Source organism: Eschscholzia californica, unplaced genomic scaffold, assembly GCF_041429995.1.
Source record: "Eschscholzia californica isolate CP2 unplaced genomic scaffold, dmEscCali1.0.p SCAF_5, whole genome shotgun sequence".
NCBI classification, from domain to species: Eukaryota; Viridiplantae; Streptophyta; class Magnoliopsida; order Ranunculales; family Papaveraceae; genus Eschscholzia; species Eschscholzia californica.
The window spans coordinates 38,784,840-38,846,909 of NW_028238472.1; the positions used below are offsets into that span (position 1 = coordinate 38,784,840).

General features: G+C 37.1%; 4 protein-coding genes and 1 pseudogene across 6 annotated transcripts; 3 read left to right on the forward strand and 2 right to left on the reverse strand.

Annotated features, from left to right (window-relative positions):
• Positions 1-1,596: 1,596 nt before the first annotated feature.
• LOC147539070 (uncharacterized) lies at positions 1,597-3,264 on the forward strand. Its single transcript, XM_086644749.1, has one exon. It carries the CDS (start codon positions 1,707-1,709, stop codon positions 2,943-2,945), a length of 1,239 nt encoding a protein of 412 aa, XP_086500875.1. The 5' UTR covers positions 1,597-1,706; the 3' UTR covers positions 2,946-3,264.
• A 4,809-nt stretch (positions 3,265-8,073) lies between these two features.
• Positions 8,074-10,285, reverse strand: LOC147539071 (uncharacterized). The gene is made up of 4 exons (XM_086643064.1): positions 9,958-10,285; positions 9,565-9,798; positions 8,578-9,485; positions 8,074-8,148 (listed from the first exon to the last, which is right to left on the reverse strand). The coding sequence occupies exons 1-4, from the start codon at positions 10,283-10,285 to the stop codon at positions 8,074-8,076; spliced, it is 1,545 nt and encodes a 514-aa protein (XP_086499190.1).
• A 16,515-nt stretch (positions 10,286-26,800) lies between these two features.
• On the reverse strand, positions 26,801-27,316 carry LOC147539072 (brassinosteroid-responsive RING protein 1 pseudogene; annotated as a pseudogene).
• Positions 27,317-28,191: 875 nt separating this feature from the next.
• Positions 28,192-41,434, forward strand: LOC147539073 (protein REDUCED CHLOROPLAST COVERAGE 3-like). 3 transcript variants are annotated; one of them, XM_086639331.1, is made up of 24 exons: positions 28,192-28,543; positions 28,711-28,825; positions 28,920-28,981; positions 29,068-29,160; positions 29,273-29,345; positions 30,363-30,713; positions 30,903-30,961; positions 31,058-31,201; positions 32,006-32,047; positions 32,141-32,650; positions 32,763-32,917; positions 33,596-34,070; positions 34,716-34,778; positions 34,871-34,972; positions 35,627-35,926; positions 36,008-36,100; positions 36,195-36,296; positions 36,379-36,483; positions 37,855-37,988; positions 38,427-38,610; positions 38,897-39,028; positions 39,176-39,288; positions 39,374-39,455; positions 39,620-41,434. In XM_086639331.1, the coding sequence occupies exons 2-24, from the start codon at positions 28,756-28,758 to the stop codon at positions 41,204-41,206; spliced, it is 5,031 nt and encodes a 1,676-aa protein (XP_086495457.1). In that variant the 5' UTR covers positions 28,192-28,543; positions 28,711-28,755; the 3' UTR covers positions 41,207-41,434. The 3 variants fall into 3 exon arrangements, with proteins under 3 accessions (XP_086495457.1, XP_086495459.1, XP_086495458.1); XM_086639333.1 differs by having other exon boundaries at positions 28,330-28,543; positions 39,629-41,434; XM_086639332.1 differs by lacking the exon at positions 28,192-28,543 and having other exon boundaries at positions 28,571-28,825.
• A 13,311-nt stretch (positions 41,435-54,745) lies between these two features.
• On the forward strand, positions 54,746-60,445 carry LOC147539074 (hydroxyproline O-galactosyltransferase HPGT3-like). Its single transcript, XM_086641161.1, has 12 exons — positions 54,746-55,011; positions 55,100-55,163; positions 55,247-55,296; positions 55,386-55,573; positions 56,091-56,151; positions 56,271-56,343; positions 56,933-57,056; positions 57,162-57,249; positions 58,358-58,408; positions 59,295-59,366; positions 59,670-59,782; positions 60,169-60,445. The coding sequence occupies exons 1-12, from the start codon at positions 54,860-54,862 to the stop codon at positions 60,189-60,191; spliced, it is 1,059 nt and encodes a 352-aa protein (XP_086497287.1). The 5' UTR covers positions 54,746-54,859; the 3' UTR covers positions 60,192-60,445.
• Positions 60,446-62,070: the final 1,625 nt, after the last annotated feature.

The window sequence follows — 62,070 nt, forward strand, 5'->3', positions numbered from 1 at the left end:
ATATTTTATAATTTCATACAGGTATAATAAAAAAATTTTGCTTATTACTTCGCATGTACAAAATTTACTTCGCTTGTACAAAAAGGCCCAACTCAAAGTTCCGCACTGGCCCCTAAATTGCTTTTGCCACGGCGGTGTGCCTAATGGGATAAGAAATGCATCATTATACAAAATTGTTGCCACATTTCATACCATTGTTCTTTCTATTTGCTTTCTAATTTAGTGTTTTTGGCCTCAAAATATGAGAGAAGATGTGGAAGGATCAGATTATATACGTCTAGCTTGTTGCTGAGAATACATGTCTTACTTTCTCTCAAACAGGCATTTATCAATTTCTTACAAATTAGAGACCATGATTTTGAATTATTTTGTAACTTGTATATTTACATTTGTGTCAGATAAGATAATGAGTAAAATGAATTTCTGATCTTGTGATCACCAAACAGCCAACACCCACCTTTGGACTTTCAAGTGTCAGCAGAGATTTAAGAAAACATATTAAAAGAAACTTCTCTGCAACTTCACAGGAAGAAGGCGAGGAGCAGGCCACTTACAATTTTGGAATAATTTAAGAAATTCCCTCGTGTTCTTTGACCGGATCAGCAATGATCGGCACATACTAGTCCCTAACTAAGCCCCAAGACGAAGAAACACCGATACTGATTATTATGAAAATAGTTTTGTTTTATACTAAATCTTATTGTAATTTCGACCCGAATATAATTTAGTTGGCCTTTGGTCTTTTTGAGCTTTATTTTCTTTGGAGGCCTCAAGAGGGTAATAACCAATCAAGAGGTTAGAAAGTCTCGTATCAATACCCTGAGTTTAGATCAGACATAGAATTCATTTTTTTTTTCCTGCACATTTCAAAGTACCTAAGGACAGTACTTTTTTTTTTATTTCAACGATAAATTTCGAAACTAATAGTGTATATTATTTATTTTGTATGGATTCAAGAGTCATTACATCATTACACGACATTGATTCATAATAAATTTATTACATCAAGAATTGAATAAGTTCAATAACTACTCCCTCAAATACACTTTGGATCCTACGTCAAATACACTTTAGATCCTAAGAGCCATATGAAGACACTTAAGACCATTTTATGATGCATGAAAGACCATTCATTCATACTTCTATCTGTTTTGTTTTTTTATGAATACTCCTATTTTATTTGAATCGAACTTGCGACCTCCAATATGCGGAAGTAGTTTCCAACAACTACACCAAGTGACAGTGGACAAATACTATATGTTTTAATGAAATTCTTTTCTCGTCTAGTATTATGAACCATTTAAAAAGAAAACACTCTAAAAATTCAATCACGATATAATTGTGTTTTATATAGTGACAGATGACCCCATATCTCTGAAATCTTTTTGTGGGGTTCGAATTTTTTTCCCCTTGTACATAATCTATGGCGAAACCCTAGAGTTGTCATACTTGAATGTAAATTAAGAAGAAAAGAACATATGGTTTGGTATGCACGCACGATTGATTACTTGGATTAAAAGAAAGAGAGGTTGGGGAAAAAAGTTTGGTCCATCTGCTTTTAAAATTGACCGGTTGTTGACTTCTTCCTTCTTTTTATTTTCTCTCCCTCCCTCTCAAAAACACGACTCTGTTTCTCTCTTTCTCTCTCTACTCTCTTTCTCTCTCTAACTCTCTTCTCTCTTGAAGCTTCTACCAATCAGCAATCCATGGAAGAAGTTAAGAGAGAAGAGAACCAACAAATGTTTAAAGTATTAGAAGCTCTGAAAAAAGCTTCCCAAGATCTGAAAATCAAATCTAATTATAGACAAGAAGATGTAAGAAACTCATCCGCCATTAAAGCTCTGTTAGAGCTTGAAATTGAAGCAGAAAATATACTTTCTAATGACCCAAATCTCTATAATCTCTCTAATCATGTCTCTCAACTCAAAACCCTAGTCAAGAATCTTCAAAACTTACAAGGTCATCATCATAGTGTTCTTCGATCATTCCTTACTCGTAGAGGTTCACAACAAGAAATTTCCCGAGTTGCAGAATCAATTGAAACAGAGATTCAAGCTTGGATTGATAGAGAAATTGTTGAAAATCTAGTTAGGGTTTTAACAAAATCATCAGTTTATGAAGATGATGAAGAAGATGAAAAGGTAAAACTTCTTACTCAATTTGAAAATCGAATTTCACAGGGATTCAATCGTGATTTACAGGATTTGATTCTTAAATGGAAGGTTTTCAATTCTCTTGAAACTGTTCTTTCTAATCCAAAATCTTCAAAGAGAATTAGAGAAAAATCAGCTTTAGCAATTGGTGGTTTAGTTCAATTCAATAAAGATGTTTTTGTTGGTGAAGTATTAATGGGTTCAACAATTAAAACCCTAATTTCAATGTCTTCAATTTCTTCAATACAAGTACTCTGTAGTTTAATTAGATCAATTAAAAGCCCTCTACTTGATGAACTAGAATCAAATGGTGAAATAGTCAAAATCATTAGTCTTTTAAGCTCTGAAGATTCATCAATTACAGTTATGGCAATGGATTGTGTTCTTGAAATTGGGTATTTTGGAAGAAAAGAAGCAATTGAAGCTATGTTAGAAGAGGGTTTAGTGAAGAAATTGGTTGATTTGCAGAGATCAGAAATGGGTGGGTATTTAATTGATATGGGTAGGTTAGAAGATGAAGAGAGAGAAAATAGAGAAGTTTGTGTTGGAGGGGTTGAGATTGAAACTAGAGAGAAGAAAAAAGAGAGTAGAGAGAGAAAGTACTTTAAGAATCATCCATTTGCAAGTTGTGTAGCTAGGTTTTGGATACAATTAGAGGTTGGAGAAGGGTTGAGACAAAGAGAGAAGAGAGCATTTAAAATTGATATTTTAAAGAGAGTTAGAGAAGCTTGTGTTTGTGATTCGGATGGTGCTACAATTTTAGCTGAGGTATTGTGGGGTTCATCACCATGAAAATAAGAAAAACCATTTAATATGTTCGACCTCATTGAGACATGTCAATAGTTGCAGATCTTCACGTGATACAGTTTAATGCGAAAAACCTTATACTATCATTTAATTCATTGGAAAGTTACGATAGGTTAGCTGTTTGATGTTGTTTATACAATAATAACAGATGGAAAATGTGAACACGATTGTTGATTTTGGTGGTTTTCTTTTCTTCTTTCATCCGATTATTTCTTAATTTTGTAATTATTAAATATCATACGTTATTCTTGTGTTGTTTTATATATATTTATATAAATGTACAAGATTTGACATTGTTGGTGGACTTTTGGTGTATAATTTATCGATGAGTTAGCACTATTTTTTAATGAGAGGACCAAATATTTCGTATCTTGTTTAGTCTAAACAGATCCCAAATTGTTAAAGGATTGTGCATCACTCAAGGAAGTTTCCTCTTTTTTGTTTATTTAAAGGAGTTCTACTAATTTCTATCTTGACTAACGAGCAGCCGAACAATTAATTTCAAGTAATTGAATAGCGGATTAGAAGGGTTTTTGAGGAGAGAGAGAGAGCCGACTGACGTCATCACGCCATCAGCTCATCCCCCTCCTTTTCCCCAAATCAAAGCCTAAGAACCAGCAAGATCCCCACTTCCTTCATGGATTTCACTTATAAACACACATGCAAACACACATCCACTAATTAAACCACATATAATCACTACCCCACCAATCAATTTCTCCAATAGCTAAGTAGAACAGCCACGAACAGGACCCTAGATTCCCAATTTTCATAGAACCCTGCAGATAACCTACCCAAATCATCTCCTAATAAACCATAACAACCCCTAGTTCTATCCTACATGCGAGTCCAGCAACCGGATCTACAAGATAACATACTAAACTCAAAAATCTACTCATCCCATCCTAATACCATCTTCCGACGAACACTGTGCTAAGAACACACACCGGCTTCATAAGTTTCTAGCAAATCGCTGCGAGTTTAACCCATCAAGATCGACGAAGGAACAACGTGGTGACTCCTCATCTCTTCTCAGATAAGTTGTCAAGGAAGTGATTTGCACTCTCCCTCTCTTCAATACCTAGTTCATGCATGTAATATCTCTGCCATGTTTTTATTAGATTTCAAAGTTTTCTTCCTGATTAACCTAGCAAGCTCACTAAGAGGGTCTTAGTCCACTATTATCCTTTTTTTTTGTTGAACTAGTCCACTATTATCCTTACTAGCATCAACTTCCATGCGTTTTAGGCTGCTCTGTGGGGTAGGTTAGTCAGAGGCGCTTTTAAGTTTCGGCTCTAGCCTACTGTCTGTTTGGGAGGTCATTGCATTATGGATTTAAAGGTGTTGGCCTGGAATGTACGTGGTTGCAATAATTTTGCTAATCGAAAACATCTTCTTAGTCTTATCAAAGATCACAACCCGGACATAATTTTCCTTTCTGAGACTAAATGCATGAACGTTAATATAGACAAAATGGTGAATACCAATAATATATACAATAAGCATGTTGTTGATCCGGTGAATAAAGCTGGCGGCCTTGCCCTTTTCTGGAATACCAATTATGACATGGATATTATTCATGCTGATATTAATATGATCCATGTCAAAATTACGCAGGTGGTTTCGGGTAGTAAGATTTTTCTCACGGGTTTCTATGGTTGCCCATATAAAAGCAATAAAATGAAACCCTGGGAAAATCTCGCTAGTCTGGCCCCTAGTGGCAATTTCCCGTGGTTAGTTATAGGAGACCTTAACTACATCCTTGATCCCTCTGAAAAGTTGGGTGGGTAACCGGCTCATCTTCCTACAATTCAACTGCATAAGAATATGATTAATAATCTGGGCCTCCATGATTTAGGTTATGTTGGTTATCCGTATACTTGGACTAATAGACAATTTGCAGGGAATCTGATTGAAGAGCGACTGGATAGAGCAGTGGCAAATTATAATTGGATCAGCAGTTACCCGCATTCTAGAATTCATCATCTAGATACTCTGGGATCTGATCATAAACCTATTCTTCTTGCGACCAAGAATCAATCGGCTCTAGGCCGTAAACCCTTCAAATTCATTCGCACTTGGATGTCTCACCCCAATTGCGCTAGTTTTATCTCCTCGACTATTACTAGTTGCTTCGACCCTCAGATTTCGGATGAGCAAAATGAGTCTCTTACTGCGATTCCGCATTCCGATGAGATTCGGAAGGCAACTGTCTCTCTCAAGCCTGGGGCGGCGCCAGGTCCAGATGGTTTCCCTCCTTATTTCTACCAATCTAATTGGGAAACAGTTAAGGATGACATTCATCTCATGACTAACTCCTTCTTTCAGAACTCTACTCTACCTGAGATGTCGAACCACACTCACATTTGCCTTCTGCCCAAAACTAAAACTCCGCAATCGTCGGCCGACTACCGTCCTATTAGCCTACTGAACACCACGTATAAGATCATTACCAAAATCCTGGCTAACAGACTGAAACCCATTCTGACTGATATCATTTCCCCTTTTCAAGGAGCTTATGTCCCTGGCAGACAAATCACTGATAATATTATAATCAGTCAAGAGATTATCCATTCATTCAAGAAAGTTAAGGGAGCCAAAAGCTACTTTGGGTTAAAGTTAGACATGTCTAAAGCTTTTGACAGAATCGAATGGAGTTATCTGGAGAATGTTATGAAACTGATGGGTTTTTCTAGCAAATGGACCAATCTCATTAACACTTGTCTTTCTACGAGTTCGATGGCGGTGCTCATCAATGGGCGTCCGGGTAGCACTTTCAATGTGAGCAGGGGTATTAGGCAAGGTGATCCACTCTCTCCTTTTCTGTTTGCCATAGCCATGGAAGGTCTTAGCCGGCTTCTAGAGAAGAATCAAAATGCTTCCTCTTTCATTGGCTTTCCCATCCCCAACACGAACTTCTCGATCAAACATCTCCTTTTTGCGGATGACTGCATCATTTTCGGACAAAACTCTCTTGAGAATATTTTCAATCTTAAACAAATTCTTAAGGAATTCAGTGAAGCTTCTGGTTAGATGATTAACTACGCTAAGTCGAATATCTTTTTCTCGAAAAATTCGCATCCTAAGTTCAAACGGATGATTATTAGAGAACTTAAGGTTCACCAATCTTCGTCTGGGGATAAATACCTAGGTACTAAACTTTTCATTGATCGTAATAAGAAACAAGCTTTCAACTCCCTTGTCACCCAAATCAAAAATAAACTTGCCAAATGGCAAACTCATCTCCTCTCGCAAGCTGGCCGCTCGGTAGTTCTATCAACCATCGCAGCGGCTGTTCCCCGATACCAAATGCAGTGCTTTGCTCTTCCTAAAGGCATTAGCAACGGCATTGAGTCTATTCAACAGACTTTCTGGTGGGGAAAATCCAAAACTTTCCATACTATCAACTGGAATTATATTTGCAAGCCTCGCAAATATAGAGGTCTCGGGCTTCGTCTTCCTCAACTCGACAATCAAGCTTTCCTTCACAAACTGAGCCGGCGTATTATCAGCAACCCGAAAGCTATTTGGGTCCAAGTGCTTAAAGGGAAGTATTTTCATAATTCTCATAAACCTAAGCCACCCAAGAATCATTACTCTTGGCCGTGGAAATCTATATCGAAATACTATGATCAAAGTGAGAGTCTGATTTTTTGGAACATTAACAAAGGAGAACTAATCAATATTTGGACTGACTACTGGATACCTAATCATCCTCCACCTATTCAAAATGATAGAGGTTGTAACTATGATCGGGTTTCTCAACTTATCACGAACGGTAAGTGGAATTTAAATGAAATAAATATGTACTTTACTAATGAGATTTGCAGGGCGATACTTAGCATCAACCTTAATCCTAATGATGAGGATAAAGCTATCTGGACACTGACAAAATCAGGTAACTTCTCTCTTAAATCCATGTACAATTTTTTACGCACCAATACACTCTGTAATACTCATGACCAGATGGATTGGTTTTTCATATGGAATATGAATACTATTCCTAGGATCAAACTATTTCTTTGGAAATGTTGTACGAATAGCTTACCAGTAAAATCAAGGATTGGCAAATTCATCGGTAATAATTACTCCTGTGTGAACTGTAATGACGAGGAGACCATAGATCATGTTATGTTGCATTGCCCGTTTGCGAAAGCAATTTGGTTTCATTACCAAGTTAGAACTGATCACATAATTACCACTATTCAATGGATACACCAATGGAAATCCCTTGAGGAAGAAACTATTAATTTGTATGCTAAAATTCTTTGGTTTCTGTGGAAAGCCAGATGTGAAAACTGCTTTACGACGAATAAACAAAATCCAATGCAAATGATAGAAAGGATAAACAACACCACTACTACTCCTCTCAGAACTGAGAATAGCACTACCACGAAGGGCCAAGAACAAACGGTTATTCAAACATGGAGACCTCCATCGACACCTTATGTTAAAATCAATGTAGATGCCTCTTTTGTTAATTTACATGAACAGGCAGGAATCGGTTACATTATGCGAGATGCAGAAGCCAACTTTATAATGGCGGTAGCAGATAGTGTACGAGGGCAAAATGCTGAAGAATGTGAAAGTTTAGCGGTATTATATGGACTACTTAGCGCGATGCAAATGCAACTATCTTATGTGCATTTAGAAAGTGATAATAAAGCAATAATCCAAGCTCTCAATGGTGAGGAAGGATGTATTCAATGGAAATCTCAAAGTATCATCCGACAGATCAAAGACATCAAGGATAATTTTTCAGGAATTATATTCTCTCATGTGTCTAGGAATGGTAATAATTATGCAGATGCGTTAGCCAAATGGGGGCGTGCTCACGGGTGTAAGAAACTTTGGAGTGATGTTGTCTCTTTTTTTTCGGATTTCTAGTTGGTATGTAATAGACGCTTGGTTTTAATGGTAATTTCCTTCCTTCATAAAAAAAAAAGACTAACGAGCAGCCGTGATGTTCTAGTAAGTAGAATTATTGCCTTTCATAAAAAAAAAAGTATTATTATTGCATCTTTGGAGAAGATGGTGTCATCTTTACTTTTTTTACATTAGTGTAGTTATCATTACTCACTAGGTAGATGTCAGTTTAACAAAAAAAAAAAAACTAGGTAGATGTCACCCAGCTGGTGGGAGAGGTTAGACCCCATCTCTCGTGGCCTCCATTGTAGGAACCATGAATCTAAGTGATGTAGTCGCAGCGGAATTAAAATAAGAACAATAAAATAAACATAGAACGGTAAAGAAAACGATAAATAAACTAAAACTTAATTAAATTCAATGGTTTTTCTCTTCAATATGAATATCAAAATAGACTAGACCTCCTTTTATAGGATAATAGACTTTCCTAGATAGACTCAAACTAGGATTCCTAAATATTAAAGATACTTAAAACATAGAAACTCCTAAATAATAGAAATACCAACATAAGGTAATTTCCTAATCCTAAACTAACTAGGACGACTAATGTAGCCGATTGGGTCGTGGGCACGCGTGAACGTGGGCCCACGCGTTATGCGCCTGCATCAGCTCCCCGTTCCCCAGAAGGTTCGTCCCGAATCATTAAGATGAAAAATAATAATAATAATAATAATATGATCCACCCGTATACGATGGATTTCGCCGTGGCGATCCGTAATTCCCACTTTGAACGAATTTTGCGTTGGATCTGAAGGATACCAATTTGCCAAAAATCGTCAACTTCAATCCCAATCTCATATGCCATTGATTCTCGAAATATTAACTTTAGGGAATAAACAACGTCTAGTAGATTTCTACATCTCCCGTCATCTTGAAGTTCGATATAAAAAATCATAAACACTACATTCTTGTCGATGGGGAAGTCAACCTTGAGTTTCTTCAACCAAGTCATCATTGTATCAAAAATTGCTTTGAAAATCTTCCTAACCATGCCGATATTCCCATGAGCTTCTTCGAGTTTTGCAGCAGTAATCCGTATAGATGGTTCCTTTGGAAGATGTTGTCTTCCTGTGTGAAGAACTTTCTTCGCATCATCATAAGTTTCTATTCTTGCAAGAGCGAGCCAATGATCGACATGCACAGGGGAACGCTCAACAGCTAAGTGAAGCGAAGACCTTGCATCATCTCCGTTAGCTAGTTCAAGAACTGCTTGCCAAAGCCAAACAAAATTTGGAATATGATCAAGACCATTCCTCAAAACCCAGCTCTTTTTTCCATCTTCTTTTTCTAAATTTGCAACTTGCGTCCACAATTTAACAGAATGGGAAATTGCCTTAACACCCCTAGCAAGTACAACTTTAGCTTCTTCATGGAGCCCACAAGCTTCCAACCAGACATCCTCACGAGTAGGGCATAATTCACAACACTTATGAATCAATTTCCTTGCATCTTGAAGTTCACCTGGAGTATATTCAAGCCTTGCTCTTCCTTCTCCAATTGAAGTCAAATTGGTCACGTGTGTCTGAGACCAAGGAGCTTCGGTGCCACCCACTGCCCTACTCTTTGGATCCAATGATGTATCATGTTCCTTTTTCTTGCCTAGCCTTTACAAGCAAAGTATCAGCAACATGAACAAACCTTTCAAGCCATTTCTTCTTATTGCTCAATGAGTAATTACCTATAGCAGGAAGACTATCCCATTCTTTAGCTGAAACTGTATACAATTTCCTCTTCGAATATTCAAATTGTGCTGTAATTTTAGGGTCTAAAGCTCCATACTTTTCAATTTTTTCTTTTAACCTAGCTTTTCTTCGATTCTTCCGTCTAGAATCCATTTTATTATCAATACTTTCCCAAACTGCAGTAGCTTCTTTATCATTCTCATCATATTCAGTAGAAGCAACATCATTACCTTCAAATTCATCAAACTTTTCATTTTCATCGTAACTTTTTTGATTGGCGTCCTTCAACTAAGGATCGAGACTAATTCTGAATTCATGTGGGGTTAATGTTTCTTGCCTTGACCGCCTATTATCGTTCCCTCCAATATCACTAGCATTAGTATTACAACCTTCGTCCTTCTCCAACAACCCACAAACATCGGCACGCGTACCATTAGTAGCAGCAGAAGTACTACTAACGACATTGTTATTTGTATGAGCATTAGTAGAATCGGCAGGTAAACAGAAATTCATCATCACCCCATGACCAGGCATCACTACTTTTTGCTGGAGATCTCGGGTTTGGTAGGTCAGACTCTTCCGTGGTGTGTAAGGGACAATATGGAAAGAAGAATCAACCAATGGGTTTTCAGTTGAATAATAAGTGGTAGACCCATTCTCTGTTCCTCCGTCATCATCATTGTGCTTGGTGGGGACAATAACCGTTAGGGTTTCCATACCAATTTCTTCTTTCTCCTCCGCAATTGGAAGAATTGTATTATGTTTATTGTGAACTTCTTCTTTAATATCATCTGAAGTTGCTTCAGTGAACGTGTCTTCGGCTTTCTCTTCTTCTTCTTCATCATCTTCTTCTTCTACTACTTCTTCTCCTTCTCCTTTTCCTTCTCCTTCTTCTCCTTCTACTTCTCCCTCTCCTACTTCTTCTTCTTCTTCTTCTATGACAATATCATAACCCATATCTCGAAGAATAATCGCTTGTAATTGAAGAGATTGTGGTGTATTAGAAGAGAATAGTTTGTCCAAAGTGTCAAACGATTTGAGAGCTTGTTCATTGGATATTTTTTATCGAATCCACCATCAACGAATCATCCTCTATCTTCTTATCATCAATAACTTTTTCTTCGGACAACGACGTAGGTTGCTTCAAGAGTGTTGGTGTTGGTGGTTGTGGTGAATAACAAGTGTACGAAAGTGGTGAATAATAAGAGTACGGAGGTGGTGGTGGTGGTGATTTTAGTGTTGGATAGTAATAAAGTGGAGGTGATGGTGTACAAAACACTGGTGGTGGTGACGGTTGGTATCGACAAAGAGACGGTTGTGTATAATAGTTCGATTGAAACGTTTCTGAAGAAAAAAGAGACGGTTGTGGTGGTGGTGGTGGTAGTGGCGAAGTTGATATTAGCGATGGTGAACACGGTGGTGAATACGGTGTTGAAGACGGTGGTGGTGTATAATTAGAGTACAGAGGTGGTGGTGGGTTTTCTCGTACGGTTTCTCCAGGATTCCAATGATAAACATACAAATCTCTATTCGCAGACAAACATGATGTGCATAAGCATTGATTCGTTATCCCTTCATGAGTATAATCCGATGGATTATAATTCTCTTGGGGCATGGAATAAGATTGATATTGAGTGTATTGGTGTAACACCCCAAATCCAGATTTCCACGTCGGCCGCCATGAAAACCTAAACTTAAAGCATTTCTTCGCAGAACAGTAAACATATACGATATACTCATCATGGAGACAAATAGTATCGAACATGAAGCTCAAAAAGTAACAATAAATCAACTACTGAAACTTTACCAAGTTTCTCAAAACTCACAGGATGTCTCTAAATCATAGACACAAATGTCGGACAAGATAAAACATAAATAACACCAAGTGTTTAGGAGATACAACTCCAAATAACTACCTAAAGAAAGAAAGAAAAAAACCACTAAAGAAACTCCTCCAAGGCTAACTATGACTCAAGCAGGTGGCACTTCCCGATTTCCTTGCCCTGAAAAATAAATGGTTGGGTCAGACCCCAACAAGTAGATTTCGAAACCTCTAAAGCCTCAATAGACAGTTTCAAGAGCTACCAAAACAAATAGACAACCACCTATCAAGTAAACATGTCCAAGAATAGTATCCGAGTTGTGACCATTAGAAATAAGGTGTACCACATATGTAACAAACAACAAAAAGCGGCATGATGAGTTCGTGTCCACCTTATGTAAGAGTGTGGTCCACAAGGTCATCCATTGTGTTAGCGCCGACCCCATACGCTCCATACCTATATCACATCCGGTAGAGAGGGTCGAACCAACCACATAACTCTTACAACCCTTCACCAACTCCATCACGTCACACATACATAATATCACACCATTTGTAATAAACAACCAAAAGCAATATGACAAGTTGGTATTTACGTTGTATGAGAGTGTGGTCCACAAGGTCATCCATTGTGTTAGCGCCGACCCTATACGCTCCATACCTATATCACATCCGGTAGAGAGGGTCGAACCAACCACAAAACTCTCACAACCCTCCACCAACTCCATCACATCACACACATACAATAGCATCACACCACAACATACATAAAACAAAATCATATTCGTTAGTATGTTACGACGTACGAGTTTCATATTTATAATGTTTGCAAGTAATGAATCAATGATGATAATAGCCTAAAATTCTCATATCATGTTGAGTTTTAGCACATGTTCATGTATCTATATAAAGAGTATTGTCCAATAGTGAGAGGCATCTAATTATAAGAGTTATATACTAAAATCATGGCAAATAAAGAGGTCTAGCCCTAAATATCATTGTAATACATGAATCTAGCATGAAAATGTAAATGAAGATTGTATGGTTCATCAAGTATGTCATTATAGCAAATATCCTCAAAATCTAACACATAGATGAGATTCAAAGTGACCCAAAAAAAAAAGTTTGTAGGAATATAAATCTACTACTTCTAGTATATATATTTGTGTCAAGAACCCTAGTCTATGTTCAAGTAATACTAAAATCTAGGGTTTGTATTTTCATCTAATTTGTCTAGGTTTGTCTATAAAATGGCTATTCAAGCCCTAGAGAGATAGAAATCTACCTTAGATCCCAAGCAAAATAAGCCCGAAGTGAAGAACAAGAAAGATAAATCACCAAGCTCCAAACCCTTCTTCTTCCTCTAACTTTCTCTCACTAGAAAATCCCAAAATCTTTCTTTCTCTCTCTCTAACCCAAAATGAGGCTGCTAAAGTTTCAAAAGAAGGAAAGGAAAAGGAGGGGACAAAGTGGGCGTAGGGTTTCTATGAAGTGGGGTATTAAATGGGTGTTACTATTGGCACCCTAAATATTAGTAGGAGCACTACAATCTCCCCTCCTAAAAGAAAATTTCGTCCTCGAAATTGAACGTACCTGGTGAGAGGAAGAGATGAGGATAACGGAGTTGCATATCATCCTCGCGCTCCCAACTAACCTCTTTATCATTGTGATGATTCCACTGAACTTTGACCATGGGAATAGTCTTTCGGCGAAGCACATGCTCTCTTCGATCAACGATGCGAACTGGTTCCTCCTCATATGATGCATTTGGTTGGAGCTCTAAATCATGGTAGTTAACCACCAAATGTTGATCCTCATCTCTCACATGCTTCCGAAGCATCGATATGTGAAATACGTTGTGCACTCTTGCCAAACTTGCAGGCAAGTTAAGACGATAAGCTACTTTGCCCACCTTTGCCACTATCGTGAAAGGTCCAATGTATCTGGGAGCCAACTTTCCTTTCTTACCGAACCGTAAAACACCCTTCATAGGTGACACCTTCAATAACACCTCCTCTCCAACGATAAACTCCAAATCTCTACATCGTTTGTCAGCATAACTCTTCTGACGACTCTGAGCTGCTTTGAGCCTACTCTGAATTAACGCAATCTTTTCAGAAGTATCCCGAATCACCTCTAGTCCTTCTAGTTTAGCATCTCCTGCCTCTGTCCAACACAATGGTGATCGACAAGACCTCCCATATAATGCCTCGAAAGGAGTCATGCCAATGCTAGATTGGTAACTATTATTATATGCGAACTCTACCAAGGGCAAGTGATCTTGCCAACTACCACCAAGATCTAGTATCGAGCACCGTAACATATCCTCGAGTACTTTGTTGACTCTCTCTGTCTGCCCATCCGTCTGAGGGTGAAAGGCGGTGCTAAAGTGTAATGATGTTCCCATAGAAGCCTGGAAACTCATCCAGAACCGAGAAGTAAAGGATGAATCTCTATCTGACACAATAGACACTGGAACTCCGTGCAGCCTGACAATCTCCTTAATGTAAAATTGTGTCAGTCGATCTCCACTATCTGTTGTCTTCACTGGTAAGAAGTGAGCCGACTTAGTTAGCCTATCAACTATCACCCAAATGGCATCAAAGCCTCAACTCGAATGCGGTAAACCTGTGATGAAGTCCATCGATATGTTCTCCCATTTCCACTCTGGAATAGGCAACGGTTCTAGAAGTCCCAAGGGATGTCGATTTTCTGCTTTCACCATCTGACACATCTCACACTTCCTTACATGTTCAGCAACATCTTTCTTCATTCCGGACCACCAATATTGCCTCTTTAAGTCTTTGTACATCTTGTTCCCACCAGGATGAACAGTGTACTTACTCCGATGTGCCTCGTCTAATATATCCCGTCTCAAGACCGGATCTGCCGGTACAAATAACCTCCCTCGGAATCTCAATCCTCCGTCATGTCCTGTACTGAACTCAGTTTCAGTTTCTTGCATTAACGAAACCTGTTTCTGACACCACTCATCATTAACTAGTGCATCCACAATACGGTTCAGCAAGGATGGCCTAACAACCATTCTACCCAGAAATAACGAGTCAACTCCTGACCCAACCATATCAATGTCATATGTTGCCACATCCTCCAACATCTTCTACTGATTCATCATCAATGCGGCTATGATACCCCTCGGTTGTCGACTTAATGCATCAGCTACTACATTAGCCTTACCCGGGTGGTATTGTAGCGAGAAAAGATTAAAGTGCCACTACTGCTTTTAACTGTCTAATATCCTAGACACAATCCCTAGGATTTATGAACCTAGAGCTCTGATACCACTTTGTAACACCCCAAATCCAGATTTCCACGTCGGCCGCCATGAAAACCTAAACTTAAAGCATTTCTTCGCAGAACAGTAAACATATACGATATACTCATCAAGGAGACAAATAGTATCGAGCATGAAGCTCAAAAAGTAACAATAAATCAAATACTGAAACTTTACCAAGTTTCTCAAAACTCACAGGATGTCTCTAAATCATAGACACAAATGTCGGACAAGATAAAACATAAATAACACCAAGTGTTTAGGAGATACAACTCCAAATAACTACATAAAGAAAGAAAAAAAAACCACTAAAGAAACTCCTCCAAGGCTAACTATGACTCAAGCAGGTGGCACTTTCCGATTTTCTTGCCCTGAAAAATAATTGGTTGGGTCAGACCCCAACAAGTAGATTTCGAAACCTCTAAAGCCTCAATAGACAGTTCAAGAGCTACCAAAACAAATAGACAACCACCTATCAAGTAAAGATGTCCAAGAATAGTATCCGAGTTGTGACCATTAGAAATAAGGTGTACCACATATGTAACAAACAACAAAAAGCGACATGATGAGTTCGTGTCCACCTTATGTAAGAGTGTGGTCCACAAGGTCATCCATTGTGTTAGCGCCGACCCCATACGCTCCATACCTATATCACATCCGGTAGAGAGGGTCGAACCAACCACATAACTCTTACAACCCTTCACTAACTCCATCACGTCACACATACATAATATCACACCATTTGTAATAAACAACCAAAAGCAATATGACAAGTTGGTATCTACGTTGTATGAGAGTGTGGTCCACAAGGTCATCCATTGTGTTAGCGCCGACCCCAAACGCTCCATACCTATATCACATCCGGTAGAGAGGGTCGAACCAACCACAAAACTCTCACAACCCTCCACCAACTCCATCACATCACACACATACAATAGCATCACACCACAACATACATAAAACAAAATCATATTCATTAGTATGTTACGACGTACGAGTTTCATATTTATAATATTTGCAAGTAATGAATCAATGATGATAATAGCCTAAAATTCTCATATCATGTTAAGTTTTAGCACATGTTCATGTATCTATATAAAGAGTATTGTCCAATAGTGAGAGGCATCTAACTATAAGAGTTATATACTAAAATCAGGCAAATAAAGAGGTCTAGCCCTAAATATCATTGTAATACATGAATCTAGCATGAAAATGTAAATGAAGATTGTATGGTTCATCAAGTATGTCATTATAGCAAATATCCTCAAAATCTAACACATAGATAAGATTCAAAGTGACCCAAAAAATAAGTTTGTACGAATATAAATCTACTACTTCTAGTATATATATTTGTATCAAGAACCCTAGTCTATGTTCAAGTAATACTAAAATCTAGGGTTTGTATTTTCATCTAATTTGTCTAGGTTTATCTATAAAAATGGCTATTCAAGCCCTAGAGAGATAGAAATCTACCTTAGATCCCAAGCAAAATAAGCCCGAAGTGAAGAACAAGAAAGATAAATCACCAAGCTCCAAACCCTTCTTCTTCCTCTAACTTTCTCTCACTAGAAAATCCCAAAATCTTTCTTTTTCTCTCTCTAACCCAAAATGAGGCTGCTAAAGTTTCAAAAGAAGGAAAGGAAAAGGAGGGGACAAAGTGGGCGTAGGATTTCTATGAAGTGGGGTATTAAATGGGTGTTACTATAGGCACCGTAAATATTAGTAGGAGCACTACAATTGGTCTGGAAAAAAAATTTCCTGAATCGTTAGCCCAAAACTTTGGTGGCTCCTAATACCACATGATGTAGTCGCAGCGGAATTAATATAAGAACAATAAAATAAATGAAGAACGGTAAAGAAAACGATAAATAAACTAAAACTTAATTAACTTCAATGGTTTTTCTCTTTAATATGAATATCAAAATAGACTAGACCTCCTTTTATAGGATAATAGACTTTCCTAGATAGACTCAAACTAGGATTCCTAAATATTAAAGATACTTAAAACATTGAAACTCCTAAATAATAGAAATACCAACATAAGGTAATTTCCTAATCCTAAACTAACTAGGACCACTAATGTAGCCGATTTAGTCGTGGGCGTGAACGTGAGCCCATGCGTTATGCGCCTGCATCACTAAGTGGAGATATTGTCGATTCATATAAGTACTCAATCAACTAAATACAATAGTTACTACATATACTAGTTCAATAGTTGGACTGGGCGAGAGAAATTAATGGATTAGACCCTCAAAAGAAACAGGTTTTCTAGTTTTCTCTTCAACTATAGTTATTGTAGTAGTTACATTTTCCGAACAGTTACGATTATGGAGAATGGGTAGTATGTAGTTTTACTAGTTCAATCGTTCCACCCAAAAGAGTTGTTTTTGTCATTATTTTTTCTCATGTTGGGTTCCCAAGCACAATAATTTTATTAATTTTCGTGTACTCATTATGCTAGAAGTTCAATTCGTTCAAGAAAATCTTATTTGTCATTTCTGTCCTTTAATATAATATATCTATACAAAATTTGTTTGGTCCTCCCAATTGTTTTGTCATTGTTTTCTTATTTTCTTTACCGTTATTTCTCTGTTTTTTGTTTTTGAAATATTTTTTGCCGTTTTTATATTTTTTTTCGTTCTCTCGGTTTTTCACCATGTTTTTTATTGTAACGTTTTTACAATGATATTTTCCTAGAATTATTTTTTATTAATGTTTTGTTGTTTCTAATGTATTCTTGAAGCGATTTTTCTTTTATTTTCTTGCCCATATCATTTTTTCAACTTAAAGATGATGGTTTTTGGAAGCATATTTTTTGTTTTGTCACAAACAATTATTTATTTTCAGTCATGTGTACGAAATAAAATACTTGTTTATCAACCGAACTATAATTTTCCATGAACAAACTACTATTTGGCTTGAACAAACTAATGTTCAGTTTGTTTATTATTATTATTATTTTCTTTTCATTCTTTTCCAAGTAACATGTTTGTCTGGCAACAATTTGTATCGAGCATTTGCAAAAAAAAAAAAAAAACAGTTTGGATCGAGTTAATAACAGTTTATTTCGAACAAACAACTATCTGGAAAACAAATATGATTTGCGAAACATCACGAACATATACCAAGAACATCAAATATATGTCAAAACGGATCAAAAACATCATCAAACATATAACAAATAAATATGAAAATACTAATTCGGATTCACATCTTAGCTTGCCTCTGGGCCAACGTAGGGTTCAAAGTGCCTATGATGCTCGCGCTGGCCTCCCATATCAGGGCTTAGGTGTCGGAATTCTGCCAGATCCAATTTCTAAATGGCTTTTACTGGGGTCTGCCTTTATATGTTCTTGGTCAATCTGTTAGCTTTTATCTCTCACCCCTCTTTTTTTTCTCTCTCGTTTAGGCAACCACCATTGTTGTGTATTCCCCCCCCCCCCCCCCCCCATCAAGTCATAAATGTTTTTACAAAGCGACGAAACACCTCTTCATCATGTATCAACCACCAATAAATATCCAATGCTTGGGTCGAAACCAATTCAGTAGATTTCCTAAAAGTAATTTCCAGGAATGGTTAATAAAATGCACCGTGAAAGAGGTCCCTTCGTCTGAAATCTGAGACGAGCCTCTCCGCTTGTTTACAAATCTCATTTACTTATAAAAATCGAACATATGCGTTGCATTGTGAAGGCCTTATAAGCGAAAGGTGTAAGCTAACTATAAACTATTTAGATTTAAGAACGATAACTAAATTTCTTTTGAACTTTACCCAAAAGGCAACACAGATCTTTAGATCGCAACATGAATGTTGAATCAGTGAGGGAGAATCAACTTCCTAATTTCCTAACTTAGATTCAGGGGATGAATCCTTAATAGAAATCCCGACTGCCATTCATAAGGATCAAATCCCTAACCTCAGGTCGCCTTAATCACTCATTGGATTTTCAAGAATTTATCCCCGAAATCCCTCGTTGGATTTTCAGGGATTTTAGTCCCTTAAATCCTTTTAAGGGTTGACTCCCTGAAAGGATTCATTATTCAAGTTAAATCCTTGATAAATCTCAAAGACGAGAAAGCGGGAAAAATATTTTAGGTTTTGAGATGGGTGAAATGGAGATGAGAGAGAAAATTAGATAATTTTTCTGTTTTTTATTCAAAGATGATTGAGAATCTAGAAAAAAACTTGAAAAATTTATTTTTGGAATTTTGTCCTGGAAGATGATGAGTGGAAGTGATGGAAATCAATGGAATGTGGAAATGAAAAAATAAAGAGGACAAAGTAAGGTTAAAAAAAAATTGGGAAATCAAAACATAACTTAACAGACTTAAAGGAAAAAAATGAAATGGGGATCATCTAGATATTTTTCATAAATTAAGGGGCTATGTAGGAAACTAGGCATAAATAAAGGGGCAAACATGGTATAACCCTTTTTTTGTTGTCTTCGTTTGATCAATCAGTTTTAGATAACTTTTAATCTAACACAAAAACATGAAGTCCAATTATACCATGATTAAGTAGTGTATTAGGAAAGAGAAAAGAAATAGGTCCATGTGGAATTGGATATAAATTACAGAAAGTGGGTATTGTAAACTATGATAGTTGTGTTTATCACAGGAAATTATCAGATAGTTCTTATGTTTACTTACTCATGTATGTGAATGACATGCTGATGGATTGCAAGGATTTATCTGAAATCCATAGGTTGAAGAGTCAGTTAAAGGGTGAGTTTGATTTGAAAGGCTTGAGTGCATCCAATAAGATTTTAGATATGGAGATACGCAGAGATAAATCTGTTGGTAAACTATTTTTGTCTCAAAAGACGTACATCGAGAAGGTATGAAACGTTTTGAAATGGAAGAGGTAAAGCTTGTGAGTACTCCATTGGCGACATATTTTAAGCTTTCAGGGAAGTTGTCACCAGAAATTGATGAGGGGACTTAACATATATCTCGGTGCTTATGCTAGTGTATTGTGTAGCATTATGTATGTTATTATTTGCGCGAGGTTGGATATTTCAGATGTCGTTAGTGTAGTCTGCAGATACATGGGCAGACCTGGGGAATGATATTGGCAGGGGCGATGCCACCTTGGGAGCTCCGGGGGAACATGCCCCCACAACCCCAAGGTGGAAAAATAATTTTGAAATGATGCCATATTATTTTGACCACAATAGCTGCTAAGTATAACCCTAGCAAATTGTATAAGTTTACCATTCCGACTTATTTTTGAACACCCATTAACATTCTCTATATCCATCTATTATTCTTTAATTCTTATTTGTATACGAGTAATTGTATTATATGTTTTCATTCAGTAACAATTCAGTGAGCCTTGAGTTTAATTTAAAATTTTTAGATATTCAAAAGATATATTAGGATCATACGTCCACAAAATCATGTCAACATCTATTGTCGTAAGCTGGAGTATGTCATTTTCTTACTAATTATCAAGAAAAAAAATGTCTTTCAAAAAAAAATGTCCTTACAGTACTTGGTGTAACAATGATAATAATAATTTTGACTTATTTGTTACACGAAAGAAACCAATATTTAAAGAAATCAAATAGATATATTTTATGTAGAGACTGTAAAGATTAAATTGTAATTTGTAAAGACTCGGGGTAAAAAATGTTGAAACAGAAAAATACTAAGAGATAAGAAGAAAAGAATAAATCAATAGTAAAAAAAAAAAGTACCTTCTAGGAAAAAAAATTAGGGAAAACAAGGTAACGTGTATGTGTGAGAGAGAAAGAGAGGAAAGTTCAAATTTTAGTGAAAAAAATTGTATAATTTGAGGCTTCTAAAGACACTAGGCCAAATGGCTGTAAGCGGGCGGCTCTATAAGCACCGGGCCCAACATCTGTTTTCTCTGTTAGCACCGGGTCAATCTGTAAGCACCTGATGGGCCTAAAAGGTTACCCTAAAAAGTCTCCACCCGCAAGTATACGGGTGTCAAGTAATAACCCGGTAAGATCGGGATCGACCCACGAAGATAGGAAGGTAATACGAATATCGAGAAAGTCTAACCCACCGGTTTAAGTGTCAGTCACTAACTCAGACTAAAAACGAAAAGATATAATAAGTTGGGTTTTTGGATTGATTTCAAATAAATAAACAAATAAGGTTAACTAAACTAAAGGTGAGAGATTCGGGAAGAAGGGTCGAGCAAGAATAAAGTGAGGAGGATACTTCGATCCACAAAATCGATTGTGACTAGTACTAATAATCTATAAGCATTAAAAGTTGGTTAACTTCACCCATTTACTTGGATTGGTAAACGAACTCTTTATATTACTCGGATTCTAGAACATGAATGGTCTACAATCTAGAAGATGTTATCATTAAAAGCAATAAAACTCATTTGTCACATCAAAACATGTTTCACGAGTATCCGAATACAAAAGCTAGCTAGACATGGCGATACAAATAATAAACGGGAAAAAAATAAAGAAAGACATGAGTTAAGGTGAAAATCTCTCTATTCCAATGAGGCGCGAGACTAAGATCGACGGGAAATATATGTGTTAAAGTGCTGTCGATCTCCCTGTAAAAGAATGCAGGAGTCCCTTTAATAGAATACAATAGGTGTCCTCTCAACCGAACTTGACCTCCCCTTAACGACAGTGTCTTCTTCTTCCTCAAAACAAATCCACCATTAAATCTATAACTAAGCTTTCTCACTCTAGAGTTTTCGACCGAAAATGAAATCAAATACCAAGGGAAGCAAGGCAATGATATATTGAGTAAAAACCCTAAACTTTCCAGCCAAAATAATGGCCGGAATCACCACAAAATAGTCCGACCAGATCTGATTTTTCCGACCAAAGGGATGAAAAACCGGCCAAGAACAGATCCTTCCCAAGCCAAATGTAGCCGTCCTTGCGCGTCCCATGGTTAGAAGCTTCCTGTCCCGTGCCGGTGATGAATCCCGAGCTCCTCAACTGCTCCAAGCTGCTCCCGAGATGCACATCAGCTTTCACGGGCTGTTCTGCCGTCCTGAGTTGTGGCAAAGTCCCGAGCAGCTGCTTCTAATGGAAAATCCGAGCTGGTGACCTTCATGAACAGACCCCGAGCAGCTGTTGAAGAACCGAGCAGACGCTTCGTCCCTTGTTGTTCCCGTCCGAGCTCTCCTCTGTTCACCCGTGTCGGCCAAAACTTTGGCCGGCAACCCCCTTTGATCCTTCTCTCTCCCTTCTTCTCACTCTCCAAACCCTAAAAACCTTATGTAGAAGATGATAAAAACCCTAGTCAGATTTGTCCCTCATTTCTTGTCTAAAGGCAGGCCGAAACTAAAACCCTCAAAACCAAGTGAGTGCCTATAAGTTTCTTTCATTTGTATATCTTCTTTGAACTGTTGGGCTTTGGGACTTCCGGGCTTTGCTTCTTATTACCAACCAAGGGGTGCCTTCAAATTTGTCTCTACTTCCTCTAATTTTCAGAAAGACGAAAATGGACATCGGCTTATTTCTTCCGTAACTTCTCCGTCCGAACTCTGTTTCGACTTCCGTTTTCGCCGTTGGACTCACCATAGTCTCCACTCTCCATTTAAGCTCTGATTTTCACAAAATGACCAGAATACCCCCTGGTGCTCTTTCCTTCTGGTCTCTTCCACGTGAGATGAAAATGTGATGAATTGCTTCGTTTTATTCCAAATCACACGTCAAAGTCCAAATAAGAACCCTAACAAGAAAAACACATAAATCATTAGAAATAAAATTCAAAACGAACTAACTCATCGTAGTTAAGCGATCCAAATATGGCATTTTAACGCCACATCAAACATCCCCAAACTTAAAATTTGCTAGTCCTCGAGCAAATAAACAAAACAAAACAATAAAGTAAAATCCTAACTCACTTTCGGATGAATCCCGGTTGCATTTAGCATATGCAACAAGCCGTTAAACCCCTAGGTTACCCCTAGTGGACGAGTGTCGTCTCGTGAGGGTTTCTAGTGAATGTACCCACAAAATTCAAAATTCCAAAGATATGAAAGAGTTCAACATCGATGTAAATAAGATAATGACAACTACTGACACACTCAAGCATGCTAAACAAGCGAATCAAGATCTATAAACGCATATAAATGCTAAAAGTCTCTTTACTAGTAGTCTCATCCTAAAATGTAAGCGTCCAACCACAATGAGCATCATTTAAGTTCAAAGTCACAAAACCTCGATTCCTATCTTAGGACATTTCGCCTCGAACTTAGCCTCACGGTCATACACTCTTAAACATGAAATCACTCAAAAACAAAGGATAATAATGGGTTCACTCTAAAGTGTGATCATGGAATAAAGTGAAACTCAACACATACAAAACAAATGAAGATAAAATGTTTTAGAACGAAATGATCTCTAAAGAATGGAAATAGCCACTAAAATGGAGTGGGGAAGCTCACTCACCCTTCCCACCCACTCAACCCTTTTAACAATGTTTCCTAAAGGTCAACGGATACAAGTAATGAGATGAAAGTGATGAGATCCCGAGAATGTCGACGCCTTCAATAAAAAGAACGTTCAAACAACTTCTAAACTTAGCTTTTTTGCTTTGAAAACTTTATTCTCACAACAATTACACATAAAAACACAAAATAACACATAAACTCAATTTTTTTCTTTTCTTTTTTTTTTTTTTCTTTTTTTTCATACCAAAACAAGAACACTAACACTAGTATTCTCAACAAACAACTTTTTTTTCATTCCCACTTTGTTTCACATTCTTCTTTCTACAACTATCATGTCTTCATTCTCGAGAGTAAAATGATGAATAGATGGTGGAGTATCTGTCTACCTAAAGTTGACACTATTATCGGGTTTCATGGACTACAAGAGTAAGGTCGTTATCCTGATGTCACTCCTAGTGGCTAAGAAAGTTGAGCTCATGAGATCCTCTAAGCTCTTTTAAAAGTTACGAGGTTTAGTAGCTTTTCATTCTACTCAGAGTTAGCGCTGAAGAGTACACTCGAAAATAATATAAAGGCTTAGATATCTCACATGGGTTTAAGTCTCCACTAATGACTAGTATAGGTCCCTCAGAAATGTTTCTTCTTCCTTAGGATGCTACTCACATGATCAGACAACAAACGCTAAAGGACTCGACATTCATGAAAAAGACTAAAAACATGCATAACATTCACCAAAGCTGAAACACATGCATCAACATACTTAAGCATACCACTAAAGTCATATCAGATCTACCCAAAAAAATTCAAATTTGGTCGAATTTATCGAACCCTCTTGTCTTTTGAAACCCCATGGTCATGGCTAAAAGTCAACCCCATCTCCAAACTTAAAACTAACATTGTCCTCAATGTTTCAAGCATATACTCACCAAAAGATAAGACATATTAATTTAAAGAGAAGAATGGAGAGATATTACCATAGCCGGAGGAGATAAGAGATCTATTACCGAGACTCGTGTATGAACAGGTTCCAAGTTGATGTCGAGCTCGTCGCCATCCCCAAACTTGGAACAAACCATGCCTCAGAATCAAAACAAGTAAGAAATGCTCCTATGATCAACAAGAAATATGAGAATGAACCACATAAGATCATGACCATAAAAATGACCACTAACGCGGGTAAACACGATTGCATTGAGCTATGCAATTAGCCGTTGATTTTTTTGTTTTCGCAAGAGCACGAGTTCTGTCTCGTGTAGGGTTTCCAGAGATGATACCCACAAACATCAAGACCCATCTCAATCAGTCAAAGATCATACAATAAGAGACGGAAATTTTGGGGGTCAAACCAAAGAAAGCTATATGCCGGTGCTAATCGTCTCGCAAAAAGATAAAGAATATGAAGTGCACATGAGACGATAAAAGAAAACAAGTCATCCCCAAACTTAGTGGGTGCACAATCCACTAAGTAGGCATAAATAGAACGAACGACAACAAAGAAATCATCAAAAGGATCGACATACACGTGAAGGGTCAAAATATCAGTCGAAGGCAAAAAATCATCTGGAAGCTTAGTGGACAGAATATCCACTATGTCCATAGACGTCTTTGGAAAGACGTCTGAAATGTCCCAAAAGGGATCAACAACCGAGTTTGAGATCATGTGGAAAGTCGAACTAGACTCTAAGGGTAAGGCAATAGGCTCGGGGACCAAGTCGAGGTCCATGGTTTCCTAAGGTATATAGTCTGACAAACTATCCAACATGTCTCTAACTAATACGTCATCAATATCCTCAAAGGCATCTGGAGCCTCGCAGTCAGTGATAATATCAGGCCTTCCTAGAATAGCATCTAAGACTGACTCCTAACAAGTGTCAAAAATAGGATAGTTCATAATCATGTCATCCTCAAACTTGCTCGTAGAGCCATCACCCTGAACATCAACGTCTAATGTAGTCCTATCATGGTGAGACGACACTGGTGGAGGAAACAAGACAACAAGGCCATCAGACCGTTCAGGCTCTAAGGTACTATCAATAAATTCATCGACATTTAACTTAGTACTAGGGTTAGACGTATTACCCTCGTCATCGTACCTAGTACCCTCTTGAGTTTGGGGTGGTGGAACCCCTTCCTCGTCGGCGAATAACTGTGACTTGAGCATTTTTACCTGATGTCTTAAAGACTCAATCTCCTGCTCCGTTTGAGTTGCAAATTGTGACATCATTTCTCTAAGACGACTCGTGGACTCTTCAAGAGTCTCCTCCTAATAAGGCTCACTAGTGTAATTAAATGAAGACTCTTGATCATAACTCTCATCGTACATATTAGGATCGTACCTGCCTCTAAAATCATTGATCTCAAAATAGTGTGGACTATAAGGTCTCTCATACATATTTGGTGTCAGACCATATCCATCACTAATCTGACCATCTCTATACATTTGTCGGTATTCTCCTAATGTCATACGAGATAGATCAGGTTCTGGTTTACTCCACTCACGTGCCGGTGATGAATCCCGAGCTCCTCAACTGCTCCAAGCTGCTCCCGAGATGCACAGCAGCTTTCACGGGCTGTTCTGCCGTCCTGAGTTGTGGCAAAGTCCCGAGCAGCTGCTTCTAATGAAAACCCGAGCTGGTGACCTTCAAGAACAGACCCCGAGCAGCTGTTGAAGAACCGAGCAGACGCTTCATCCCTTGATGTTCCCGTCCGAGCTCTCCTCTGTTTCAGCCGTGCCGGCTAAAACTTTGGCCGGCAACCCCCTTTGATCCTTCTCTCTCCCTTCTTCTCACTCTCCAAACCCTAGAAACCTTATGTAGAAGATGATAAAAACCCTAGTCAGATTTGTCCATCAATTCTTGTCTAAAGGCAGGCCGAAACTAAAACCCTTAAAACTAATTGAGTGCCTATAAGTTTCTTTCATTTGTATATATTCTTTGAACTGTTGGGCTTTGGGACTTCCGGGCTTTGCTTCTTATTACCAACCAAGGGGTGCCTTCAAATTTGTCTTTACTTCCTCTAATTTTTAGAAAGACGAAAATGGACATCGGCTTATTTCTTCCGTAACTTCTTCGTCCGGACTCTGGTTCGACTTCCGTTTTTGTCGTTGGACTCACCATAGACTCCACTTTCCATTTAAGCTCTGATTTTCACAAAATAACCAGAATACCCCTGGTGCTCTTTCCTTCCGGTCTCTTCCACGTGAGATGAAAATGTGATGAATTGCTTCGTTTTATTCCAAATCAAACGTCAAAGTCCAAATAAGCACCCTAACAAGAAAAACACATAAATCATTAGAACTAAATCCAAAACGAACTAACTCATCGTAGTTAAGCGATCCAAATGTGGCATTTTAACGCCACATCAGCACCCGACCAACTCGAATTAACCCTAACGCCTCCGTCCATTTCTCACTCACCTGATCAAATCGAGATTTTCTCTCTCTAAGCTTGGGAAGAACTGAACGTCTCCTCACTTCTCACGAATGTCCCTTAAATTTTAAATCTCATCAAGATTAAATTAACTACTACAACTAATAGAAAATTCATCAAACAATGGAAGATTTTAAATGTAATTTTCTCATAATTTTACTAAAATGTGTACTAGATACTCTAAATATCATCTCAATATTGATTTCTTTTACAGAATTTCGTTCTTTTATTTACAACCCATTTCTCGAAACAAAACCAAAATCAAACCCCCTCTAAAAAGTTACAAACTTGAAATTGAAAAAGAGAATTCATCATAAAAATCAGGAATTTCTGAAGCAGCTAACAATCGTTCATGAAAAGCTTCTTGCATATCATTTGGTATAAAAGGAGGTCTACAAAGAGGGCAAGTTTTCTGATCATGATCCATCCAACGATCTAAACAATTTCTATGAAAAATGTGATGACAATTCGTCAATCTTCTAATTTCTTCTTGACTTTCGAATCCATAAAGACAAACTGCACAACAATCTGGGGGTTCTTCATTGTAGAAAACTAGATCTTCAAATTTTACTACTGGGAGGATTTCTCTTATTAGAACAACAGAGACTGAGTGGAATTCATGAGGGGATTGAGGGATTGATCGACCTGACCAAGTAAGGTCGGATTCGCGAAAATTTCTTACACCCATGAATTTGAAAAACCAAGAGATGAATTTTCTGATGTACCGCAGGAAGGAAAGTGTGTTAATTAGAAGTTTTGGGAAGAAAAGTCCAGTGTAAGCTACTCGAAAACCCATTTCTAGAGAGAGAAACTGCGAAAAATATAGAACTCGAGTGCTTATAGAGAAGTCGGGTCGATGGTCAGTGACCCGAGTCCATGATATGCGCCCGCTTACAACCATTTGGCCCGGTGCCTATAGAAGCGGCCTCATTTGAGTTGTAAACTTGTAATTTCAACCTAATTAGGTTATAACTTGTTTTGTTGAAACTAATTAGGTTATAACTTGATACATGTTAAGTTTGACCTTTTAAATTACTGAATGAAGGAGGTTTGCTGTGTGAAGTTTTAAACATCTACGTTTTTTTTTTTTTTTGAGAAATCGACTACGATCTACGTTAGTCGTTACAAGGCATTGCTACATCATGAAGATGGGGATGAGCACGATAACCTCCTAATTTGAACTATTTAGGTTGGGAAACTTACGTGTTTTGGTGATGGTCTTGACGTAATTTATTGCCCTTTGATATGAGGTGCTTATAAGATGTTTAGGCTCGTCTCAGACTTGGGGCCTACAGCAGATGCTTTGGGCCCGGGCACCCCTGTCCACATTCTCACCATTTCAAACACTCGCATGGTCGCTTGCAAAGATAACTCTCCTAAAAAAAATAAACACTAAGCAAGATATAGGACAATGCCCAATGTTACTGAGATTGTCTTCTTCAACACTAGACATGGTGATGTTTTTGACATATTATATGAGTTCGTGTAAAATTGGAGTGGGGTAATGACATGCACTATTTGCAGCAACAGAAATTCGGTAACACTCCATGAGGATGTTCCACGTTCCCTAGTTTTTTTTTGTCCAAAGTCCACATTCCCTAGTTGATCATTAATCAATTTGGCTAGTGCTAATGTCTTATAAAACCAGTTAAACTCAGCCATTCTTCTCCTGCATCTACGTGGCACTCAACCTACTCAATTTATTTGGCCCGAAAATGGAGGCGGACCTTAGGCCAAGAACTGATGAGGTCGTCTCTCATTGGTCTTAGTGTTTTTTTCTTCAAATGTCTGGATCAACGAGACCTGACCACATCAGCTTTCTGTACGTGGTCTGCTCCATTTTCGGGCCAACTAGCATTTCAGCCAATTTTATTTGTCTTAATGCATGGCCTTTTGCTTTTTAAACCACATCACATGTTCTCTAGAGAGAGAGCAAGTCAAAAAGAGAGAGAGATAGATAGAGAGAAGAGCAATCACCCAAGCAACAATGAGAGGTCAGAATTCTTCAAAAATCTAACTGAAGGTAACCCCAAAACCCCTTCACCCCCTTATCCTATCCTCTTCAAAAATCTCTTTACACTGTCTTCTTTCCCCCTCCCCTTTTCACCTCTCTCTCATCTCTCTCTATAGTTTTGTTATTCTACTAACTTTATTATTATTTGGTCTCACAATCTTATTTACATACTTTAGAGAGTTTTCCACATAGCTAGTTCTTCAAAGGTGTAGGAGCTAGAAATGGCACCAAAATCAAGCAAAGGAAAGGGTAGTAAGATCAAAGGAGATAAAAAGAAAAAAGAAGAAAAAGGTCAAGAACCCCCATTACCTTAATAACACTATATATATATACTTTAATGCTAAACAATTTTAATTTTTTTTCTTCCATATCTTTCTTCTTGCAGTTGTGCCTAGCATTCTTGACATAATTGTTATTACTCCATATGATTCTCAAATTACTCTCAAGGTGATATATTATTTTACTTTAATCTTTTAATAAAATTAATTGATATTTTAACCAATTAATTCTATTTTGAATGTGGGTAATTGTAGGGAATATCAACTGATAAGATACTTGATGTGAGAAAATTATTGGCTGTTAATGTGGAGACATGCCATCTTACAAACTACTCTTTGTCTCATGAAGTGAGTTTTTTCTATTGTTTTATTAATTAGTAATAAATTAATTATAATTTTGTGGACATAAAAGTATAGTGTTTATTTTAGTATATCTCTAATTTGAACATTATCTTTTTAGGTTAGAGGAAGAAGATTAAGTGATACAGTTGAGGTTGTTTCATTAAAACCTTGCTTGCTAACTATAATTGAAGGTAAGTTGGCAGAACTTACCAAATGTGTGTTTAAATAAGTTTAGTTCGTATCCATAATTTGATTAACAATGGCGCTATTTGGCTGACTTTTTTGCTCTTCCGTGCGCAAAAATTGACAAGTCATGCTTATTTTCCGATCAGAATATGCCTCGTCAGCCTTAGGCCAATTTTGAGGAAAGAAACTCGGGCCAAATAACATTTTTCTTTGATTAAACTTCTTGATATAAGATGACATTCATTATATTTAATTGTAACGGGAATCATAAATGAACACATTTTTAATGTGAAATGCGACTATTTATCTATTTTTCCATCTATGAGTTCCCTTATACCATAAGAAAAACAATAGTTTTTCACTGTTGATCTACGCTAAATGGTTTTTATACCCATTATACAAATAATAGTACTAGATGAAAATTATTATATGGATATATATAACAATCACACTCTATAGTGGAAAGAGATTGTAAGGGCGAACAAGTAATTTCAACCCGAAGACGGACAACCACTACTCGAGCAGTGTTGCGTTGACTCATCACGAGTCTACAGAGGGCGTGGCAGACTTGAGATTATTAACTCTCAAATCTTTTATCTCTGACCAGGTAGGACTGAGAACACACTACGCCCAACAGTTCGTGCATGACACGAAACAGACATTCGACCGTGCACCACTCGACCGTTGCTGATAAAACCGCCACATTTAGTTATTAAGTTTATTTAATTCACGATTTATAATATCCATAATGTATCATCATGTATATAATGACTTTTAGAGGATGGTAGTGGTTTAGGACATTAGTGGATATTCGGAGACAAAATGTTCCGTGGATGTTTCAAAACATTTTATGGCATTTCAAGACATTTACCATAGATAAAATGTCTTTATAGATATTTCAAAGGTTTATAGATAAAAAAATTTGGAGACGTTTCAAGATATTGAAGACAAAATGTCCTGCGGACATTTCAAGATATTGAATCTATTTGTTAATTTGAGGGAGGGAAATTTTATATATGCAGAGGAATACAGCGAGGAGGAGCAAGCGGTGGCACACGTACGAAGGCTTTTGGACATCATTGCTTGCACTAGTTTGTTCGGTAAACAACAACAGAGAGATGGCAGAGCAACTGAAAAGGGAAATGGATTCAAAGGAGCTAAACCTAAACCCAAATCCAAAAACAGCTTCTCCAAAAACCATCCTAATGGAGAAGATCTTCAATCTCAATTTGAGACTTCTTCACCTGAACAACAACAAGAAGAGATTTCTGCTATTTCAGAGAAATTTGGGATGGAAGCCATTCATCCTATACCCAAACTCTCCAATTTCTATGATTTCTTCTCTTTTTCCCATCTCACTCCTCCTATTCTATGTGGGTTTACTTCTTCTCTCTCTCTCTCTCTCTCTCTCTCTCTCTCTCTCTCTCTCTCTCTCTCTCTCTCTCTCTCTCTCTCTCTCTCTCTCTCTCTCTCTCTCTCTCTCTATATATATATATATATATATAAGTGAATACCTGTTTGTTTTTAATTTATAAGTGGTTCCTTTTATTTCTATTATGCAGTCTTGAAGAGATTTGATCATCTTGAAGATAAGCGTGAGGGTGACTATTTCGAATTACAGGTTTTTTTTTATTTGATTTTCTCTGTTTATTTTGGGTTTATTTATTTAAGATGAATTTAATTATTTTTTTGTTGTTATGATATTCATTGGGTGAAGGTTAAGATTTGCAATGGGAAGGTGCTAAAAGTAGTTGCTTCTGTGAGAGGGTTTTACAGTAACAGTAGCAATTCCTGCAATAAGTTCACTGAAAGTTACTCCCTTGTGGAACTTCTTCAGCAGCTTAGTCGAGGCTTCGCAAATGTTTGTATTTCTCTCTTACACCTAATTTGATTTCATACATTACTATTAATTGTTTCCTAGTAGGGGTTTTTATAGATAAAGTATTATTCATCCGAAAATGATATAAGAAGCTACAAAATTAGACCCACCCCACCAGACCTAAATAGGAATCAGCCGTTTATTGAGAGTGGAAAGTCTATCAAGAGAGAAAAATAGAGTTGACTCGAAAATAGAGACTGTTGATTTCGTGTAGGTCTGGAATAGGCTTTGACTTGTAGGTTGTAGCCTCATCTAGCACTACTCGAACTTTACAATAAAATGATAGAAGAGGCTACAAAAGTAGACCTACCTACCTCAGACCTAAATAAGAATCAACCGTCCATCAAGAGTGAGACAAAGAGTTGACTCGTAAATGAAGACTGTTGATTTCGTGTAAGTCTGGAGTAGGCTTTGACTTGTAACCTCTTCTAGCATTACTCATATTCAAAGTTGATTGGTTAAAAAGATTAGAGGGGTTTTTTTTTTCAAATTTTGTTAAAGAAGTCAAAAAGTATTTAAATGTTGATAGTCAGAGAAGGAAACTAGAAGTAACTAAAAAGAATCTCACGGCAATACAAAACCAAGATGTGTACCAAAAAAAAAATCTCGGGTTGGATCTTAGGTCATGTTATCGTTCTACATGGGCGCCTAACAAATGTTTAACATGGTCGAGAAGTGAGACGGTATTTGACACCCCCAGATTTTGCAACTATAATAGATTCAGATAAATAACAAGATTTAGCTTTTATCTTCTAGTTTTATCTGACATTCTGTGTTTTAATGCAGGCATATGAATCGTTAATGAAAGCTTTTGTAGAACACAATAAGGTGATTTGTGAAACTTCGTTAGAATTTTGTAATTCATGGGTTTCTTTCGCAATCTTAGAAAAATTCTACTAACATATTTATTGTGTTTTGTAGTTTGGTAATCTACCATATGGATTTCGTGCAAATACATGGCTTGTTCCTCCAACTATTCTTGAATCTCCATCAAAGTTTCCAACATTTGCAACCGAAGACCAGACCTGGGGTGGCAATGGCGGTGGTCATGGACATAGCTCAAAACATGACAAACGGCCTTGGGCTTCGGAATTTTCAATTTTGGCAAGTCTTCCATGCAAAACTGAAGACGAGAGACTTATTCGAGATCGAAAGGCCTTCTTGCTTCACAGTCTTTTCACAGATGTCTCAATTGTTAAAGCTGTTTCAGCAATTCGTCGACTCTTACATTCAAAAAATCTGTTTAAAGATCCTCAAAGCCAACTCCTACATGAAGATCGAATTGGAGACTTATATATTACGGTGAAGCGGGACAATACTGTCTATGGAGATAATCTCGACGAGAGCCCATCACTCTGTATGTCCCCAAAAGAGGTGGCTCAAAGGAACCTACTTAAAGGGGTTACTGCAGACGAAAATGTAGTTGTTCACGTAAGAGTTCTTATACCTGCACTGTATTCTCTTTTACTAGTTAAGGGATAAGATAGTCCAAGATTCTCTTACCAATACTATGAAAATTGAGCAGCACTTAATAACCTTTCAGGATACACCAACACTGGGAACCGTTGTTGTCAAGTATTGTGGATATATTGCTACTGTTAAAGTCAAGGGTGATGGCAAGAAAACAAATTTGACAGCTCAAGATATCAACATTGATGATCAACCAGATGGAGGTGCCAATGCCCTGAATATTAACAGGCAAGCAATTACTATCATATTAGTACTTGTAAAATATTCTTATATATAAAACAATTGTTGTATTTTTACTGTATTAGCAAAATAGTGTTGAATACCCAAGATTAGATTTGGTAACATATAGGCAATACAATTGCAGATTGAGGCCTATAACTAAGAAATTGAGGTTATTTTTGATAAATTTGTTATACTATCGATTATAGAATTGTGGAAAATCGACATCGGTGGGTCCTATTATGTGTGCATAATCTTTAAAGACGGATTCTATGCTGAACTATAACTTTCTAAATTTCCGACTTCGCAACAAATGAAAAATATTGTTATTATAGTTATAGTCTATGGTAAAATGAATATAAACAATTTGTTATGTGCACGTAAGTGCATAACCTAGGGAGACAGATTCAAATGCTTGTGGTTTTTTACATTGAATCAATACATTTTAAGATCTTAACTAGCTACTTAGTCAGAGAAATGAAATAAAGATTGCAAGTAGCTACAAAATGCATCAAAAAAAAAAAAAATCCATCTCATCTTAACAGGATCGATAGCCACTCAATTATTCGTGAAATCTAAGGAAATTTCTATGTGTTCTTCATGTGGACTGCAGCACTGGCTTATATACTATATATGCTTTTCTCCATCATTATAAATTTGCACTCACTCCTCTGGAATATTTTATAGCTTAAGGATTCTGCTCAACAAGTCGTGTAACAATGAAACTTCTGATGACGGTCAATATTCTTCGAGAAGTTCAGATGATTCGGAGGCTGCTAGGTGCTTGGTGCAAAGAGTAATTAAAGATAGTTTGGCTAAGTTAGAGGAGAGTTCTGCAGTTACTGAAAGGCCAATCAGATGGGAACTAGGTTCTTGTTTGGTGCAACATCTGCAAAAAGAGGATTTATCTAAAAAGGAAGGAAGTAAGGCTGAACTGGCTGTCAAAGGTCTAGGGAAGCAATTGAAAGTGTTGAAGAAGAGAGAGACAACAGGTAGTGGTACTACCGAAGATGATAAGGGAGAGGGTGTCTCAAAGTTGGGTAGTGATGGGGAAAAAACTGATTTGGAAGAGATAAACAAGGGTGAAGGGGAAATGAGGAAATTGATTCCCGAGGCAGCCTTTCTACGCCTGAAAGAAACTGGAACGGGTCTTCATAAAAAGGTTTGCTTTCTCGTGGTTAACTTGGCGATTTTAATTTAACATATTTTGATTTATGTATATTAACTTGTTTCTTAAGTAACTTGCTCCTATAAGAACCAAAATTATAGTGATTGCAATGCTCTCCGTTACAGGAAAGCCCAATTAAGAACAATATGCCATAATTTCATTTTTTTTTCATTCACTGCTTCTTAGGTAGCTTGCTAACTACAAGAACCAATATTTGAGTGTTTGTTATGCCTTCATTTAAGGGAAGACCCATAATTTTCATTTACTTTTTTTCTGAACAAAATAAACCGAAGAGAAATACTATGGTGATATTACTGTTACTCATTTTTCAAATGACTTGCTCTTATGAAATTAAATTTTAGGTAATTGTACTTTCTTCTGCATATAAATGACCAACACTTCGTTTTGTACTAGATTTGAGAAAACAAACTTATAAAAATCGCTTATTATCCCAAATTGTAGGATTTAATGAAGGTAGAATACGGTAAAAAAAAATACAGTATAAAATAAAAATAAAAATATAATCTCTGTGATGCAAATTGTACTTTACTTTTTTATGTTTCAGTACATCTCTTTCTTCCCTTTATTTTATACTGTTTCTTACATTACTGATAAAAGTGACTCAATATTGCAAACCAGTCATTAGGTGAGCTTCTTGAGATTGCACACAAGTACTACGATGAAGTTGCATTGCCAAAGCTGGTACCATTTCATTTTATTGAGTTATTTAATCAAAATTGAATTATATTTTCTACAATTGTCTGGAAAATTTATTAGGTGCTTATTGTTGGTAGATTGCCGACTTTGGATCACTTGAACTATCTCCAGTTGATGGAAGAACGCTAACTGATTTTATGCATACGAGGGGATTACAAATGCGGTCATTGGGAAATGTGGTAAGCACTCCTTTTCTGTTTTTTGCTGCCCATAAGGAGCCGGCCCTTTATCTTAGTACAAAAAACTACACGTACTCTCAGATCATGTGCCTGCCACGTGGAGTTTTTGAATAACTTCAAATAGTAGAAAGCTGTTACAGGGTTTAGAATCTTATCATCAGACTGTGACATGGCCAAGCACACACCAAACATCACTCTGATTCATAAGCCAGATTTGGGATTGCCGAATATTGGTTAGGGAATCACATGAAGAAGTTACCATTGCTTTCCTTATTACTTACCATCAGTTTACTATTGTACACTTAAATTCACCCTGACCCTAAACTAAGCTATTAATCAACGTTCCTAAAGACCCAAGCCCTTAAATGCAACTATTTTATGCTCAGTCTCGTCGTCTATTTCATTTTCTGTTAGAGGTGTTCCGCCCGTGCATCAGACACAAGCACATCTATACACTACCATGACACTTCTAAGCTCTAACTTTATGTTCTCTTGAATATTTCCATTTCGCCTGTCACTCTTTCTTAAAGGGCTCTGCTTCTGGCACCAAGTCTGGTTGATACTGACAGTGTGCTTCTGGAATAGGTCCTTTTTAATGTACAGTATACTCTTCAGTCTTCATTTTTGTTTCTAACCCCAACCTTACAACACCAGGTTGAACTTTCCAAGAAGCTTCCTCATATACAGTCGCTTTGTATTCACGAGATGGTTACTCGAGCAATCAAGCACATTGTTAAAGCCGTGGTAGCTTCCACGGATAACTCAGACGATTTGTCTACAAATATAGCCTCGTGCTTGAATTTCTTTCTTGGGTCCTCGATAAAGCATACTGATGATCATGTGCTGAAAATGAACTGGCTAAAAAGCTTTTTGAGCAAAAAATTTGACTGGAAGCTCAAGGATGAGTTTCAACATTTGAGGAAGTTCGCCATTTTCAGAGGGCTCTCTCATAAGGTAACGTTAACACAAATGAATACTTTCAACTTCTGTGGTTCAATACATGGTTCTTACTAATTTTTATTTTATTTTATCCAGGTTGGATTGGAGTTGATACCAAGAGATTATGACATGGATGCCCCTAACCCTTTTAAGATGTCGGATGTTGTCAGCATCATCCCTGTGTGCAAAGTAAGATAAGAAGCATTTATCTAATTTATTTATTTTCTAACTCGATACGTTTAAAAATGAATGAGATGATATAGTTATTTGAATGTCTCTACAGCATGTGACATGCTCCTCTGCAGATGGACGGACACTCCTTGAGTCATCGAAAACTGCATTGGATAAAGGAAAGTTAGAGGATGCTGTCAACTGTGGAACAAAGGTACCACCAAAGCATCATGGTTTGATTTTATACGAGATTATTACTTAGATTCTATTTTTCACCAAATCCTTGTGTTCTATAGGCTCTGTCAAAGATGATAGCAGTTTGTGGTCCTTATCATCGATCAACAGCAAGTGCCTACAGTCTTCTAGCTGTAGTTCTTTACCATACTGGAGATTTTAATCAGGTAATGAATTTTTTTGGGTTACATTTTATGATTTATTATGTATTAAATGTTACTTCTTTGCATCTGTTAATGACGGGTCAATACTGCTTGAAGTTATACTTCTATTAGAATATTTCCACGGGAAAGGAGTTTTCTTGATTCCATGAGAAACAGTCTGTTACATCAGTGCATGGTGTTAATCGATACACACATAACCTTATTTCTTTGGGCAGTTTATAGTATATCACGCCAAGATCGTGTTTAAGATTCATAACATGTTTGTACTATATATATATTGTATTCTACTTTTTTTTGTTAAAGGATATATTGTATTCTACTGATGTGTATATGTTTTCCACATATTATTCACATCCAAAATCTTTATCAAATTGACTCCCCAATGTAGCACACAAGTTTATTTTCTTCTGGAACACAAGCTTCTCCCTTACCGATTCTATGAAGTGCTAACTCTTCTTTTCTCTCTTTGAAAGTTCTTCTTTCTTTCTGAACTTTTCGTCATCGAAAGGTCTTCATGTTAGTGGCATGCCGCCATCTTTCGTTTTCGCTCTGAAATTATCGAGAAGATATTCTTCGAGGATGAATTTGGCTCACGTGTAACTCTACTCAAGCTTCTCAAGGAGAAAACCACGACTAGTAGCCCAAATTAGTTTCTTTGGAGTGGTGAGGAGATCAATTTCATTAAAGAACTTCACTTTCTCGACTGAAATTTAATTTAGGTTCCTTATCTGCTGTGCTTTCCTTCTATAAGATTTAGGCGATGAGTTGAATGCACGGTGCTGACTGTCACACATAAATTCTCGTTTCAAACTCACTATTATGTCTTGTTTATTTCTCAACACTAACTATTTTGATCTTTGACCCGACTTTTTAAGAATCGATTTCATTTTCACTCCAAGTGTTTAAACTTTAAAGGATTCTGAGAAGATGAAAAATAATCCTAGGATTTCTCATTGGTTTCAATATAGACCAAGAAACGTCCAAAACTATTATGATTCCTACAACCCAGTTTCCGTTGGTTTCATGTTTCCAAGAAATAATGAATCCTTCTTCCAATTTCCAAACTAACCCGTAAGATCTTTCTTAATCTAGAGAATCTTCATGTCCTCATGTTGTGATGCATAACTTGTCATTGTGACAAAGTCAGGATAATGATCTTAACTTTTTGTTTGACATGATCCCGTCGTGAACATTTTATTGCTTCTAGCATCGGACTCTCTTAGTTTGATTCTCTTCATCCATTTTTATACATTTACGGTCAAATTAGGAAGAGGACAATCAGTTTACATTCTCGTTATTACTTTTATGGTTGCCAAGCTGAGTGATGATTGTAATTACATTTTGCTTTGTTTCCACGATACTGTCTTTCCTCAGGCAACTATTTATCAGCAAAAGGCTTTAGATATCAATGAGAGAGAGCTTGGACTGGACCATCCAGACACAATGAAAAGCTATGGGGATCTTTCAGTGTTTTACTACCGCTTACAACACATTGAGTTAGCACTCAAGTAAGTGAAGAATGATCCTTTTGTATTATTTCTCCCTGGCTTATTATTACGATCATCTCCGAGATGAGTTTCTCATGTAAGTCTTTTGAGTTTGCGGATTCATAAATATGAGTGAAGGAAATTAAACGCGATAAATTTTACGAGTTCGTCCAAACCATAAAGGAGATTTCTACCTCATTGATTGGGTCGATATCACTAATCAATCGGTCCAATTAAAAAGTTATCATTTTTTTCTCGAGACATACAGTTTTTAGAGGAAATTATTTGTGGTGCGAGTACATAAAATTTAAATTAGTGCGGCGGAAAACCTTATTAGCTTCCCAGATGAAAGAGAAGGGTGGGTGAAATTATGTACGAGCTCTTCCTTTTGCCAATGATAGTTTATTATGGTTGTTGCTTTTCTTTTTCTGTTGATCAGTTGTAGTGAACTGATGACAGGTATGTCAACCGGGCGTTATATCTACTCCATTTTACATGTGGACTGTCTCACCCTAACACTGCTGCGACATATATAAATGTGGCAATGATGGAGGAGGGCATGGGAAACGTTCACGTCGCTCTTAGATATCTACATGAAGCTCTCAAATGCAATGAACGGTTGTTAGGAGCTGACCACATACAGGTCTCTCTCTCTCACCCCCCATTGATCTCATTATCAGAAGATTTGCTACTTCGAGACTCGAGAGTATGCGATGACTCGTCAATTATCAATTAAAATGTAACTGAAATTGAAGGACAGAACTTTTTCGACTGAGTACCTACTTTCTTAGGGTTTAGAAGATCATTGCATAAAAGTCCACTCCGAATTCATCCTTGATGTAAAAGATTACACATAAAGAATTTAGAAAGAAATGACAAGGCCTTGCTAAAATACCCCATTTTAAGGTAAAACTCTTTTTATGTAACAGACTGCTGCAAGCTACCATGCCATAGCCATAGCTCTTTCATTGATGGAAGCTTTCTCCCTTAGTGTACAACACGAGCAAACTACATTACAGATACTTCAAGAGAAACTTGGACCAGATGATCTTCGTACTCAGGTAACCCCCAAATCACGATCAAATTCCCTCCCCCGGCCAACTTTTCGCCCTCAAGAACCTTGCTTTGACTAAATACTTGTATCGTTTGTAAACGAAAGTATCTGCTAATTTTCCCAAACTTAACCTAATGATCATACTTCTCTTCAGGATGCTGCCGCATGGCTCGAATATTTTGAATCAAAAGTCCTAGAGCAGCAAGAGGCCGCTCGAAATGGGACTCCAAAACCAGATGCATCTATTGCAAGAAAAGGTCACCTTAGGTACTGATATGCTACTTCTGTTTATGAGGTAAACCATTTTTGTTTTGCACTGTGTATCTGTAGTCTTTGATACTTTCTCTCTCAGTGTATCAGATCTCTTGGATTACATAAATCCAGATAAAGAGGCTAAAGGAAGAGTTCCACAGAAAAGACATAGGCGTGCAAAGGTAAACCATAAATCAGATTATAGCAGTGTCTTCAATCACATCAGAACACTTGAGGAGTCGAATTACGATTTTCCATAAGTTCAAGTTACTCCCCAAAACTTAGAGTATATGGAATTGTTTCATAGAATAGTGAGTTCAACTTTCTTAATCTGATGTTTTCTCAGTTGGTTCAGATTGATGACAGATCCAAGGAAGAAAAACACGATCGTTTTCCTAATACCCTGTCTGATGTTAGCTCGATGAACACTTCCGTTATTGCAGAAGAAAACCGAGAACTAGAAAAGTCAGACCCGCTTCCTTCAAAAAAAGTTCAAGAAAACTTGGATACACGTAACTTTGAGACGACAACTATTGAAGAAGCCATAGAAGCAACATCAGATGAAGGTTGGCAAGAAGCCAACTCAAAGAGGTTACAGGGAAAAATTGGAGGCAGGAGGAATAGCCGAAAGAAACCATCTCTCTCTAATCTCAACATTAGCCGCTCTGAACCTCCGCAGTTTATAGATACCAACAAGAAAATCACCAAGTCCCCTGTTAGGAAAACAAACCTGCCATCAACTTCCACTAATTCATCTGATCCTCAGAAATTTCTGAAAGCTCGTACAAGTTCTGCAGAAACTCAAATTAAACTGCAGGGAACAAACCCAGTTAATAGGGCTTCTTCAACAACTCCAACTTTTACAGGCATGACTTCAAAGTCTGTTTCTTACAAAGAAGTTGCAGTGTCACCCCCAGGTACAATATTAAAGCCAGTGTTAGAAAAGCAGGAAAAAGTGAACAGAGTCAAAGAAGTTGAATCAGCAGAAACGTCTGAGGAAGAAACTGAAAAGAATGTTGCTGATGTACTGAAACCAGGAGAGGAAGAACTTACTAAGAAGAGTGAAAATAAAGTAGAAAAACTCGAAGTTGAAACTGAAGAGAACCCGGGCCTTTGTAATGATGAAAAACCCATGGATAATAATGGTACTAAACTATCTGCTGAAGCAGAGCCATTCAAACCCGGGACTCTCCCTTTAGTGCCGCCTTTCAACTCGGTCGCTGTTTACTCTCAGTCTATGGTAGTTCCTCCTCCATCAGTTGCTTCTCGAGTACTATCATTTGGTCCTAGATCACCATTATATTACAGAACAGGGAATACTTTCCATATGAAACATGGTTTTCTTAACTACCAAAGTCATATTACAGATAGGAATTCTCCAAGAATTATGAATCCTCATGCCCCTGAATTTGTACCTGGAAAAGTCCGGCAACCCAGTTCTAACACCGACAACTCGGAAGCTTCAATCGTATTGTCTGGTTCTTCAGTTGATAAGAAAAAGGATTCATCATTGATTAGTGATAGAGGAAATTCCGCAGATACAAAAGAGAGGGTTGGTAGCAGCAAGGCACAAAATTCAGAGCTTGCAAGGCAGATACTTCTGAGCTTCATTGTTAAATCAGTACACGACAATTTGGATTCTACAAGTAAAACTTCAGATCCAGAGAGGAAAGAAGTTCCGGAACAGTTTTCAGATCCAATTGAAAGGGACAGTGCTATTATCAAAGTTGTATATATGAGTGAAAACAGAAGAGAGTTAGACGCGGAATCAACAGATAAAAACAAGTCTAGCATAACAGATGTTAGTAAGAATGACAAAGGTGATGTAGAAGGATACACAGTTGTAACGAAGAAGAGAAGGAAGCGACAACAATTCCCTAACACAGTAAATGGGCTTTACTCCCAGCAGTCTATATGTGCTTCTGTTCGGTGAGGGGCTCAGTACAAAGTCATTTTCAGTCACTTTCATCTCTTTCAGCGAATCTCTACGTACCGCTGACAAAAACCCAGGTTTGGTTGCGGTAATGACTTAACCTGGTGCAACCCACGAGTCTTAAATCTCTTGAATCATGAATATTTAAACTGAAATTCACCGAGTTACCTCTTGTTTATCATGTTTAGCTTGTTATCTTATCTGTTTAATAAATGGACGACTTTTTTATCTTTTGGTTATCGATTTATTGTTGGTATATATCTAGCTGAATAGAAGTTGCATGAAAAAGCTTTTGTTTGATAGATAACATATTTACTATGTACATGTAGGTTTGGAACCGACTTCACAATGCAAAACATACCAATAACACTGACATTAACAAGTAAATCTAAACCTATAAGCATTGTGAGGAAAGGTAAAGTGAAATTGGAAAAACCAGTTTCACCAACGAAAACTCGTCATGGAACACCATTCACTTCCCGCAAATCACAGTGTCTGCTGCTTCAAGACAGAACGAGTATAGCTGAGGTAGGTGGCAACAGGTTGCATTTGTTTGTTGAATCCATTTGGTTGTTCGAGTGTTATTCACTTCACGATACGGAGTATGTTATATTACCTGAATTACTCCTACTAGATCCTTCGTCCAACCCTACCACCAAATATTCTCAAGTCATGAAGCCTGTGTATATATTGTATCTGGTCTAGTGTTATCTAGAGGATTCTTATGGAGAGCCTTTGTAAAGAGTCTAGTATTCCATTCTAAATATCTTAGATATTTTGTTGACGACGGTTGAGATCAAATCATGTGCGTACATCCCATCCGTCCATTTCCCAAGCATTGTAGAAAGGGGTGACCCCCTCATTTGTAAATGATCCAAGACTTTGATAGTTGAGTGACTTGGGAAGCATGCAAGCATTCTAGTGCTCTTTTGTATTCTTTGAGTTGTAGTACTAAAGTGTTCAAGTTGCCTTCAAGCTATCATTGAGTACTTTGTTCTTTCAAGCTCTTGTTGCTCACTTGTGATCTTTGCCTGGGTAGTCATGGTTCCTCTACGCTTGTGGGAAGGTTGAGACTTCCGCTAGTAAAGGGGTAAAGCTAGTTACAATTCTTGTACGGTGTGGGAAGTTCGAAAGGCGAAGTTTATTCCGTGACGGTTGGTAGCTGAGCTGCATCGGAATCGTGCCAAGCGAAGTAGAAAATGTTACTCAGCCATAACCAAAGGAGGAACACCCTGCGACCAAAGGTGGATCTGATTCAGCCTCGCAGCCTGAGCCCTCCTCTAGTCAGAGGTAGAAATTAAAGAGATCATCTAGAGCAAGCTCGACCCCGCGAGCTCCGATCTACCCGAAGAAGTAGCAATGACGAGGAATATCAGATAAAGCTAAAGATCTACATTTCACACTCGAGTTGTTATGTGTCAAAAGATCTTCAAGTGTCAGAAGATAAACACTTAATAGTCCAAATGGCCATGCACACGTGGTCGTCATCATAATTGGTGTCTCACCATCGCATCATCTCAGTCGTGCTTGTGCATCACCTTACATCCCTAAACCTAGATAAGCATATTAAATTTGTCTTAAAAAGGGATAGAAGGTCATCTTCTCCATTCTCACTCATTAAAGTATTTTTTTAACTGGAAAATAATCCACTTACTGGGCTTCAGAGTGTCTTCCCCTTTTTTTGAGGTCCTTTTTCCACTTGAGTTGAACCAGATCATGAAAAGATTATCAATAAGATCAGAATAACTAATTTTCACGAAGATACTTGGAAAACCACTTTTCGATATCATCAAATGGTATCCCATGTCAAAATGCGATGGTATGCATCACGAGTTATTATGAAAGTGTGACTTACTTGTTTCATCCTATTTTCACGGAAAAAATATTCCACTTATTTGGGCGTCGAAGTGTCTTCATCCTTTTCTGCAGGTCCTTCTCTACCCGAGTTCAACCAGAGCATGAAGAGAGTTTATCAATGAGATTGGAAGAACTTATTACCACGAAGATACCCAAAAACTACTTTTTGATATCATTAGATTGTGTCCCATGTCAGCATGCGATAGTATGCATCAAGATTTAAGATGGAAGTACGTACGACTTGCTTCTTTCATCCTATTTTCACGAGACAAACGTTTGTCTTCTCAATCACAAATTGTGTCGACCTAATGAAGCACTATGATAAAACAAGAAATCTACCTCTATAGACAAAGAGAAAACCTGGAAGGTCAAGAACGATTGAGAGAAAAAGCTCCAGAAACATACCAAAGAAAATTAAGGTATGCAGCCAAGGGTCTACATTGGGGCCGTGGGGGCACATGCCGCCACAACCCAAACTAGATTCCCCATAAGTGTAGTTAGCTTTCCTTTAATAAAATTTCCCTGTAAAGTTTTTTTTACAATTATCATGTCAAATAGCCATTTATCTACCCCGAGACCCACTCAACAACTAAGAAACCAGCGTGTATTTCTTTTTGGCTCGGTAACCAACGTGTATTCCTTGTCAAATGGTTGCCTAAGAGCATCTCCAATGGGACACTCAATCTCTAACACTTAAAGTGCCACATAGATTTTTTGGAGTTTTTGTTAAAAAATCATCTCCAATGGAACACTTTATTAGACACTCTAATATGAGGTGGACACATTTATTATAAAGTGTCTAGAGAGAGAAACTCTAAAATGAGAGTGTCTGCTTGAGACTCTCTAAGTGTTACTTTTAATTTTCAACCAATAGAAAATCTTGCTTTTCAACTACTTTTTATCTATTGAATTGAAGAAGGACATGTGTATTAAGTATAGACACTTTAGAGATGTCCATTGGAGACCAACAACAATTAGAGTGTCTCTATATTGACATTTAGGAAAGAGAATCTCTATTAGCCCTTGACAACTAGGATTTTTAGAGTGTTTGTAAGAGTGTCCCATTGGAGATGCTCTAAGTGGTCCAATGTGTTGACATAAACTTCAAAATCCTGGAGGTCCCAGGTATTCTCAGAGGAGGTGGTTTCCATAGTTTATTGAACTTGGGTTATTAAAGTATAAATAATGTTGTTGGGCTTTAGGCCATAGTTTAGTTGGACTATAGGCTCGTTATTTGTAAGAGTTTGAATTCGACAATTTCGTGATTATCACATCTTTGATGTATCAATGCCAAAGTAATGACTATCGTAGATCGTAGTCAATTTCCAAAAAAAAAAAACGTGTATCCCTTTTTTGGCTCTGTTTCTAGTTTCCAGTACAACGGTAACTTCCTAATAAGACTGTCCAATTTTAGTAATTTCCAACTTCATCTTAAACTAGGGTTTAAAGAACTAATTTAAAATCCAAGTCTTCTCATCTTCTCTTCTATTAGCTGAATTCGGTTTATATTGAAGTACACTTTTGGTAATTCTCTTATCATTCATTGTGTTTGGAGGAGAGATACTTTAAATAATATGTGAGAGGCAGTTTCCAAATTTCATTGAGGCGGTTTTCAATTCGGTTTCCAAATTGAAAGGTTTCCAATTTTGGATTAAATTGAGGCGGCTTATATTATTATATAAATAGGAGAATTGAGAGCCTATAACAACACATCAACACAAGCAACAACAACTCTTCTTTAGAGAGAGCTAAAGAGAGAGAGCAAGTGAGAGAGAAATTTTTGTTCATAGTTTTCAGAGGTGTTTAATTTCTCGGTCGTCGAAGATCTAGTATAGAAGGTTAATTTCTATACGGTACCATCTTGGGACAAACTTGCGGGTTGTGTGAGTTGTCTACATCTATCCTTCAATAAAGATTTCTTGTTCGTCCGAGGATGTAGGCTTTAAAGCCGGACCTCGTTAATTCTGTTCGCATATTTAGATTTTGGCTTAGCTTTTTGATTAATTTTCATAATCGGATCAATTTCTAGGATAGATTCGATAGCTTCCGCGATTTTTAGTACTAACAATTGGTACCAGAGTCTTGTTGAGATTGAACGAAGAGAAGATGGGATCGAGAAGTGGTACGGTCAAAGCAGGGAAATATGAGATAGAGAAGTTCAATGGGAAAAACGATTTTTCTTATTGGCGGATGCAGATGAAGAATCTGTTAATCTCACTGAAATTACACAAGACGTTGACGGGAAAGAAACCAGGAGATATGTCAGATGAGGATTGGGAGGAGTTAGACCTCGAAGCACGGGCAACGATTATGTTGTGTCTTGAGAGGGACGTGGTGTTCCTAGTAGACGGAGAAACAACGGCGGCGAGTGTGTGGTTAAAGCTAGAAAGCAATTTCATGACGAAAAATTTATCGAATCGGGTCTACTTAAAATCCAAATTATTCACATGTAGAATGGAAGAGGGTTCTTCTATTCAGGAATATGTGAATAGGTTTGACAGGATTATCTCAGATTTGAAGGATATTGATGTTGAGGTTGAGGATGAGGACCAAGCTCTCATATTGTTACTTTCATTGCCTAAATCCTATGAGAACCTTGTTCAAACTTTGATGCTTGTTGGTGACAGTCTAAGCATGGAAGAGACAAGAAATTCGTTATTAGCGAATGACCTTCGTAAGGTTGCTACTAGCAGTATGACGTCAGGTGGAGTAGACAAGGATCAAGCACAAGGGTTGTTTGTAACGAAGGGGATGAGTGATGAGAGGAGAAAGGGAAAGGGCGGGAAATCTATATCCAAATCTAGAGGTTCTTTCAAGAAAACGTGTTTTAGTTGTGGTGAGCTTGGCCACTTTAAAGCGGCTTGTCCAAAGAGAAAGTTGAAGCAAAAGAACGAAGGCTACAAGGGGAAACAAGAGATGCAAGAGGCGGGATATGTGTTAGAAGACCCTGGCGAATGTTACTCGGTAACAGAGGTGTGTGAGAAGATCTCCGATAAGTGGATGCTTGATTCAAGGGCGTCACACCATATGTGTCCAAATAGGGAGTGGTTTACTACCTATAGGAGTATAAATGGTGGTACAGTTATACTGGGTGATGATAGTATATGTAAAACTGTGAGACTCAGAACAATACAGATCAAGATGAACGATGGAGTGGTGAGAACATTGACGGACGTAAGACACATACCCGATTTGCGGAAAAATCTAATTTCTCTTGGTGTGTTGGAGCGGAACGGCTGTAAGATGATTATAGAGAATGGCTCCATAAAAGTCGTTAAGGGTTCTTTGGTGCTAATGAGAGGTACTCGTTACGGTAATTTATACAAACTTTTAGGGACAACAATTACAGGAGATGTAGCAGTAGGAATCAGTGGAAGGGATCCAACGGCTATTACAAGGCTTTGGCATATGCGACTTGGTTATATGTCAGAAAATGGTCTATCTTTGATGTGCGGGAAAGGCTTGTTGAAGGACATGAATAAGCCTTGCATGGAGTTTTGTGAGCATTGTGTGTTCGGGAAGGCACACAGGGCAACGTTCTCTTCAAGCAAGCAGAGGAGCAAAGAGGTATTAGACTACGTACATACCGATGTCTGGGGACCGGCAAAGTTAGCTTCCAAGGGTGGTTCCAGGTATTTTGCTACATTCGTTGATGATCATTCGAGATTTGTCTGGCTTTATTTTCTGAAACATAAGAATGAGGTATTCAACACATTCATGGTGTGGAAAGCAATGGTTGAGAACAAAACTGGTCGAAAGCTGAAGACGTTAAGATCGGATAATGGGACCGAGTACACGGATGGAGCATTCAAGGAGTTTTGTAATCAGGAAGGCATTGTGAGGCACTGGACAGTAGTAAACACACCTCAACATAATGGAGTCGCAGAGAGATTGAACCGTACACTACTTGATAAGGCTAGATGTATGCGCTCCAATTCGGGATTAGGCGTAGAATGGTGGGCAGAATCTGTTGCTACAGCTTGTTATATTGTGAACAGGTCTCCACATTCGTCTTTAGATGGCGGCATACCTTATGAGGTGTGGTCAGGTGAACATGCAGATTACGGGAGACTTAAGGTTTTCGGTTGTACGACCTATTACGATGTTAAAGGTAATAAACTTGACAATAGAGCAAAGAAGGCAATTTTCTTAGGATATGCTACAGGAGTCAAGGGTTATCGGCTATGGTGTACGAAAGACAGGAAGTTTGTAATCAGCAGAGATGTGGTGTTTGATGAGTCATCTATTGTAGCTATGGCGAAAGCTACGGTGCCTAGTTGTGGTGATGTTGGGTCTACTAAAGCTCAAGTAGTGGAAGTAGAAGCCGAAGACCAACGAGTTTCTAGGAATCATGATCAGGTGGAGCATCAGGCTAATACTCAGGATGAGGAAATTGATGAACCCGATCATGAGGAGGTTCAAGGGGAAGGTACACAAGTTTTACAACAACAACAACAGCAGGATGTTTCAGTACACACTAGGCCGAAACGGTTATATAAGCCGGTACAGAGGTTAGGGTCAGACAAACCTCTTAGGCATTACGGGCAGGCAAATGTGGTTGAATATGCACTCTCGGTGGAAGACGGCGAGCCGGTCACCTTCAAACAAGTTATTACCACAGAGGAAAGAGAGAGTTGGTTGGTTGCTATGCAAGAAGAGATGGAGTCTCTTCACAAAAACAAGACATGGGAGGTTGTCCCATTGCCCGCAGGAAAGTCTATTATTGGTTGTAAATGGGTGTACAAGAAGAAAGAGGATTCTTCCGAGATCAAGGGTACAAGGTATAAGGCAAGACTAGTGGCCAAGGGTTATGCACAGAAAGAAGGGGTCGATTACGATGAGATTTTCTCCCGGTCGTGAAACATACTTCTATTCGGGTGCTATTGAGTATTGTTGCTCACGATGATTTTGAGCTGGAACAACTCGATGTTAAAACCGCCTTCTTGCACGGTGATTTGGAAGAAGAAATTTATATGGCTCAACCAGAGGGATACAAGGTTGAGGGTAAAGAAAATCAAGTATGTCGTTTGAAGAAGTCTCTTTACGGATTAAAACAATCCCCTCGCCAATGGTACAAACGATTTGATTTTTTCATGCTAAAGCATGGTTTTCGCAGAAGTGACTATGATTGTTGTGTATACATCAAGAAGCTTCACGAAGGTGACTTTATTTATCTCTTTTTGTATGTGGATGACATGCTTATTGCTTCTCGAAGCATGGTGGAGATAGATAAGTTGAAATCTCAACTCAGTCAAGACTTTGAGATGAAAGACATGGGCGCTGCAAAGAAGATACTGGGAATGGAGATTAAGAGAGAGCGATCAAGTAAGAAACTGTACTTAAGTCAGAAAGGTTACATCGAACGAGTAGTTTCTCGATTCGGAATGCAGAATGCGAAGGCGGTGTCAACACCTTTGGCACCACACTTCAGGCTCTCGGGACAACAATCTTCCACTACTACGGTGGAGAAGGATCATATGGATCGTGTACCGTATGCTAGTGCAGTTGGCAGTTTGATGTACGCTATGGTGTGTACTCGTCCGGATATTTCACAAGCAGTCAGTGTGGTTAGTAGGTTTATGGCAAACCCGGGGAAGACACATTGGGAAGCTGTGAAGTGGGTCTTGAGGTACTTGAAGGGTACCGTTGATACGGGTTTGTGCTTTGGTGGAGACACATGTCAGGTAAGCGGTTATGTTGACTCGGATTATGCTGGCGATCTAGATAGAAGACGATCTACTACTGGTTATGTATTTAAGGTACATGGTGCCCCAGTTAGTTGGCGATCGATGTTACAATCTACAGTTGCGTTATCTAGTACAGAGGCCGAGTATATGGCTATGGCCGAGGGTGTGAAGGAAGCATTGTGGTTGAGGGGTCTTCTGGATGATCTAGGGATTAAGCAGGAGTGCGGAGATGTATGGTGTGATAGTCAAAGTGCGATTCACTTGGCGAAGAATCAGGTTCATCATGCTCGTACTAAGCATATCGATGTCAGGTATCACTTTGTACGAGATGTCGTAGAGGAAGGTGATGTTTCTCTCATGAAAGTACACACAGATGAGAATCCCGCGGACATGTTGACTAAAGTGGTGACGTGTAGCAAGTTTCAGCATTGCCTGGAATTGCTACAAATTGGCTCGTGTTAAGTTGCTCGAAAGGGCGTAATGGCGACAAGGTAAACTTTATGTGAAGGGTTGGTAGAACTACGGTAGGCTTGATCCTGTAAAAGGGTACGTAGACAGCCATGGTCATATGGCGCAGTCGGATGAAGTTACAAGAAGCAGATATATCTTACCAGGAGTATCCTGGTGTTCGTCCAAAATTTGAAGAATATCAAATTGTGTACGAGGCGGAGAATTGTGAGAGGCAGTTTTCAAATTTCATTGAGGCGGTTTTCAATTGGGATTCCAAATTGAAAGGTTTCCAATTTTGGATTAAATTGAGGCGGCTTATATTATTATATAAATAGGGGTATTGAGAGCCTATAACAATACATCAACACAAGCAACAACAACTCTTCTTTAGAGAGAGCTAAAGAGAGAGAGCAAGTGAGAGAGAAATTTGTGTTCATAGTTTTGAGCGGTGTTTAATTTCTCGGTCGTCGAAGATCTAGTATAGAAGGTTAATTTCTATACGGTACCATCTTGGACAAACTTGCGGGTTGTGTGAGTTGTCTTCATTTATCCTTCAATAAAAATTTCTTGTTCGTCCGAGGACGTAGGCTTTAAAGCCGAACTTCGTTAATTTTGTTCGCATATTTAGATTTTGGCTTAGCTTTTCGATTAATTTTTATAATCGGATCAATTTCTAGGATAGGTTCGATAGCTTCCGCAATTTTTAGTACTAACATAATAAGTACAATTAATGAGTCTTCAAACATTAAGAAACTTAATACTAATTCAAGAGAGAAAGCTAAAGATGTCGAATCTTTGTCAAAGTTTACAAAATAAGACACGAATTTAGATGAAACTTATGATAACATTGAATTGTCATCACCAACAGTAGAAGAAGCAAACAATTCAAAAAATACACATGATAAAATAGACTTGGCGAGTCTTCCTGCAGATCTTGGAATGCGCACTCCAATCTCAGATTATCATCCCAATATTCGAGATCAAGTTCGAAAAGCATATCTACTAAAGGTCCTTGTCAACCTCGAATTCATTCTTTTCTTTTGATGCTTTTTGGAAAAAAGGCACGGAAATCTAACACCGCTTGGATTAACGAACATGCTAATTGGTTGGATAATAGTATATCAAAAGATTCGTACTTTGTTTATATTGTTATCTATTTCTTTACAGTTGTGATTCATTTGAGGGTGAAGGATTTCCAAACTGGAAAAAAAAGGTTGCAAGTTCATGTGGGAGGAATTAATAGTATTCGTAACAATGTTGTGAGAAGCGGTGAAGCTCTATTACGACAAGAACAAAATGTTCAAACAGTTTTGTGCAAAAATTCAGATGAAGTTAGGAAAAATTATCAAATCCGTTTAAATGCGTTTGTTGATTGTGTTCGTTTTCTTCTTAAGCAAGGTCTTCCATTTCTGGGGATACGACAAATCTAAAAGCTCAAAGTAGAAGAAATTTTATTGAATTGTTACAATGGTTGAGATATAAAAACGATGGTATTAAAGCCGTCACAATGGAACAAGCTCCTAAAAACCTCAAATTAGTGTCACCTAAATATCGAAGTGATATTTCAAATGCTATTTCATTTGAAACTATCAGCAAAATTATTCGAGAATTGGGTGAATCTGGGTTTTTCTATTCCTCTTGATGAATCTTGTGATAAATCTACAAAGGAGATAATGGCTATGGTATTACGATATGTGCATGAAGGTGAGGCAATTGAGCGGTTTGTTGGTATTGAGCATGTCATCGCTCGCACTTAAGGCAGCTATCGATGACTTCTTTTCCAGACACGGGTTAACATAGACAGATTGAGAGGACAAGGATACGAGGGGACAAGCAATATGCGAGGTGAGTTTAATGGTCTTAAAGCACATATATTAAGAGAAAATGAATGTGCTTATTTTGTTCATTGTTTTGCTTATCAACTCTAATTAGTTGTAGTTGTTGTGGCAAGAAATCTTACAGAAATCAACGATTTATTTATTATAACTGTTAATGTTGTGAATATTTTTGGGGCATCTCCAAAATGCCGTGATCTTCCTCGAGAAAAAGATTCTGATAGTCTATGAGACCCTTAATAATAATGAGCTTTCTAGTGGACAAGGACTAAATCAAGAAACAAGTATTGCACGAGCTGGTGACACACGATGGAGATCACGCCACAAGATATTAGTAAGTTTGATTAACATATTTTCAGCCATAATAAATATACTTGAGAAGGTGGCAGATGATACAAATTAAATCTGATAAAAAATTTGAACCAAGGATTTTGTTGAATTCTATTCATCTTACAATTTTGTTTTATGTATCATTTGACAAAATATTTTTTGGTATTACAAATGATTTTTCACAAACACTACAAAGAAAATATCAAGAGATTGTGAATGCTATGAAATTAGTAACAATATGTAAGCTACGACTACAAGATATGCGAGATAGTGGTTGAGTTTCTTTGCTTATTGGAGTATTTCCTTTTTGTGAGAAACACAATATTGGAGTTCCTAATATGGATGATATGTTCATAACGCGAAGGGCGACCAGGACGTAAAACTCAAAAAGTCACAAACATACATAACTACCATGTCGAGTTATTTTATACAGCCGTGGATATGCAACTTCAAGAGTTAAATAATCGTTTAATGAAGTGAACATTGAATTGCTTATTTTTTTTTGGCTAGTTTGAGTCTGGTCGACTCATTTGCAGCATTTGACAAACAAAAATTGATCTGACTTGCTAAATTTTACCTTAAAGATTTCTCTAATATCGACCTTATAGTGCTTAAAGATTAATTTGAAATTTATTTAACTGATATGCAGTCTAGCAACGAATTTATTGGATTGAAAGGGCTAGTTCATCTTGTAAAAAAGATGAAAGAGAAAAGGAAAGATAAACTATATATGTTGGTTTACAGGCTATTGACATTGGCATTAACCCTTCCAGTTGCAACTGCCACAGTAGAGAGAGTATTTTCTAGTATGAATATTGTCAAAATAGATTACGCAATCGAATAGGAGATGGATGGATGAGCGATATCTTGCTTACATATGTTGAAAGAGACATTTTTTTATTTAATCGATAACGAAGTTATTATGCAGCGATTTCAGAAGATGAAAACTCGGCGTGGTCAACTATAGATTTGTATCTAATTATGGTATTAGAAATAAATAAATTAATATTTGTTGTTATTTAAATTTTCATTTAATATTTTCAATATGTGCCGCAACAATCCTGGATCTGCCACTGTCTACAACAGTGCCAAAAACCGTCTTACCACAACAACGCTTTGTGCAAAGCATGTATATAGTCAACACTAACTTCTACTTCTAGAACATGTATTTTTTGTTAGTGAAAATTGAAATATGCTACTAGAGATGAGGATATGTTTAGAGCATACGCTAAATACTTGCACAATAACTAACCTGGAGCATTTCGCTAACTTCTTTTAAATTTACATTTTAGCCTTAGGCCGCGACTCTGGGGAATAAAGAAAAAATCCCCGGGGAATAAAGACTTAAGGAACATATTCATTTTTAGTCCAAAAATTAGTTCTTTTCATTTTTGCCCCAAAATCTTCATCTCCTTCTCTCATCCTCTCTCTCCTGCTCGTCCTCTCTATCTTTCTCTTTTATATTCTTTATCTCTCTCACTTTTTCTCTCTCATTGTTCCTATCTCTTGGTCATAATCATTAAGATGAAGATGGTATGATATAAACTAAGTGGTAGAACTTCTTATCATCCTCTCATCTTCATTCTGAAGTTTTCATAGTTCTAAAACTCTCTATCTTGATGGAAGAAGACATAGAATTAATGGAAGTTCTCAAATCCCAAGAGCTTGATGTTTCATGTGACGAAGATTGATCGATCTGGTCATCAGCAAGCGGTTGATATAATCCTAGGTAACAAACTGTAACCGGAGATTGATGAATCTCTTGACTAATTATTTCGTTGATTTGACGCCGGGATCTGAGGACGACAGCCAGATTGATGACTGACTTGCCTGGAAACTTCTAGGAGAAAATCTTAAGAAACAGAAAGATTTTAGGAATTTGAAAGTATTTTTGAACGAACCTTTTGAACAAACTCATAAGTCATCAGCTTTTGACATTATTGATAATCTACTTAACCTAGGTTAAAATGCTGCTCTTCTTCTTTGTTGATGTGATGAAGGTCTGATTAAAGCAGCTAAAGGTCTTTTCACCAAATCTCCTTCAACATACCGATTCGAACCAGAGAATTAGTCATCCCGATTTTCTAGCATTCAATCGATTTGACGGAAATGAAACTGAACTATTATTATTATTGTTGAAATTTCGATGAAAGTTGCACCTAAATGATCCTGGATGAGTAGCAGGAGACCACATACAAATTTTTTTTGAGATTTTGGAGCTGATTTCACAACTTGATCACGAGTTGAAGCTGTAATAGATCGAATAGGTGAAATCGGTCGATCAATTGAAACCTAATAGATGATGATGAAATAGATTCATACATATTAACACGAGTTGGAGAATGCCTCTACGTGATAATTTACCTTATGTATATATTACGGTACATAAAGTTTGCCTCTACACGTTTGTTGCTTAGAGTATGCAATTTATGTATACGATTTTACGTGATAATTTACCTTCGCGATTTTCTAGAATCCGTAGGTTGACCTTAAGGTCATGTTTGGCGCGCGGGAATGACGTGGGAATGGAATGTGATTCCCAGGAACACATTCTAGATCATTGTTGGGCTTGCAGGAATGGTGTGAGCCCGGAAATGTGATTCCCTCAAAAAGGGGTAATAGCAAACCCAGGGGGTGAGGTGGGTTTGTGATTCTCATTCCCCCGGAATCATATATACTAATATTTATTGACAAATATATCCTTAACAAAATATTGAATTACCAATTTTATTTTCTTGTAGGATTTGGTATTAATAAGTACTATTTATGTTTATGAACAAAATTTAATACTAAAAAAAATTGATGTGTACTATTACCAATTTTATTTTTTTGGTAGGATTTGGTATTAATAAGTACTATTACCAATTTTACTTTTTTGTAGGATTTGGTATTAATAATACTGATTTTATTATATAACAAAGTTGATGTGTATATTTTATGCTAAAAAAAAAAAGTTGATGTGTATTTTATATAGTTTAAGTAAGGTTAAAAGTGAACTTAAACTACAATAATTTGATTCTCAGGAATCACGTTACGGGAATGTGATTCCCAGGAATCACATTCCATTCCAGCGCGCCAAACATGGCCTAAGAGAGTGTGATAAAGTATTGATCTGTTTAAACAATATATATTCCAAATTAAAATTTTGCACTTATTTTACGATGGACATAAGTTTGACATATTTTGTAATCTCAACAAAGCAATGAAGAATTTCACACTTTCATGTTTGTCTTGGTTACTCTTACCTCTTCTTTTAAGACCAAACATGGGATTAAGAAGGTAATTAATGTTTAAAACATAGGAGTGCCTAGAGACACCAAAATGTCCAAAGCCATGGGCCGAAGTTAGCCGTTTCAGTGGGCCGTCTATAGATAAATTGCAGGCATCAGGCGCCTATAGACACCAGAATTTCTCTCTCTCTCCTCTTTCCTCTCTCAGTCTCTCTCCCTCTCCTTCTCTCTCAGCTCGATTTTGTAGTCTGAAACTGATCGGTGATGATGGAGAACAATAGCTCTCCGTTCCGGGAGAGTTTAGCTACTAAAATGAAAAACGAACGCCGATCCAAGTCCAAATCTTTCAAAGATAGTAAAACATCAGTAGTCATGGTCTTCTTTTCTTGCTTCGCTTGGCTCTACGTCGCTGGCCGGTACGTTTTCTAATCTGAATTCTACTCCGGTATATTTCGATCCACGATCCACCGGTTCTTCCTACTTAATTCTTGAATTTTGTAACAGGTTATGGCAAGATGCAGAATATAGAATGTTACTTAGTAATCTTCTTCAGAAAAATTCCGGCAAGGTTTGGTTTTTCTCCTCCATTTGTAAATTGTTTTTCAAGTAAAATTGTGGGTGTTAGAAAGTATTCTAATTACTTGCTTGTAGCCACCAAAAGTACTAGCAGTTGAAGATAAGTTGATGATTCTTGGATGCAAGTAAGCTTCTTTTTTTTGTAATGTTTGTTATGTTGTTGATTTGATTCTTGACTTTTATTCCTTGTTAAATGACTGATTTTGTTTTCTAGAGATTTGTCGAGGAGGATCGTGGAAGCTGAGATGGAATTGACATTGGCTAAGAGTCAAGGGTATCTCAAGCAGCAACAGCAGCAAAATGGGTCTGGCAAGAAGCAGCTTCTTGCTGTTATTGGAGTTTATACTGGTTTTGGAAGTCGATTGAAGCGTAACGAATTCAGAGGATCTTGGATGCCCAAAGGTCAGATCCCTAGATTTCTGACTTCATTTTGGTGGAAATTTCAGTAGACATGGAAATGGAAATATTTCGGTCATATTTCGAAATTTATTTCCTTGACTAGGCGTTGTTAAGAGAAACTTAGTTAAATTCCGGTAAGCATGAAAAAGGAAATATTTCGGTCATTTCGACTGAAATATGTTGAAATTTAATTCCTTGATTCAGAGGTCTCGCTAACACTAGAGTAGGTTACAATACTAATCTGGCTTTACAGAGGCATTGTTAAGAGAAACTTAGTTAAATTTCGGTTTGGATGGAAATTCGGTGAACATGAAAATGGAAATATTTTGGTCATTTCGACCGAAATATTTTGAAATTTAATTCCTTGATTGAGAAATCTCGCTAACACTAGAGTAGGTTACAATAGTAATCTAGCTTTACGGAAGGCTATCTGTAGTGATCACGGTAAGTCGGCAACTATTGTGCATAGTATTAGTATAGATGAAATTTTCATTGACTAGGTTTTTCTTGTGTCTTATAGGTGATGCATTACGGAAACTTGAAGAAAAAGGAGTGGTCATACGTTTTGTAATTGGTCGGAGGTTGTTTGCCAATGCTTTAAATTTTGCTCCATTCTGCTATATTAGTTTCATACACTTCAGTTGGCTTCTAATTTTGCAGTATGGTAACCTAACGTTCTTAACTGATTCGGATCTTGTAGTGCCAATAGAGGTGATAGCCTTGATCGTAACATCGATGAAGAAAATCGTATTATGAAGGACTTTTTGATTCTCGTGAGTTGTTGATTTCAATTGTTGTGCATATTTGAATGTTTGTTACTTTGATTGTATTCCTTCTTAAGAATTCTATTGGTCCATGGTGTAGTATTTCTTATTTATCTTTTCATTCTAAATTTCTGTTTCCATCGATGTTAAACAACTGTAGTATATTACTATATCTCTATGAGCGTGTCAATATATGTGGTATAGGCATACGTGTATTAACTGTCTTTAAATGGAGAACAAGCGAATACTAAATTTTCCTAAAAGCCAAAGTTGTTCTCATCTCACTTTTAGTAATCTTAATAAGATGCATTAAACTGGCACACTTGGAAATGATTGCTCAATAGAATGTTCAATTTACCTGCTGGCCTACCGTCAGGAAATCATTGATGCACACCATTATGACAAACTTCTTTAATTACTTGGTAGTCTCTATAGGTCTTCGAGATTTGCATGAGTTGATTGTCTGTCTATAGATCATGTCAATACCTAGTTTTCAATATGACACTGAAGTCAATTAAACTAATTTTGTATGTTCTAATTAAATTTTTGGCTTTACAAATTGTTCTGTAATTTGAGATTTGTTTATATGATTTACAAGGACGGCCATGAAGAGGCCCAAGAAGAGTTGCCAAAGAAAGCAAAGTTCTTTTTCAGTGCCGCAGTTGAAATTTGGGACGCAGAATTCTACGTAAAAGTTGATGACGATACCAACCTTGACCTTGGTAAACTTCACTTTTCTTCAAACGAAGTATGAATGCTAGAGTTAGATGGAATTTTTTATTCTTCCTTTCTTGAATCGTGTCGTTCACTAATATCTGGTTTAACAGATGGATTAATTGGAGTTCTAGAAAGCCGTCGTGGTCAAAATAGTGCTTATATTGGGTGCATGAAGTCTGGAGACGTGATAGCAGAAGAGTAATGATTTTTTTCTCGTCGTAGTTTACCTTCATGAGTGACGTATTGTTAGTACTCAAAAACATAGATAGCCAAAGAAAATGAACAATACTAGGAATGCAATTAGCATGAAAGAAAGAACAGAGAACAAGATTATTTCCTCGTCTAAATGAGGGCACTGTGCTACCGTCGTAGCGCTTATCGATGACAAGGCAATTGTTTGTATTAGACTCGTAGTCTCTCCCAAAACAATCTATCAATTGTTACCCATTGATAAACCGCTGTTCTAATCGTAGCAAAAGCTTCAAAGCGAATTTTCAAACTCTAGTTATTAAATTAAAATTAAGAAATAATGTGAAGCTAAAAGCCTATAATGGGAGGGAGAGGGTAGGAATCAACACTCTACTTTTGAGTTTTCATTTCACGGACCTAATGAGATAAGGACACAAGATAATATGAAATGAATAACACTTGTCCTAACGTTAAAAAGCAGTTAGTAATTCAAGATAACAATTAGTTATAAATCGGAATGCAAGTTAGAAAGAAAAGGAAAGTTGATAATTAAGGGGACTTTTTTGTTGTGATTGGGAATGGGCACCACTCGGATAGATTCAATTGGCATCATTCTCCATTCCTCTAAAAATTTCAACCTCGAACTTTTGCTTTGTAAAGGCATGAGGGTTAGAAAGCTTGAAAAAATGCTTCCACATAACTCATACACCACTGAGAACTCTAATGAACCTCAGAGAAATGAAAGAATTCCAAAAGAGGATCAGAATTGCAAAGAGGGTCTCCAAAAATTTCATTATATGACCGTGTCTTAGGTTTATGATATTCCTGATATACCCAAGCGGATGACGTAACATGTGATTCTTGGTGTACTTGTTCAGCTTAATGAACTTTTTCTTTGAAACTTATCTTATGAGGGCTCTTAAGAAATACTCTATGTGAACTCTTGCTAGTAAGACATTGAGAATTTCTCCTCGAATTCACATCAGTTTGTTTTCTACTGTATTCCTTGACGAAGTTCAGCTACTGAATATGGCAATATGGGAATATATATATTATATATACATATATCGAATATGTAGATGATTGACTTTTGCGCTTCGTCATTAAATTGTGACAGGGGAAAATCATGGTATGAGCCAGATTGGTGGAAATTCGGGGATGAGAAGTCGTAAGTATCGATTCATTACTGATAATATTTCATGTTTCATATATTGTGATCACATTCTACAAATGCATAATCAACTTTTATGGTATTCCTTTATATTTTGGTTAAGGAGATCTGATTTCGAAATATTTAGAATCTAATATGAATTTAGTTCGATTGAGAAAAGTATTCCAGGATCTTAGTTTCTCTTTTACGCCATCGTTCCTCTATTCTTATTAGTCTGTATTGGTTGTCTAAACACAATTTGTTTCGCTATATATGTAGACCGAATAGTATAACTAGTACAAGTTACGTTCGTAATGAATTTATTTTCAATCTATAACAAAAACTACATTAAGATATATTTACTTAAGGTCTATTTCTTCTCAGCTGAGTGATTTGATTTATCCTCTTATTTGATGCGCACTAGTTCCGCAGGCAACTCATGTGAAGCAAATTTAACTAAGTTCCGGCCCATCCTCAGTTTCCCCAACCAATCCGTTGCCTGATTGGTTTCCCTATACACGTCAATGACTTTGGGATCATCAAACTGACCCCACACGTCCTTGATTTCCTTCATTAGTTTCCACCTCTCCGCGGAAAAGACCGATTTGAGTTTAGTAACAGATCACATGCTCCCATAGAATCAGTGACTATAGTAGCCTTCCTGATCCCCTTCCGGCTTTGCCAATTCAAGGCCTAGCCAAACTCTAGCAGCTCATGGATTTGAAGAATTAGAACAGTATAATCTGATACTTGGTCATTGTTGGAAAGAATTGTCTAAACTTCTAATTAGTTTCTTTTCTACCAAAATAACTTGTATATAGAGAGCAACATTATAGCTGAGATTCTTCGTATAGTTTAAGGAGTTGCTAAAAATTTAAATGAGTTACAAATTCTTGTGTTCCAGGTATTTCCGGCATGCTGCTGGTCAATTATTTATAATTTCAAAAAATTTGGCTCGTTACATCAATATAAACAGGTTAGTTACTTCAGTTATCAAATTATTCAAGTGTGTTATTCTCTCTCTGCATGCTTGGTTTTCAATATTAAAATTAGTCGAAGTTGTGAAAGTAAATTGATTAAGCTTGTTTCAATCAGAACATTCCTACTTGAGACCATAGATGTTCAGTCAGATTGAAAGCCAATAAGAACCAAGACACTCTGGAATTTGTTCCCGTCGCTAGCAAAACATTAATTTTGCACTACAATCAGAATTGGATTCAGAGTCTGGTGTATTCACAGATTTCTGAGTACAATTTTTTTATTTTTTCCCCATATGCAGTGCATCTTTGCAGACTTATGCTCATGATGATATATCAGTTGGATCGTGGATGATGGGTATTGAAGCTACCTATATCGATGATAATCGTTTTTGTTGCAGCAGCTATAAACAAGGTCAGAAATCTCTTCGATGTTCATTACCAACTGATTTAACACCTGTCTCAGTTCCAGCCATTATATAGTCGTTGATGTAAGCACCACCCAAGTCCATTGGCCTAGTCCCACCCTACCCTAGACCTGTAGACCACCCCATAGGCTTCTCCGTCTGACCAATCTAGCCGCCAAAACACACCAAAAAGGCCTAGCAGTATGTGACGTTATAACCCAGGTACGGAAGGTCTTCCTAAGCTGTGTAGGACTAAGCGCCTTGTACATGAAACTTCTGTTTCATATTACTAGCTACTACTTTGATTGTTAATTTTCCAGTTCATATATCTCTAACCCAATTTAAAATGTAGAATGACATGACATTAAACATTGATATTTGATTTCTCTCCCAGACAAGGTGTGTTCCCTTGCTTGAATCGCAAAACACCAGCTCCCGAAGTTTTGGAATTAAAATCATCAAACTATGCAGATGTCTTTACATGGAGAGGATTGCTTTTTCAACCATAAAAACGGCTAGAAGTTAAAAGTGCATCGACAAATTGATCATACCATGGTTGTTGTGAATATTGGGTTATCAGTGAATTTACATTGTTTTAGTGTTAGAAGTTTGTAGGAATATCAAATCCCAAAGTGATGAACTTGGAGATCTATGATCATAACTTTCTCTCATTTCTATCTCATCTATATGGAGGTTACCCTGGGGATGATTGGTTGCCCAAAGTCCTTGAAAATATCGGAGTCGAGTGTCAACTCAGATATCTCTTTCTCTCTCTATGACAACTTACCTTCTTTCCATGGAGATAGACGGATTTTAGGTGTAAATAAAGTTGTTAATCCTATAAAAAGAAAAATAGACCAACTTTATGGATAAATAGACTAGTTCCCTTGTCAAGCTGCAATTATTTATCTTTCAACAAAAAAAATAGTTGCAATTGCTTATTCGTGCAAGTTAAAGTTTATTAGCTTAGAAGTATTCAATACATTTTTCCAAAAACATTCATTTGTTACCCAAAAAGTTTATTAACTTAAATTCATGAGATTTATCTTCAAATTTTTAGTGATGATCCTTCGGTCTCTATAGTTTTATTTGCTTCAAAATAAAAATGTGATTTTTTCCTGTTTTCAATGACTTCCACCATTAAAATGCTAATAAAAATTGAAGAAGATGGTTGTTTGACTTTGAGTTTTTTTTTTTAGACAAAAATAATTTTAAGTGGTGGGGTAGGGGGTGTGGTTAGGAGGAATTTCTAGATTTTGGGAGTAGTTGAAAATTTTACTTTTTAGGTAACAAATGCTAAACGAAAGCTTCATAAAACTATTTGCTAGACACAACCATTTATTTTTTATTAAATTGCTAAACAACACCAAAGATCGATTTATTGGTTTTATCTAGCAAATAATTTTTTGAATCTTAGATTACTAAATACAACTATGTTTTAACTTTCCAAAATTATTTACTAGACACAATTTTTTCTTTAACTAAATTATTAAACAAAAACAAAATTGGTTGTATTAGTGTTATCTAATATTTTAAAAAAAAATACTTAAACGTGTTATAGGTTTTAAAAAATATTCATTATTTTTCTGTAGTATGATTTTATGTAGTATGACTTTATGAAACATACATTATTAAGGTTTAAACTAAGCTTAAAAATATACAAAGTGATTTTATGTAGTATGATTTTATGAATATCTCATAGGATTTTTTTTTGTTGAAAATATATCTGTTGGTTTTTTTTTTTTGTTGAACAGTATCCGTTGGACTTGAAATTCTAATCTATAAATACCCGTTCAACTTGATAAACCAAAATTCTCATCTATAAACACGATTTGATTTAATGAAATATACACTATTAAAGTTTAAACTAAGCTTGACTAAGTCATAGTAGTTAGGGTTATAGAAGATACTTGGTGATTTTATGTATGATTTTATGAATGAATATTCGTTGGGTTTAGCAAGTTTAGACAAAATTCAATTAATTTTATTTAGTTATTTTGTGTAATAATTTTTTTAGAGTTGTGTAATAAATGGAGGAGAGATTCCGTTATACTTGATTTTTGGTGTTGGTGTTGGTTAGCAATTTAGGACACAATTTTAGTTAGTTTTATTTAATTATTTTTGTCTAATAGTTGTCCTTAGTAAAACTGAAGTTGCATATAGTAACATCCTTATTTTAATCCTATTGACTAATTTTGACTTAGTGGTGAGTTCGAGAGAATTTAACCCGGTTAAAACAAATTGACCAAGTCACCCCGAATGAGTATGGCAGGTGAAACCCTCAACGAAATATGCT

Excerpts from the sequence above, each read along its gene's own strand:
- LOC147539070 (XM_086644749.1), top strand. The coding sequence starts at position 1,707 with ATGGAAGAAGTTAAGAGAGAAGAGAACCAACAAATGTTTAAAGTATTA.
- LOC147539071 (XM_086643064.1), bottom strand. The coding sequence starts at position 10,285 with ATGGAAACCCTAACGGTTATTGTCCCCACCAAGCACAATGATGATGAC. Across the intron at positions 9,799-9,957 it reads GTTGTTGGAGAAGGACGAAG|GTAATGATGTTGCTTCTACT; the intron begins GTTGTAATACTA and ends ATGAATTTGAAG. Across the intron at positions 9,486-9,564 it reads GGATAGTCTTCCTGCTATAG|GCAAGAAAAAGGAACATGAT; the intron begins GTAATTACTCAT and ends TGTAAAGGCTAG.
- LOC147539073 (XM_086639331.1), top strand. The coding sequence starts at position 28,756 with ATGGCACCAAAATCAAGCAAAGGAAAGGGTAGTAAGATCAAAGGAGAT. Across the intron at positions 29,346-30,362 it reads CTTGCTAACTATAATTGAAG|AGGAATACAGCGAGGAGGAG; the intron begins GTAAGTTGGCAG and ends TTATATATGCAG. Across the intron at positions 32,048-32,140 it reads CTTTTGTAGAACACAATAAG|TTTGGTAATCTACCATATGG; the intron begins GTGATTTGTGAA and ends TGTGTTTTGTAG.
- LOC147539074 (XM_086641161.1), top strand. The coding sequence starts at position 54,860 with ATGATGGAGAACAATAGCTCTCCGTTCCGGGAGAGTTTAGCTACTAAA. Across the intron at positions 55,012-55,099 it reads TGGCTCTACGTCGCTGGCCG|GTTATGGCAAGATGCAGAAT; the intron begins GTACGTTTTCTA and ends ATTTTGTAACAG. Across the intron at positions 56,152-56,270 it reads CGTTTTGTAATTGGTCGGAG|TGCCAATAGAGGTGATAGCC; the intron begins GTTGTTTGCCAA and ends CGGATCTTGTAG.